The following is a 72,089-nucleotide window of genomic DNA, read 5'->3' as shown; positions in this document are numbered from 1 at the left end:
CCTTTACAACTTGGTGTAATTATTTTGGAAGAAAGAACACTTGTTTCTTCAAGTTGACAACTTGGTCAAGTGAAGAAGATTGTAGAAAAAGGTAAGAATTAATCCCTTTTTATTATGTTATGAAGGTTGGTTTATGTTGTAGTATGTAGAAATGAGTAGAATTTATGAAAATATGGAAGTTTACAAAGTGGGTGTGCATATATGTAAGTGGACATATATGTATATTGTTGTATAAATAATATGAGTTGAATTTTATGTTGTATTCTAGTTGTGGTTATGGTGAAATTTATATTGGAAATGGAAGAAAATGGTTCAAGTTGGCATGGAAAATTATTGGGAATAGTTATAGGAAATTATATGATTTTAATGAAGTTTTTATGTAATTATAGAAGTGGAGTTTTAAATGTGAATTATTATGTTAGTTGGTGAATTTGGAAGGATAATAGTCCATATTGGCATGAAAGATTGGTTGTTAAGTGGTTATGAGAAGTTTTGTGATTTTATGGTAGATTTATGTAATTATGAAAATGAAATTATTAAGGTGCAAATTATAATTATAGTTGATGAAATTGGAAGATGGAAATATGTTATGAATATGTAGATTGAAGATTTGAAGTTTTGGATGGATTATGGTTTTGGTGGAAAGTTTGTATATTTTGTATATCTTGTGAATATTTGGTAGAAATGATATGAAATGCTTCCGAATTAGATTGTAATGATCTTGATTAGTAATGAATGTAAAAACATTGAGATTGGTTTGGAAATGTGAAGTTGGAACGAAAGCTATTGCATTATGTTGGAAAGAAGACTAGTTGTGTTATATTGTGTTTTGTAGTCATGGTTGTTGTCATTGTGTTGATAGTTTGGCCGGGTTGAATTCCCGGAATGTTGTTGATTAAAAAATTGGCTAAGTTGAATTTTGGGGATGGTGTATTTATAGGGGAGATGCTGCCCAAATTTTTGTAGACAAGTATTGGTTAAGATTGAAATCTTAAAGCCTTACAATTAACATTTGGTAATTGTGACCAAATTGTAGATTTTGGCGAACTTGAAACTTGATTTTGGAGACGTGTATGAATCGGAAAAGGTAAGTAAGGATTCACCCTTCCTTCTATGGCATGTCTTAAACGTAATAAGTTGGATACGAGCCTCGGGGACAACTCTATTCTCCGAAATCCGCACCCAAAGTTTCCCCTTTTTCATTCAGTAGAATTGAATTAAATATTGTATGAAATGTTGAAAAATTGCCTAAACATCTAGAACTTGCACAAATAGGACCCGACTACCTTAAAACTCTCACAAGTGACGTCATGAAATGTAACGTATGTAAATCGTGTACGCCACCTCATTTGACCCGAGGTGGGCCCGTTATTCCCGGATTTTCTTAATTGTTTCGTTTATCGAACGATAAGTATTGTAACTATTCTAATGAGAATATTTTTGTGATGATTATGACGAACATGATTTCATAGTTGAAAATCTCGAATTATGGACTCGATATGAACATGAGAAAATAGAGTTAGTTCCTAATCCTCAATCTTATTTCTTTGAACATGATTCTACTTTCTAAAGACTTTAAGAATACAAGTTGACACCTTATGAGGTTTGTGATCTTATTATATGTCTTCTCTTAATACTACTCTTTATTTATAGTCTTGCCTTATATTACTAGTTCCTCCAAGGCGAGACAAAGTGACCATGGTTATTCCATAAGATAATCGGGGACTACCGACCTTATGTCACTCCGATACGGACATGATTTCCTTTGGGCTCTAATGCATGCTGCTTATATGTTATAAGTATATGTACATGTATATGGGGAAGATTGGGAAAGAGAAGGCGCTATAGACGCATAGCCACCTGATCAGTTGGAGTATGGTACATGATATCGTCCCGGACGCGGGATATATGGTTAAATGGATCGGAGCCGACGCCTCGGCAATATGATTTGTTCTATGTTATATATATATGAAAAGAAATGTTTTCCAAGAAAGCAAAGTATTATATGTATATGGATCGGGCTGCACGTGCCGCAGCAATACGTTATAGTATATGCACATATGGATCGGGCTGCACGTTCCGCAGCGCTAAGCATGCATGGTATCCGCCAACGTGCACTTATATGTACAGGTTATGTTTCTACTTCATGACATGCGCTATATCTCTTTTATGTTATTATTCATGCCTTACATTACTCGTACTGACGTCCCTTCTTGTGGACGCTGCGTTTCATGCCGCGCAGGTCAACAGGTAGACAGATTTGACTCTTAGAAGCTCCATCAGCAGTACTGTGGCAGCGCTCCAGTTGTTCCGGAGCCTCAGTTTCTTGGTACTACTTTTGTGTACATATTCGGGCACGGTAGAACCGGTCCTTCTTGTATATGTAGATGTACTTTGTTTAGAGGCTCGTAGACAGATATGTACAGTCAGATGTTTTGTACTTTTGTGGTCCTCGTCGTTGTATAATGTGCTAGCAAAGTTTATAAGTCCATGTCTACAATTATGCCATTAATGTTAGCGTTAAGCAACAGAAAAAAAAAAAAGATACGGTATAGTCTATACGGCCCACCTAGTAGTAAAAGTACGATACGAGATAAGGGGTGCTCGGTACAAGTATCGGGTACCTGTCGCGGCCCCTAGTTGGGTCGTGACACGGGTCAAGAGGGCGGTTCAGTAAAATGGGTATCTTTTTGTATTCTGAAAAATTTGGCTTTAAATAAAAATTTCACGTCAGCAAAATTTAATGAAAATTACTTAAATAGGTTGAATGACTTTCTAAGTGAAATACCAAAAGCCAAGTGACTTTTCACTTTCTAAGAGAACTACCCTTAGTTGAGTTATAGAGTTTTTCAAGAAAAAAAAATGAGAGAGAGAGAGAAAAATCGCAAGGAGAAAGAATGGCTTCTCAACTCCAATATCCGTAGTTATCTATCCTAAGGTACTTGTCTCTCAATGTTTAGACGTCTTACCACAATGAAGAAGAAAAACTCAATGATATGCATTGAAATTCTGTAATAGGAAAGAACACTGCAGTTAATGGATATTTAGCTACCTGCTGCCAGAGTCAGTCCGAACTTTCTTCTAGTCGTTTTTGCATCTGAAATAAACATTATGAAATATTATAGCTATGTGATATGAAAAGAAGAAAGGACCCTAAGAAATATGCACTAGACCTTGAGCATGTGGATTATTTTCTTGATGACCTTGAGCATGTGGACTATTTGGATGTGTACACCGAAATATGTTGGCTTCATCAGTTTTGCATTGACATCCGCTATAGTGACATTGGTAACATTCCTCAGACAGTTTCCATTCTACTAAAAGAAGGGCACTTAACGTTTTGAACACATCACCATCATCTGATATTGAGTCAATTGGCAATTTGATAAGTGAACAGCTGGCAGGAAGATTGCCTTTATCATCACTTCCGGCAGGCTTGTAGTTTATGCTAAAGCCTTTACAGCCATTGTACACTTTATAACCAGCAAAATGATAGTTCTTCTGGGTATTGTTTGGGGTGCTGCTACTAGTGCTGTTGCATTTGAAGAAGTCTCCAAACGGGGGCATGAGTTTGAAAGAAATAGAAGGAGAGTCTGGAAGGGAGATATTTTTGTTAAAAGCCTGGCAATTGTGTTGCCTCAACTCGGCATGAAGCTTAGGATCCCTGAGCTCAACTGTATAATTAAATGGATTGCCTAAAGCATAGTACAAATCTCCTCCAGGAAGCAGTTGGATTCTTGGATATGGTTTAGCATCACAACCAGAAATGGGCAGTATTCCACAGTCCGGTTGTGTTGAAAGAGAGAAAGGAAAGCTCAGATCAGTAAGATTTCCACATGAAAAGGACTTTGGACAAGTTGAATTACTACTGCCCTTTGCCTGAACTAAGTAAGAGATCAGAAGAAAGCATATAAAAGAAGTGAAAGCCATATTAAATCCTCCTATCTGAAGAAGAGGAAGACTAGATATGAACTCAGTTGTTCTGCACTTGTGTTTAAAAGTATAGTGGATGTGGAAAAGTTGTAGAAACGTATGTTAAGGGCTGTGAGGGAATCTTCTTGTCAACGGAAAGACTTGAAGTCTTGCATCAATAATTAAGGACATCATTGTCAAGCCTTGTGAAGACACTGACTTGATATAGCTGAGAATTGCTAAGGGCTTTTCTTCTCTGGGTATGCATCATTTTCTCTACTATTTTCTTTGATTTAAGCTGTCTTCAAGTTCCTCTCCTTTCTGCCCAAACTCCTCTATTATACCTTTTCACTAAAACTTCAATAGTAGATATGAATCAATAATAATAATAATATATAATAATAAAGGGGGAAGCCCAAAGTGAAAATTTAAAATACCAAATTGCCCTTGAAAAGTTGAATGCCTTTTTTACCCTTCAAATAAATACTACACCTATAACGTTTTTGTACAAAAAAATGTAGCCCACGCGTATATCTTTTCAATTGCTATCATTATTGTTACGGTCCACAAACAGAGTCGCCACTTGATTTATTGAATGAGAATTAGGAAACCAATTTAAAAGTTAATTTTTGAAAACCTTTAAAAAAATTCAGAGAACGGGTAAGGGTTCTGGTGACCCTCAAGAAAAGTGTTAAGCACCTCAGTATTAAGGATCCACCCAATGCGATTTACGTACAGATCTAACATTTTATGACAAAAAATTTGTATAACTTATTTGTAAAAAATGTGATTAAGATTCATATGTACAAGGTTTGAAAGAGGCATACTCATGACTAATTAATTAGAAAAAAGAAGTGTATTTTATTAGAAAAATGAGCTTTAGGGATGTTTTACTTTTGAAAATTATTTTTAGCATTTCAATTACATCTTCAAATCAATTAATTAATTAAGTCTATAATTTAGCTAATTATGAAGGAATAAATCTCTTCAAAGTGTATCCGGCTCATTAAGACTTTAAGTTATAAATATAATTCAACTTCTCATTCAGTTAATGGATTCACTTGTCCCAACCCGAAAGATACGACTGAACTTTTAAGTTATTTTGAACAAGTTATGGATTTCAAACTAAGCTTTATCATTAACCATTGAAATTCCATTTTTTCTACGTTTTTGAAGAAAAAGAAAACTGAACTGAAACCTTCGTTTAAATAGCTTAAGTTTAAAAGAAAGTAATATCCACTCATTGGCCTTTGAAAACACACCTAGAGTCTTAACCCCAACTTTGAAACTCTAACAAGACTTAAAAAAAAAAAAACAAAAAAAAAAAAAAAAAAAAAAAAACCACGCATCTGCTACCATGTGATACATTTGATGTCTAAAATCATTTTTTTAAAAAAATTATTTTCTTCTTTAAGAAGTTCCAAGAAAACTATTGTATTTTGGTCTTTGTACAATTGCAGGTGATAAAAATTCATCATGAGATGCATTCAATTTTTGGCAACTAAGATTCACATTCCGCTTAGGGGATTCTCTGGTTAGAAAATAAGAACAAAGTAAAATGTTAGTCATGTAATACAACCAAAATACACAAAGGAAATGAAGTAGAGTAGAGAAAAAGTAATTAGATGGGCCTGACCCATTTTGTGCTGCTCTTCATATTTGGAGCTGCGGGACTGTTGCTGCATATTGCTTGGGAAACTGCCCACTCTTGCCATTTTGTGATCATCTAGATAATAAGGATGGGGCTGACTCGAGGAGGTCGAATGTTATGTCGGGAAGGGAGTCCATTGGACTCGTTTCGGGCGAGTTTATGCATAAATAAAGAGAAGGAAAAGATTAGCGAACCTATATAAGTTAACTAATAGGAATTACTATGATTAATGGCAACTTAAATATAAGGGCTATTCATATCAGCAGAAGACATAACACGATATGGAGTAGCTATTTTAGTCGAAATGAAACCACAAGTTAGCCCATAATGCAACAAATAAAGTAATCAGCAAAACAGCAGCTTATGGGCCCAAATACACCAGCGAAATGGCCTAAAAATGCAGTAGCAGATGGCAAAGAAATGCAGTAGCAAAGAGCAAACGAAATGCAGTAGCAAATAGTTAAAAAAAAAAATGCAGCAACGAATAGCACAATGCAACCACGAATCAAGCAGTCAAGTTTAAATATAACACACAATGAGTTCGAAGATAAATTGAGTTAAAGTTAAAGATGATGAATAAACGATCTTATCAGTTCTTTGAATCCAAAACCACACAGTTCAAACTAGTTTAGGAATGCAGTAAAGAAGGTATCTTACATGTAGGCAAGCACATCTTCTTATACCATACTTAATACAGAGAAAAAAAAACTTCCGAAACTAAACAAACATGAGCTGTTTTTAATCTTAAGAGATAGGCAAACATGGTTTCGTATGGGGCATGATCATTTAAACTGAAGTTACATTGGAGCCTTTGAATTTAAGAACACAAGATTACAAATATATGTTTTTCTCAGAAAACACGCAAATGAAGGTCAAATGCACAGCCCAATAGCTTAAATCAGATACAGTAATGGTTTAAAAGGAAGTTCTTTCAGAGGACTCTAGCCAAACTAAAGTAGAACACCAACTGAGTTAGCAAATCAATTAGACACTCACTGATATGAAGTAAAGACTGACTTTTAAGTTAATTTGAGCATACTGAGATCTCAACATCTACATCAAAGTTCTATTCTTAAGAAAGAAGACCAGCAATCAGTGGCGGGCCCAGGATTTTCAATAAGCGGGTTCAATATATGAAAAAAATAGAGTGGACAAAAACATTCAAATGGGAGGTAGAGATATTATTTTGCCGTAGACCCTCGGCACAAGGACAAGCAATTCAAATCAATACAAAAAAAAAAAAAAAAAAAAAACAACGGAAGCGAATAAGTCATGATAGAGCAATCTAAAAAGATGTGTGCAGTTCACCAAGTTGTATTATATTTTCACATAAGTCATAACAAACTCCATCAAGGACTAAAAAAGTAAAAATGACATACCATTCTAGTAAAGCTTATGAGCAGCAGACTCTTCCTTCCTTGTTTGCCCATCAAATAGGATGCCTCCATTGTAGTTGAAGCAGCTGGCATTGGGGCGCGATCATTAGTTGGAGCCTTTTCCTGGTTGCGAGTAGTCTGAGAATTGTTAGCAGGCTCTCCACTTCCAAACAGACAGCTATAGAAAATTACAGAGAATCCCAAATTCTTGACCATAAGATTGATAGTAGCACCAAAATAAAGTTTGATTAATTAAAATATATTATTACAATTGTATTCTACGAGTTTTCATTTTTTGAAACCTATTCATAATACTCTCATCAGAAACGGTCTTAAATATATTTTTTTCTACATAAGGCACCATACAACCGCTCATGAATTCGTCATCCATTCGATTTCGCAATTCACTCTTTATCAACTTCATCGCCGAAAAAGCTCTTTCAACTTTAGCGGTGGCGACCGGTAGGAGCAATGCAAATTTTACAAGGCGAAACACAAGGGGATAATTTAAATGTTTCTTTGCCTTAACTAGCTCTTTAGAAAGATCACCAAGTCCTTTCAGGTTGGAGAACCTTTCATCAACATCACGGACATCAACAATATAAGTCTCAAGCTGAGTTTTAAGATTAACCATTATATCTTCACCAAAATCATCAGGATATAATTCAGCCATTCTCAATATTTTATTGATGTCAAAACTAGAAAATGAGTCAACTGGATTCAAGCAAGCAACTCCAATAAGCAAATCCGTTATCTCCTCATTAAAACGATCATTGAGCTCTTGAAGTTGCCAATCAATAATCTTAAAAAATATATCGACATGATAGTGATGTGAGAAAGTATGCTCCGCAACTTTACGTCGAGATCTTCCAAAATTAATATAGAACTCATCAAAATTAGGTATCAAGATATCATACTTGACACAAAATGCGGACACATTCTCGATAAGTGGATCCCATCCTTCCTCTCTCAGATCTTGCAATCGTTTCTTCGCCACTTTAACAAGTAACATGGCATTTGCAATATCTTGTTCTTTCTTTTGTAAGGATTCATTAAGCTCATTTGTAATCGCCAAAATATCTCTCATTAAGTGCAATATGAAAGCAATTTCAAATGTTTGACAAACTCTAAGATATCCTGTTGCCTTACAACTATCTTCAACACATTCAGAATCAACAACAATAGTATCAAGAACATCAGTAATAGAGCCAAACATACCGATGAAGTTCTTAAATGATTTGTAGTGTGAACCCCAACGAGTATCAGCAGCTCTAGCAAGACCAAGCTCTTGATTCAAGCTCTTACCAGTTTCAACCTCACCCATATTTAGTGCCTCTTGAACTTTTTCTGCTTGAGATTCTCGAAGTTCATCCATGCGTTTAAAAGAACCTCCCACTACATTTAAGACATTAGAAACCAACAATACAAGTTCTCCAACCGGAAGACATTTTTTAGATACCCCGACAAGATTCAATTGAAGTTGATGAGCAAAACAATGAATCGCATGAGCTGATCTACTTTCCTGTTGAATCAAAATTTTAAGGCCACTTAGACGCCCTTGCATATTGCTTGCTCCATCATAGCATTGTCCACGTATATTAGATAAACTCAAAGAATGTTGAGCAAGGTAGTTAACAATTGCTTCTTTTAAACATAGAGCACTAGTATTACGAACATGAACAATCCCAATAAAGCGTTCCACCACAGATCCCCATCTATCAACATATCGCAAAACAATTGCCATTTGCTCCTTACGTGACACATCACAAGATTCGTCAACTAGCAATGAGAAATAGTCACCATTTAGGTCCTCCATAATAGCTTTAATTGTTTCCAACTTACATGCGGTGATAATATCTTTTTGAATTTTATGAGAAGCCAATTGATTGTTTTTTGGAGCCTTCTTCAACAAAAGATCACTAATTTTATCACACCGCTTCGCATACCATGAAAGAATTTCAAGAAAGTTACCTTTGTTTAATGATGATTCATCTTCACGATGTCCACGAAATGCCAATCCTTGATTCAAGAGGAGTCTCACCACCTCAATTGAAGCCTTTAAACGAATTTTGTGCTCAAGCTTAGCTTTATTATCCGGCTTTACAAATACAACTTGAATTGACTGTTCTTGTCGCATTAGATCTTCACACTTCTTCTTTGCCTGGTTGTGATCACTGTTCAACTCACCAACGTGTGTATCTAATCTTTTCTTTTTGTGCCAACTCTTGAACCTTATACTTGAAAATGCTTCGCCTCCATCTTGATGAATGCTTTCATCTTTAAATAAATAACAACACAAACAATAAGCAGCATCTTCTACCACACTATACTCCAACCAATCATGGTATTTTTTATACCATTTACGATTAAAACGACGTTTATATCCGTAAAAATCTGTTTGAGGAAACCTAGGAAGTCGAGGTTGATGAGGACCCCTTTGGATATATGCTCGTCTAATCTCATCACGTTCATCTGGATGATAGTCCAGAATGGGTATTCTTTTATTTGGATCCGCTGGTAGAGAATCCAAATCTACTCCTTGCTTTTGTTTTTTAGCAGAATGATGATTTTCTTCTAACTGGTTCAAGTTTTCTTCCATCCGAGGAACATTTTGAGCCGATGAACTTGGTTGTGGAAACTTGGACGATACCGTAGAGAAATATCTCTTCATTGGACTTTGAAACTGGATTACAAAATTAAAATTCTAATTAGAAGTTAGAACAATAATATAACATCATAAAGAGGCAGCAACAAAAGCAAAGACATAGGTAAAAGGTTCATTATCATTAACTCTTCTATTCTATTATAGAGTTTTATTGTAACTGTAGAAAAAATGGCATCATGCTTGAGAAATATTTTATTATGAAAACTTTGTTTTCATTCTACCTATTCCTTCCATTACATGCTTATATTTAGCATCCAAAATCCCAAAATCAATTTTCTTCAATTTTAAGTGGTAGGGTTTTTCTCAAGTGAAGAAATCAAAAACAGCCACAATAATTTTATTTATATGGAAGTACAGAGTAAAGGACAAAGAGGTGAACTTGATCGATGCTTGGTGTTGGGTTGATGCAAGAACCGAACTTGATGATGAAATTTGCTTCAGCTGAGACTTGAGAGAGATGAGCGGGAGTTTGAGATGGGGGATTTCACTTTTCAGTACCCTTTTAGATTGGAATTTGGGTTCTTTTTGTATTTTAATTCTATTATATTAGAAATTGAAAAAAAAAAAAAGAGGGGGGGGGGGGGGGGTGGGGGAGGGAGTAAGGGACGAATATTACTTGTGTGGTTAAATTAGCAAGTAGGTTATGACTTATAATATTACTTGTGTGGTAAAATTTTAATTTTAAATGACTACAAGAAAAAAAGATCGCTGATATGTTGTAGATGGGTTTCGAACTCGCGACCATTCAGCAACTTTTGAACCCACTTGCCACTGCGCTGAGAATTGGATTTGGTTAAAGTGGTGTCAAATATTAAATATATCATTCTATTCTTTCACAAACTGAATAAATATACATATATATACACTGTAATTTTTTGACAAGTGGGTTCATATGAATCCACTTGAGACCATGTGGGTCCGCCCCTGCCAGCAATCTCGTTTAAACTCAAATTTGATTTCAAATACAAGTTTATGAGTGGTCTCTATAACAAAAGCAATACTAAATCTAAAGCTCAACTGACAGAATCCAACATGTGTTAAAAAGGAGGTTTAATAAGAACATTTAGACCTTAACTCAAGAGAGCATTATCAAGACCAATTATGTAATAGAGACACTCATCATAAATCATGGCATAACTTACTGTTTTTTTTTTTTTATCATTTTAAATGGGAAATAGGAGCTTAACCATAAACAAGAAACTTCACTGAATAAAACAAGGAAGAGGAAAAGCTACTAATTAATAACTTAATTATCTAATTTTGAAATAAACATAAATATTATTTGAAAAATGGAAAGAGATCGTTGCAAGTAAATAGCTACGCTTAGATATGAACATACAGGAAACTACTTAAAGAAGAAAATATAAACAACTCATGCTCATGGCTGGAAATTAAGACTTGACAGTGACACACATCCAAGATCAATTACTATAGGTCTGAAGTAGAATAAAGATGGCTTGAACTTGGGATATGATTAAATTGGAATTTAAAATATAACCTATGTTAAACTAATGACTAACTTGAAATGAGATTTAAGATGAACCTTTCAATTAATTGAGCTTCTTGATCTAGCAAAGTAAAATATTTACTTGTGAAAATAGATTAATTGAAGCAATTAAACCGTAAATGACTTTAAATTGACAATTTGAAGTAGATAACAAATTAACCACTTATTTGTAAAATATATATAATCTATATATATATATATATATATATATTAACTTTTAAGAAAATATTTTTTGACTTTTATAAATACGTATTTCACTCTGTTTGAAATTCAAGAAGCTTGACTAGTTAATTTAAATATGGAGGGCCAAAATTGGGTGTCAACAATTATTATACATTTATATTCTTTTAAGTAACATAAATTTGCAGAAAAATACATAAAAACCCCCCGAACGTGTACTCGGATTAATTATGACGCATCCAACCTTTGCGGACAACCTATTATCCCCCTGACCTTATTTTTTTCTGTACTTTTGTACTTTTTTCGGCTGACATGGCACAATCAAAATTTGATGCCCAGTTGCATAGTGGAAAGTGTTGCACACTCTCCGCCACATTGACACCACATCAGTGCCACATCATCATCATCATCTTCTTCTTCTTTATCATTTCAAGAAATCAATTAATCCATTTTCCTCCATTAACACACACCTATTCAATTTCATCATCAATGCATAAAAAGCTTATTTTCAAGAAATCAACCAACCCATATTCTTCCTCCATTAACACACACATTCAACCCATTTTCTTCCTCCATTAACACGCACACACACATTCAACCCATTTTCTTCCTCCATTAACATACACACATTCAACCCACTTTCTTTCTTTTCCAATTCATCAAAACCATTATTTGCAAGATTTAACTCATCCTCTTTCTTTTCTAACTCAACACAACCATTGTTTTCAAGATTTAACTCATCTTCTTTTTGCAAAATAGGGAACCCCATATGGGAATTTTGGTCAGAAACTAATGCCTGGATTTGGGTATTAGATTCACTGGAAATTTCAAGATTGGCAAAATCAGGCATTTTTGGCTTGATGGGTAACCCAACAAAAGAACCCTAAAGATTGACACAAAGAATTCTTTGCATCAATTGTGCTTCAGTTTTGTCATTTGTGTGTGTGTGTGTGTGTGAAAAAGCGAGCGAGAAGGGGGGAAATGGATTTGGGTGGAAAATGCAGTGTAGGGGGAAGCTAAAAAACTTTTATAAGATTTTTGTGGAATAAAAATGTTTAATTGGATCCCTATTACTGTTTCTTTAGCCATTAATACAATGGTTGTGTTGAGTTGGAAAAGAAAAAGGATGAGTTAGATCTTGCAAATAATGGTTTTGATGAATTGGAAAAGAAAAAAAAGGGGTTGAATGTGTGTGTATTAATAGAGGAAGAAAATGGGTTGAATGTGTGTGTATTAATAGAGGAAGAAAATGGGTTCAATGTGTATGTGTTAATTGAGGAAGAATATGGATTGGTTGATTTCTTAAAAATAAGCTTTTTATGATTGATGATGAAATTAAATATGTGTGTGTTGATGAAGGAAAATGTGTTAATTAATTTTTTGAAAAGAAGAAGAAGATGATGATGATAACGACGTGGCAGTGACGTGGTGCCAATATGCTCACTCTCCACTGTGAGCAGCAAATAACTTAATTTTATCACACAAAAAAAAAATAAAAAAAAAATTAATAATGTGTAGAAATTCACCAACAAATCATTTTCACTTCAACTCCATCCTTCATCTCGAATAGGATTCTATGTAGTTTTAATTGGATCCCTCTCTTCACACCAACTTACACGAACTTGTCTGATTTCTCCGCCTTGACTTTTGTGCAAGAAACTTCAGTCCAACAATTGAATTTATGTAATCATCAAAGCCTAATGTTGCATAATTTTATAAGAATAAATTTGGGCAAAAACTTATTTGTATTATCGGCCTTTCTCAACCAAGGTTGATGTCTGTTAGATTGTTGCATCACTTCATGCTTTCTAAATTATCAACGTGCTGCGAAAAACTTAATGAAAATCTTCCAACCAAGACTAATTCATAAACGCATACGACATACTACAAATTTTCATAAAATAAGAGAGGATACATTGTCAAATTTGATGTTAAAGGCCAAATAGGATAAATGGACAAATTATGCACGTTTATTTTCAGAGAACGATATGGGTGAGTGCACATACCTTCAGCGCCTTGTTTTCATTTCAGGTTGCAATTAGCTCGCTGACTTCTCGTATTAATATCACTATTCACTAAATATTATACGCGATGAGTAGATAATATAAAAGAAAATTAACTATCTATCATAAGTAAATTTTTCCATGGATGATAAATGTGTATACACCCTTTATACTGTTTAAGACTATTCCAAACCTGCATAAAGATTTATAAGGAAATCTTTATACTATAGTAGAAAGATGGCCGTAGAATTATTTTAACGACTAATTCACAAATCGTAGATATCTATTGTAACATGGAGCAACAATAATTATCAACACGACCAAGTAAACTCTTTACTTACTAAAGTGCAGGCTTCTACAAACTATTGAAGAAACCAATTTAAAAACTACGTAGAAACAATTACGGGACAAACTTCTTCCTTACAATTGTACTTGAGAATTGTCCTACACCTCATAAGACAATCCTTTCAGTGTCCATTTTGATATATGTTATATCTAATAAAATCTAATGAGACATGGTTCGATCATCGATGCTCCTTAAGAATGCTAGCATTTGCATCAACAATAAAATTCTTAATTTTTAACATGTATTTTTTCGAAGGGGAACTTCTAACAATATTACACACAAAATATAGGATAATCGATTTGCACAATATATTTTATTCCTCAGTGATCCGTATTTCTTCTATTCTTCGAAGCTATATTTTCTCTTTCACTTTTTCGTCTAATGACAATACTATGTCTCCATTTGAATCTGGTTTAGACAGCATACAGTTTGAGCCATTTTTTTTTTAATTTAGCTTCTTGATCTTTTGCTTATCATATAAATCATGTTGGTCACCTCATAATTAAGAGTTTGATCTCCCACATGAAAATAAACTGTTAAAAAAAAATTCAGCAACTTATAGATAATTTTTAAATTTCAGGGAAGCAAGACTTAATGCTTTTGCAGACAGTTAAATAAAATTTTAGTTGGAATTGAGCCAATACAAATGAGGTACGCAACATGTCTTTCTAACATGATTTTTTTTGCTTTGGCGCAATTTTGTGAAATTCTTTATCGAGTAATTTTTTATTAATTTGATCGTGTAATCGGTACCACCAGAAAGCTTCCTCAAGAATATTTGATTATCTTTTTGTTAATTAGATACCACATCGTTAGCAGGGCATGAATGATCTCTTTTAATTATATTTGTCTCATGTATGATCTCGTATTTGAATTAGAATAACATTAAATCTGTCTTTCGTAAAATGAAAGAGGAAAAAATATACTCCAATTGAAGTTGGATACAAATGACATACTCTCTAAAAGAGAGATCATTAGTTAGATGTCAGAAATTTCCACTTCACAAATAATCCTATTTTATAACTCAAGACGTTTAAATTATATTTAATTTTTTATAATTATAATAATAACAGGGGACAAGCGTACACACGTTTTCAGAATAAAAAATTAGGAAGACCTTAAGTGTAAAAGTTGAATTTCCAAAATGTCCATCAAAAGTTGAATGACATTTTTACTCCTCATCTAAAATACTACTATTATATTTTTGGACCGAATAGTAAAATTACTTTTCAACGACGTATGTGAATCAATTAAATGGTCTGCCAAGCATTTAGTGTAGTCTATTACGTAGGATTGTACAAAGAAAACCGACAAACCTTACCAAACTCATAACCAAAGTCAAAATCGAGTAAAAAACCCGACTAGTGGTTTGGTATTGAAAAAAAAAACTCCGACCATAATTGATTTGGTTTGGTTTTAACTGGAAAAAAAAAGTCAAATCAAACCAAACCAATCCAATACATATATACAATTTTTTAAAATATTTTAAACATAAAAATATTTATTTGTAATGTGATTTATAAATAATTCTTAATTCTTTTCATAGTTTTTGTCTTTTAACATATTATTCCAAGCTTGGACTTAGAATTTTGAACAATCCAATAAGTTTTATAGCCCAAATAATGTTAGCAATTCAAATAAAGTTCAAATCAAAACCAAATCAATACTAATGCTCACAAAAGAAATTTAATTCTATAACTGAGAATGACAATAATATTGGATTTATATTATTTACTTTTGCACTTGTTTAAACATCGAAATACATAACTTTATTTAATTTTATTTCTGTCATTTAATTAATGCTTATTAGTCGTACTTATTTTAGCATGACTTAGGATTTTTAGATTATGATCCTTTTTTTTTGTTTCCCACCCAATGTCCGGTACCCACATTAGAGCCCGACTATATTCGGATTCGCACCGCGTAGGGTCCCATTCCGGGAGAAGTGCTCCCTACCAAGGATTTTTCCATACCCAGAGCTCGTACTCAAGACATCTGATTGAGGGAGGAGCAGATCCATCTACTGCAACACATCTTTTGGTGGTGATTATGATCATTTTCATTATGACTTAAGTAAAATATCCATTTTATGCGATTTCAATATCTTTTTTGTTGAATATTTTATTACAATGTCATCATTCATCTCATATTTTGTGTTATTTTCTTAAGAAATACCTTAATTATATAGTTGCATCTTACTATGACTAAAGAAATATTTGAAGTAAAAGTTATATATTTTATATGAAGACTTTTCCCAAAAAAAAAAAAAAACCCGAAAAAATCGAAAAACCAGAGGTGAAAAACACGACTTATGTTGGTTTGGTCTTATAGATTTTAAAACTCAACACAATTGATTTGGTTTGGTATTTGAAAAACCCGAACCAACCCGATCCATGTACACAGTATTATGTAACGTTTTTTGACTTGGAATTACTTCCATCTTTCAATAATTATTGCAAAAAAACAATTAATGTCTATTCATTGTTTTGCAGATGCTTTTATCTTCCAACAGTATTTTCTGAAAATCAACCGAAGAGTTGTCATAGGTTCGGGTAACGAAGAGTTGTGATATAGGTGAAGGGTAATGAAGAGTCATAATATGTATAGGAGCCACTTCTATATATGTATCATTTTCTTTTACCCAAATTCTCCATCGTAATAAACTGGCAAGTACTACATGCTCACAGGATGGTCACGTCAATGCAATATATTCGAGCCCTTCAATTTATACTGATGCAAAATATGCTTTGGGTGAGTTATGGTCTCTCAAGACTGATGACTATTATTCGTGAGTGTTAGTTTATATAAGCATTTGATTGTCACTTTAATCTCTATTTAGGGCTTAGTGTATATTTTATATCAGGCATGCATACCGTATTAATGTTTACTAGTATACGTACCCGCGCGATGCGCGATAAGTGTTTGAGAAAAAAAAAAACACATTGTAAAATGTGTGAATTAAAGTAAAAAATCTAAAAGCACTTTTTATTAAACAATATTTTGTACAACATAATTAGTCACGATCTTTACGACTACAATATTTTGGTCCAATTAATATTTAGGACTCTAACATATATGTAATAGAAGGACAACCAGCAAATAACTTAATTTTATCACACACAAAAAAAAAAAAAAAAAAAAAATTAATAATGTGTAGAAATTCACCAACAAATCATTTTCACTTCAACTCCATCCTTCATCTCGAATAGGATTCTATGTAGTTTTAATTGGATCCCTCTCTTCACACCAACTTACACGAACTTGTCTGATTTCTCCGCCTTGACTTTTGTGCAAGAAACTTCAGTCCAACAATTGAATTTATGTAATCATCAAAGCCTAATGTTGCATAATTTTATAAGAATAAATTTGGGCAAAAACTTATTTGTATTATCGGCCTTTCTCAACCAAGGTTGATGTCTGTTAGATTGTTGCATCACTTCATGCTTTCTAAATTATCAACGTGCTGCGAAAAACTTAATGAAAATCTTCCAACCAAGACTAATTCATAAACGCATACGACATACTACAAATTTTCATAAAATAAGAGAGGATACATTGTCAAATTTGATGTTAAAGGCCAAATAGGATAAATGGACAAATTATGCACGTTTATTTTCAGAGAACGATATGGGTGAGTGCACATACCTTCAGCGCCTTGTTTTCATTTCAGGTTGCAATTAGCTCGCTGACTTCTCGTATTAATATCACTATTCACTAAATATTATACGCGATGAGTAGATAATATAAAAGAAAATTAACTATCTATCATAAGTAAATTTTTCCATGGATGATAAATGTGTATACACCCTTTATACTGTTTAAGACTATTCCAAACCTGCATAAAGATTTATAAGGAAATCTTTATACTATAGTAGAAAGATGGCCGTAGAATTATTTTAACGACTAATTCACAAATCGTAGATATCTATTGTAACATGGAGCAACAATAATTATCAACACGACCAAGTAAACTCTTTACTTACTAAAGTGCAGGCTTCTACAAACTATTGAAGAAACCAATTTAAAAACTACGTAGAAACAATTACGGGACAAACTTCTTCCTTACAATTGTACTTGAGAATTGTCCTACACCTCATAAGACAATCCTTTCAGTGTCCATTTTGATATATGTTATATCTAATAAAATCTAATGAGACATGGTTCGATCATCGATGCTCCTTAAGAATGCTAGCATTTGCATCAACAATAAAATTCTTAATTTTTAACATGTATTTTTTCGAAGGGGAACTTCTAACAATATTACACACAAAATATAGGATAATCGAAGAAGCCCTATCTCTATAAATTTAGAAATTAAGAAAAGTGCTACCGAAGCTCAGTCAATCAGTGTCTCTGAACTAAATTGAGCACCAATTTACCCAAAGTACCAAGTCCATAGTAAACCAAACACCAAAAGTATTTAAATACAACTATCTGAATTAAGAAAAAGATCATTGATAAGAAGATCAACTCATTTAAACCATCCTCTCCCCTCAATTGCCAATGTATTAACTCATGTGAACCATCCCCTCCCTTCAACTGGAAAAAATTAAACATAGATAATAGACTCTTGACATACCAAGCAGTTGTCTCCTCTAATGGCATATTTTTCAAGATATCGTTGTAGAACCTGCATGCACCATCACCAAGAGTTTATTTACAAACTTCCTTTCATGAACATTTTTTTTATTACACGAAATGAGCTGGTGAAATGATGCCCTTCTTATGATGTGCGTCACATCTGATCATTTACTTTTCTGTGAATTTCTTTTTTGCTTGTGTTTCGTGATCCTGAGAAGAACTCGAGTTTTCCTTTTTTCATTTGTTGTTGTGTATGATGAGTCTATTTCTTTCGAGCAACTGCAATAATCAGCTCTGTAGATTTGTCTAATTAGAGCTTGGAGTTTCTGCTCCTCCAATAGATAATGGACAAAAAAACATACAGTTACATGGAATATAGAAGCACTTTTCTGTACATCTGAGTATACGCAAAAACATCAAGTATATAGATCATGAAAAGTAATTGAGAAGCTTTTGTTATCGTTTTCAGTTGGAGAATGTCTAACTGGTTGCACCATCAGTGTGCCTAATCCAATACCAAACACGGTCACAGAAAAATAGAATGGTTAGTTGGTGTAAACTGTAAACTTTACACAGATGACACATAAATTATTTTTAATGTACTAGAATCCCTATAATATGAACATGATAAATTCAGCTGCCTCTTAAGTGGATCTACATTTGTAATTGAGGTACACCTCAAATTATTGTAATTATTGCCTGCACTATCTTTTGTGCTTTTAAACTCCCAAGCAAAACCCCTCAGCTATTCTACTGACAAAGACTGCATATTTGGAGGTTAGAAAAAATAAGTACAAAAAGAAAGGCAAAAGCAAACGTGAACGACACATATTTAAGTTTTAAACTTCAATATCCCTGGCGTGAGTTAACGCTCCATAAGCTTGCCAATAGATAAACAATGCTCAATTCACAAACTGAAAAAAGTATTTCACCCCACTGTGAGCAAAAAGTTGTCAGTAACTATAATTTTTTTTTTTTTTGAAACTGGTAACTAAGTTGTCAGTACCTATATTATTTCCAAAGAATGAAACTAAAATTTATTTTGGTTCAACAAACAAACTTTTTCAATGAAAAAATAAGTATTCAACGATCGAATGAGAAATTATTTTAGATGTTATACCAAACAGTTTGTACGCACTCCGCAGTGCTGATATTGAGGGCATAAACACAATAAAAATCAATTAATCTTCTATATAAAACTTTCAGATTTAAATTTCCCTTCAAGAGGAGATAATCTCTAACGCTAAGTGATAAAATAAATCATTTAGAAGACCCCTGAAGGAAGACTTTTCCATCACTATAATAAAACAACAACAACATGCCCAATATAATCCCACCAGGTGGGATAATTCGACTAAAACATGAAACAAAAAGATTAAAAACTGTTTGAAAGCAATCAAATAAGTATTAAGTAGACCAAACGATCTTAAATTTATTGCACAAACAAAAATAACACAATTACTTACTAAGGCTTGCCACCAGCCCATTAGGGGATGGAGTAGTCGATCTTTTCCCATTTCAAGGCTTCAGACTTGTAGGACTCATCAAAAAACCTATACATAGTTCAATGGGAAAATTTTGGCAGTAATTTTTTTTCTTTTGAAATCACGTAAATGACAATAAAAGAAACTAAACTAATGATTTGCATATTAAGTCATTCTATAGCAGCAACAAATCCGATGCTATTGGACATCTATTCACTTTCACGGTTTCGCCTAGCCACAGCATTAACTTTCATTTTCTGTCCTAGATGCATTGTTTTTAAAAGAAACCATTTTTTCTCCAACTAAGATGGGGAGCCCTCTGTTTCCCGTTTGGCATTAATCAAAACGAATAGTAGGAAACACAATTACTTACTGGGTTACTAAGGCTTGCCACCAGCCCATTAGGGGATGGAGTAGTCGATCTTTTCCCATTTCAAGGCTTCAGACTTGTAGGACTCATCAAAAAACCTATACATAGTTCAATGGGAAAATTTTGGCAGTAATTTCTTTTCTTTTGAAATCACGTAAATGACAATAAAAGAAACTAAACTAATGATTTGCATATTAAGTCATTCTATAGCAGCAACAAATCCGATGCTATTGGACATCTATTCACTTTCACGGTTTCGCCTAGCCACAACATTAACTTTCATTTTCTGTCCTAGATGCATTGTTTTTAAAAGAAACCATTTTTTCTCCAACTAAGATAGGGAGCCCTCTGTTTCCCGTTTGGCATTAATCAAAACGAATAGTGTAATGGAATTATTCATTCTCAAATCATGTTGTCAACTTCAGGTTTCACCATGCCGAACATTAGGTGTTTAAATTTCTGAATAGCCCAAATGCATTTATGACAAAGTCTCATTCTTGAGTTGGTATCAAAGGTTAACTATATCAAGAGATCCACATAAAACCAAAGAAACAATGAACTCACAATTTATCTTCGTTGGTACTTGGTGCTGCCATCCGTTTCCCTCATCATCAAAGAAAAGAAATCTCTGAATGCACAGAAACATCATCCAATATAAGTCTCTTTTCATTTCTCGATTCAAATTACATAAACATTTATGGATATTTTAAGATGTATTTACAATATACAATAATTTTGGATATAGTTTTCAGATATCTAAATTTGAGTTTTGGAAAATTAAATTAATCTAATCTAGTTTAGTAATAATGTCAAAGGAGAATAACTTTTCTCTGTTGCAGTCCAAGTAGTGGATCAAAACCTCCACATTATTTGATATGCATAACAGCCTGCTCGTACAATCTTATTAGAGCATATACCACAAAACAAAAACAACAACTAAACTTAGAATATAATATTTGTACTATATAAGAAAATTTGACAGAATATAATTACCTTTATAATTGAATGTTGCGTCCCAATATGACTAAGAAGACTGGAAATGAGTAAAGTAATTGAAGTCCAATAGGCTCCGAATTGACAGGAATAAACAATAATCACAAGTCACAACACAGAAGAAATATCATAACTTCAAGTGATTGAATTCAAACTTGAATAAAGAAAAACGGGAAGGAGGTACATAAAAAAATAGGGTTAACTCAAGCCCAGCAATTCAGATCAAATAAAAAAACTCTGATAAAAGCAAAAACATACAAATTAAGAAGAAAAGTAAGGGTAGAGTTGGCCGAACCTTGAAAGAGTAACCTTGATTTGCATATAGTTTCAGAAAATATATGAATATCAACAAATCAAAATTGCAGAAATACATGAATCTCGGCATAATTAGTAAAGATTTAGTTTCACAAAAAATCATCAAAAGTAGAGAACTTTCAACTGATTAGAGGGAAAGAAAACACTCTACAATAAATTGATTCAATTAATTAGCTTACTTCTCTCTGTCTTTTAACGTCTCTGATCTCCTCCGTTGGTATCCTTCTTTTCTAGATTTGAGAAAAAGTTGGAGAGTAGCAGTAACCTGAAATTGTAAAAGTATGTCTCTGTACAATTACTTATGTGTTGTCAGCATACATGTGTGCTTGATCGTGCAATAGGAAATGCGGGAATGGGAACGTGGTGCAGATGTGGGGTAGTTATTTCCTTTTTCTGATTTTGTCTTCAATAAGTGAGTTAGTGGGGCAAATGGGCTATGTGACGTGCACTTGGATTAGTTTTACTTCGTTTATTTTTTTTTTCTTTTTTCTTTTGTCTTCTTATTTTTGTGTTTTTCTTTTTCTTTTTAAATATAAAAAAATGTAAAGATAAAATTTGATTTCCTGGTTCTTGTTCATTAAAAAAAAATGTGTTTACTTTTCAAGTATTATTCAAATAATTTATGTTCTAATCTAAATTCTTTATTTGTTAATTTAAATTAAATCCAATATATAGATGTATATGTTTCCTAGAAAATATTGATATTTAATTATTTTTAAATTAAAAATAATAACTAAAAACTAATTATTAACTAATTAACTACTTTTGTCCTAAAACTATCATGTGGCATTATCCTACACTGACACTTGTCACAATCCTATATCAAACTATTCTTTTTTTAATAATATATAGATTGGACGAGTCATGGCCTCTCAACACGTTGCTGATGATTATGCAAACGATTGTTTATTACAAGTAGTGACTTTGATTCAAAATCCTATCGAAAGATGTTATAACTATAGATTCCTTCAACTTGTATTTCGAATGATTATAATTATCAAAAATTACTCGCAGGCTGCAGATTTAGTGTCTAATTCACTTATTTGTATGCAGGGGCGGAGTCAGAACATTTGATAAGGGGGTTCAAGAAAAAGAGACTGGATGAAAAGGGTTAAAAAGTGTTATTACAGAGAATCAAACCCGCAACCATGGGCTCAATAATAGACATTTCAGCCACTGAGCTGAGTTCTCCACTATGTGAAGGAGATGCAACATTAATATTTATACATAAATCAAAAAATTGACCCTATATATATGTTGCAATTTTCCGACGAAGGGGGTTGGATTGACACCCCTTACACCCCTGTAGTTCCGCCCCTATTTGTATAGTGGAATCAACTTCAGAATCCTCAGATAAATTTCAAACAGGCAAATATTTGGAGGCCTTTTCTTCAATATAGTCTTTCTTCCGATTGAGTTTGCAGTTGTCTTTATAAGATTTTCTGCAATATCCTCTGTCCCATTTTCATTACCCTTCATTTTAGTCCGTTCAAGAAGTTAACATAGTGGAGAATCTATGGATGTTGACTGTGAGCATACCATAATGCTTTCCAACATTAAATTCTTCTACATTTAAATGTTTGATTCATTATTACTTTTGAAGGAAGAATATGTGCTCTGCAGTATGTGCATATGCAGAAAAGAGAAGAGAGAAGAATGAAACAACTTTACTTGACATAATAATTAACCAACGAGCCAATAGGAAAGGTCGTGAGAAGTACAGGTCACTTCAATATATATTTCCAACCTTTATTTTAAGAATTGTACGTATAATTTTTTTAAAAAATCTATATAAATCTACAAAGCAGGGACATAGTCTCGCTTATGTGACAGCCTAAAAAACTGGCATTTACATTTATCTTTTTTCTTAGAATTTTAGACTTTTTATTTATTTAAGTGCCCTAAATAAATAAAATAAAAACTCCAAAAGTCACAACTATTAGATTCTCTTTAGGTTTGTACTTAAATCTTCAGTTACAACCACTTAAAGATCCCAACGATTCTTTTCCCCGACTCTTCATTCTTTCTCTCCATTCTCTCTTTATTGTTCTTCCTTTCCTATCTTTTTTTGTTCTATTATTCTCTTGCTTCTCTTTTCTTCAGTTTCTTGGACTCCTCTATATTCTTTCCCCATAACCAGTATTCAAGGAGTGTCAATCGTGCATAGTTAGGTAAAAAGTTTGTTTTTATGTATATATGCTATATATTGACTCCCCTTGGCTTATTTCGTGGATTTACTCCTTTATATTTTAACACTCCTTAGTGAAAATCGTGGCCATAACCTTCGGTTGAATTCTCAAAGGATTTCTGTCGTTCCATCCTCTTAGGGGCAGATAACCTGCTCATTGCGAAACTTCATATGAGTTGGTTGTATTTATATCTTCAAAAAGTGCCTTAGCATTCAACGCGGGAAGAAGCATCTGGTTGCCAGTATCACTTATCCTGCAGGGCAGCTCTAATTAAGCATTTAATATGAAATGAGTTTAAATTATATATACCGTTTTTGTAACAACTTCTTAAATTATCAGATCACCCAAATGATATTTACCGGTAAGCCTTCTTAAAAAATGGGATTTGCAATCTTTATAAAGGTGATCTGATGGTGTAAAACTTTGTTACACCATCGGGTGTGTATAGCATAATGTCAACTTAGGTATCCACCCAAAGGAATCAACTTCTCCGGTCATAGTTATGTTTTGGCAGATTTGTTTAATTATATGAATTTGTTGTTACAATAAAAAAAGTGGCTTTGCTTAGTAATTTCATTGACTGAGTGACCATTTGAGAAATTAACTCAGACAAACTCTTTCGTCAAGAGAATGTGTATACCAAGTGTAGCCATCTTGACATCAGACAACTACCTACTTCTTTTAGCCCTCTTCCGTTAGTGATATCTTCTTCATTGTCTACTTGTCTAGCTGTAGATATTTTGCTGCTAAAGATCACAGATGAAACAAGAAAACAGGTACATCTTGATAGCATCATTAAACCTTTGTATATTCTCCTTCATCCCACAACTAGATAAATGTTCTGCTTTAGTTGTTGATCCACAGTTTGTAGCATGTCAGCCTAGAAATTGCAGCCATGGTGCAAACATAAGCTTTCCATTTTATATTCAAGATGAGCAAGAAGCTTATTGTGGGTACCCTGGATTTGGGCTAAATTTGTAGTGAACAAGGGTTTCCTGTTGTACATATTGCTGAAAATGAGTATACAGTTGAAGATATTTCATACCAAGATCATACTTTTCAGCTGAAAAATTCAGTCTTTAATGGAACTACAAGCAATGGTTGTTTTTCTGAGATCAAGAATGTGTCACTCGATGATCACCCTTTTAAGTTTGTTAATGAATCGAGAATCTACTTGTCGAATTGTAATGCATCAATACCCGAGCCTCTTCTGAAGCACAAGATTGGTTTTGGTTGTGGTGAAGAAAATGGAAACAATTGGGGTGATCTTGCAATGTTTGCTGAGGATGAAAGCTTTGAGTGTGCATTACAAGTGTGCAAAAATCATGTAATGGCACCAGTAGAAATGCTCGGAAATGAGGGATATAATCTAGTTCTTGACTATCAATCGATAATGAGAAGGAGGTTTAGATTGATCTGGACCGCCAGTAACTGCACTGAGCGTGCAGAAAGCAGAGGACGTTGCGGATTTGATATACCAAATTATGAATTCTTTTGTTTCTGCACTGACAGGCCTCATATTGCAAGTTGCAAAAAACAAGAATAATACATTTTTTTAAAACTTTACAAAACTAGTATAAACGTATTTCCCAGTAACGTATTAGATATTATTTTATTCAAAAAATCCAACGGACAAAAACTAACGGCTGACGGAGCAAACAGATATATAAAACGTTACTGTCAGTAACGTTTTTATAATTCGTTACTGTGAGTTACATATTAAGGCTAATACGTTACTAACAGTAACGACTTATACGTGACTTTATTATGTCTTCACTTTTTGATATCACCCAATACTTTTAACTTGGAGTATAAATTTATATATAAAATTTTATTAAAATTGCATTAAATAAGTATTAACCAATTTTTAAAAGTACAATGGGTTTAATATATTAAGAGCTTTAACTATTAAACCAATAAAATTTATATCCTTAATCCAGCGGACCTTATAGCTTACCATATGATATTTGCTCTTATTCCCAGCTCTATCATATATGATCAGGTGATTCTACTAGAAAGTAGAATTTTGAGGGACTTTTAGTAAAAAAAATTATCAGAATCGTACTCATGGTAATTGTTTCCGATGGACTTTCAACGGAAACGTCGTCTGATATTCTGATAATTTTAGTCATATGAAGTATTTACATATCTGAGAAATCAAACTAATCGTCGTTATCGTACAAAAAACATAACTGAACACGGATCTTGAATTTTTTATGAAAAGGGTCCTTGTTTTAAAAGGAATAGGTGACTAGGTCATGTCCCAAAAGTTAGTTGGATGGATTTTTACTAGCTTATAAGGTAAATAAATGTAGAAGGAAGACCCACCTTATTTAATTACTCATTTTTCATATGTGGATAATTATATCAATTATCTAACGAAAATATACGAGATTAAAACTTAATGCTCTAGATATTTTTCATGTCATATATAAGAATCTAAGTTTAAATTAGGGAGATTATATTAATTGGTGCTGTTAAGTCTAAGTATGTTAGGCCGACCATAACATATGTATGAACTCAATAATATAATTCATACTTGATTATCGCAGATGTATTAGGAAACACGTATTAGTGATATCAATAAGTGAAGACATAATAAAGTCACGTATAAGTCGTTACTGTTAGTAACGTATTAGCCTTAATACGTAACTCACAGTAACGAATTATAAAAACGTTACTGACAATAACGTTTTATATATCCGTTTGCTCCGTCAGCCGTTAGTTTTTGTCTATTAAATTTTTTTAATAAAATAATGTCTAATACGTTACTGGGAAATACGTTTATACTAGTTCTATAAAGTTTCAAAAAAATATATTATTTTCGTTAATCGATTTAAATAATGGATTATTTTGGTAAAAAATTCTACTTATCGACAATGAAGTAAATGATAGTGGGTCTCCTAGTACAGTTGTGGGGTCGTGCTTTGTAACGTCTTGTATTAACTTCTTGTTGAAAAATTGTAAACGAACACTGGCGGATTTCAATTTTGTGGGTTCTGAATTTTCAGAGCGACAACGACTTCAAGTACTAATAATTGGGTTCTAAATTTGATCTATATATATATTTAATGAACTTCTTAACACAAATACAGTATTTGAGCAATATCTATTGGTTCAGTCGAACCCGTATTAGCTTCTACCTCCGCCCCTGTCTATGAGAAGGGAAAAGAACATGTCTTGTTATTGCGAAGAAAAAGAAACGAACAAAAAATTAGGTGAAACTTAAACACCTATGTTAATGATAAACGGCTCGTCTTGCCATAAACAAGGGCGCAGCCTCATGTCATCGGAAAATTACCCTGTATAGTTAAGTAAAAATGTATACTAAAAAAATTGATTCCCTTTTGCTTATTCGTGGATTTACTCCTTTTGTGAAAATCCTGGCCATAACATTTTGCTGAATTCTCAAAAGAACTTCTATTGCTCCATCCTCGTAGGGGCAGATAACCTGCCGCGATCTGATCCGACCCACTCATGGTAAAACTTCATACGAGTTTGTTCTATTTTTATCTTCAACAAGTGGCCTTAGCATCCAATACAGGTCGAAGTCTTTGGTTGCCGGTATCACTTATCCAGTTATTCTGCATGGCAACTCAAATTAATGTATTTAAATTATATGTACCGTATGTGTAACAATTTATTAAATTATCAGATCACCCCAATGATATCTATGGGTAAGTCTTCTTAAAATATGGGACAAGTAATGGCCAAAATTACACTTCATAGACAAAAAATCCAATCTTTCTTCTAGTGGGGTAGCTGCAAATTGCTGCAGACATATTAACAGCAAAAGTATTAATGCAGAAAAAGTGAGCAATTTAATTAGAGTTTAATAAATGTCTAAATCCAAATATCTCAGTTAGATTACAGTTCAAAAAAAATTGCTGGACATGCACTTGAACGTTTGGTTACTGTGGTATTCACAAGATAAATAGCACACCAACAACATCGCGATCTGGAACAACTTTGCAATTGGAACGGCTGCACAAGAAATACTGGGAATAACTAAGAAACATATCAATTTAACCTGAGTTTGTTAAATAAATTTAAATAAACTGACGCAAGGAACTCTGAGAATCGTTGCCAGCCTTCCCTAAAAACTCCAATGGCGTCATTCCCCCTATCAACTCATACTAAATGAATGGAGTCATAAAAAAAGCAATAGCTAGTCAAGCATATGAGTTCTTTGCCAGAATTATATTTCAACTGGTGCAAAATTAGTACATATTAATAGTTGTTAATTATAGGGATGGGGAAGATAATACACTATTAGTTAATACATATCAATAAATGTTAATTATAGCAGAGGGAAGGGGAAGAGATAGTCTTTTAGTGCTTCCCCATTCTCAAGGAAATTAAAAGTGATTAGTTGTAACTTCTCGGTAAACACCTGCAGTAAAAAATTATTCAAACTCTTCAGAATTGCTTCTAATTCAAAGAATCAACATAAATGATGCATAGTGATTATTCATTCAATGTACCAACATAACTGACAGGATTATAATTGAACCATATACTCTTGATTTATCCAGACTTCATGTTACATTTATATAAATAAAATATGATTATCTAATTAGCTATACTATTCAATTAGATTTTGATTTAGTGTAGGGGCAAAATGGTAATTCAACTTTAAAGGTAAGTACTTCCTACTTTTAGTATAATATGATTCAATCCTAAAGTGGACATCCACCTTACCTTCTGCTTTATGTACAAAATGTGTTATTTTTTAGAATTACTGTTAAAGTGTGTGATTATCTCATCTAAAAGCTTAAGCTGTTAGAGAGAAGAAAACTTTATTTATTTAATTATATTTTCAACACGCCCCTCATGTGGTGGCTTGATTCTTTTTTCATGGGCCAAGCACGGAAATTATTTTTGATAATGGGTGGCAGTGAGATTCGATCACAGGATCTCTGCCTGCTCTGATATTATGTTAAAGTGTGTAACCATCTCATGTAAAAGCTCAAGCTGTTAGAGAGAAGCACACTCTATTTACTTAATTATATTTTCAAGAAGTTCCCTATGTATTTATAACCAAAAAATAGACTCCCTTTCAATGACTTAGTCGAACTTAGTTGCATCATCATCTTCAGCTTCTGGTTGTTGACAGAGATATATTTAGATCCATTATCCTTCATGTCTTTGCTACTGCAGTAAAAATTGAATGCAGAAACAATCTTTTGACTGAAGGCTATCAGGTGCTATATATACATTATGCCAATGTGTGAATAATAAAATTGTTACAATTATGGTAACTCTTATTAGTATTTCCTGTGACAACTACAAAAGCCACTTTCTGTGGAGAGAGAGAGAGTTGCAAACAAAAGAGAGAAAAATACCAAAAGATGATTTTAAGAGACATTAGTACTGCATTTGAATAAATTATGAATAAGGAAGCAAACAAAAGAAGACGACTGATAATTGAGGAAGCAAACAAAAGAAGAAGACTAATAATTGAGGAAGCAAACAAAAGAAGAAGACTAATAATTGAGGAAGCAAACAAAAAAGAAGACTAAGCCATATGGAATCATCCCATGCTCACACAAAAAAAATTCTACCTCAAGAAAAGGAATGCTATATGTTGAATTAATCGTTCAGTGGAATTGTTTTATGTGATTATTATTTCCAATCAACCTTACGACGTCAAGGCTGTTAATGGATTTGGAAATTTCTCAGAAGATGGTATAAAGGGAATAATAAATTCAGTAGTTCAAGAAAAATAGAGCAACAATACCAGATTTTGCTAAAAGTTTACAACAAAATAAAACTACACAAATAACAGCTAACAGATGAACAAATAAAGACTAGGCCAGTTTGATCTGAACCACTTTCGACGGGGAGTATAATTTGTGTAAAACTTCACTAGAATTGCAATAAATAGTAGATATAAACCCATAACTTTAAAAATATGATGGATTCAAAACTAGAAACCTTAAAAGTTGAACCCATAGAGCTAACATCTTGGATCCGTCTCTGGCCATTGGCAGTTGAATCATTGAACTAGTAGAAAGAGTAAATCTTGGTAAATAAATGGATGACTAAAGAATTGTACTGCAATACTTGGGATTGGAAAAGTCTCCATGTCAAATATTAGATACATCCAAAGATTTCGGAGTTTACTCGTCAATTTTGCAGTGATCGGCAACCTTTGTTTTTTCCATTTGTATTTCCTTTTTTTTTTTTTTTTAATTCTTACTTTTATACCCTGTCAGACACATCAAAAATTATGTATTAATTTATAATAGTTTTGTCACAAATATAAAAGAAAGATTAATCAAATAAATCATTCATCATACATAGAAGAATAAGCACCTCAAAATTACATAATAAATGTACTAAAATTTTAACGAGTAATTATTTGGCATCCACTCAATGTAAGAAATAATAATGATAAATCCTAGGAATAATATTCAATAAGCATTCCATGATCTGCTCTGTTATTTCCATCTCCTGACCTTCTTGGGTTGTTAGGTCATGGGATGCTACTTCCTATACCTAATGCCTACAAATGAATTGAAAAAACAAGCAATAAGTAACTCAAAGTATCAAGGTGGAACCCAATATTAACATATACGGATTTTTTATATAATATATCAGCATTTTTACAATATCTGAAACATATTAGACAAATATTTGCTCACATAACTCACTTACTCATCGCAAAAGGAGAGATTATGTTCAATTTGCTGCTCTGTTAGACAAGCACTCCCATGATCTGCTCTGTTATACACAATGCATTTATTTGATGGAAAAAGAAAAATCACTCAAGATCTAAAAATCAACACCATAACTTATAACTATGGAAATATCTCAGAGACACTACTTTAAGTTAAGAAGAGTAAGCAGGACACAGATAACAATTTATATATAAAGCAAGGCTTTTGAATCTTGTGGTCTGATGTGCCGCGAAATTACGGGATATTCGATGCTAATTCCTTAAGATTCTGTGACTCTTCAAGCACTTTTGTTGTTAATTTTTGTGTATTTATGTTGTTTTGTAAGATAAGATGCCCGGAGAGCATAACGGAGCAAAACGGAACAAAATAGAGCAAAAATAGAACAAGAAGCACTTTCTGGCAGCACATGCTAGTAGCACTTGCTGCAACATGTTGTGCATGCGAGCAGCATGTTGTGCATGCGAGCAGCACTTGCTACAGTATGTGCTGACAGAGATATTTGCACAACATGCTACGGTTTGGCACAACATGCGACACGAGATGCGAGTAGCATGTTGTGCACGCAGGGTATTTTTGTCCACATTTTGTTTCCGTTTTGGCACTTCTATAAATAGAATGCTAGGGTTTGTAAAACTCATCTTTGGCCATTTCAAACAAGTTTTGGAGAGTAGGTTCCTACACCACACTTTGAGGTTGAAGATTTGGTTGAGCATTTCTTAAACCTTTAATTCATTTCTTCAATTCCTTGTTTTGTATTGTATATCTAAGTGTGTAGTATTTATTTTCTTCACTTGAATCTTGTTTATGGAAATATTCTATGATTAAAGTGTTGGATGAAACTCTTGTTTTGCTTATGTATTGAATGATTTTTATTGTTATTGAAAGGGGTCTTTGTTGATTTAATTAATCTTGTTCTTTAATGTTTCTTAAGGGATTAGCTAACCCTAAGACTCGCCCATTTACTTTGATTGAGCTCGGAAGAGGAAATCTAGGTTGGGAAAGATTAATTAATAAGAATTTGGGTCATTAAACCCATCTAATAACTTGAGCTAGGAATAGGAAAGTTACTTGAGATTCAATTGGTTGTGCTTGATATCACACTCTAAGGCTTGGAAAAGCTTAGAGTGAAATTCATTGATTTGGTTGGAAGACTTTCAATGAGATTGCAGAAACCATTATCTATTAACATAAACCTGCTCTTAGTTGTAAAATCATGAAATACATTGGATCGTTACTTGAGTGTAATTTCCTTTGTATCCAAACTTGTGGCCATTGATCATTTTACCCGCTTTCTAGTTAGTTTAATCATTGTTAGTTCTTAAATCAAAAACCAAAATATTATCTATCGTTTGGCTTAGCTTGGTAAGTGAAAGTTCCTTACTTTCTTAATCGCCTAGTATATTGTTCCTTGTGGGATCGACCCCGACTCATAGTTGGGTAAATTATATTGCATACGACCGTGTACACTTTTTCTTTGAGGAGTGGATTTGGACGTTATCAATTTTGGCGCCGTTGCCGGGGAACAATTTGGCGTATTTGGGTTTGTTTGGGATTTAAGCTTGCTTGCTTTGGTCCAAACTTGTGAATATGTGTTTTTGATTTTTTGTGTTTCTTTGTGTTAGTTTTTTTTTTTGTTGTTGTTATTTATTTTTGTTACTTGTGTCTTTATGGCATCTTGGAATGAAAATGGGTTTGATGGTTGCAACCTATATCTTGATGACCCATGTCCATATTGTGGAGAACCCCACTTTTGGCAAGATTGTGAAAATGCTCCCGGGAGAGAGATGTGTGCACCGTCTCAACCCTATGATGAGAGTTTTTGTAATATATGTGGTGGTCAAGGTGGACATTGGGGTGATTGTCCTAATTATTTTGCTCCCCCTCCCCCAAGTTGTTCTGAAAATGCTAGTTGTGCTTTTGAGTTTGATAGGGACAATGACATGATAAGTGAAGGACAAAGTGTCGGATATGAAGGCATCATGGAAATGCTCCAAACATACTTAGATCAGGAAGCTAAAATGGAGGAAGAGCGAAAGCTTGTCCAACAATCCATTTTAGAAAATGGAGAAGCTATGAAAAGAATGAATGATTCATTTGAGGATGCCAATTCCTCAATTGTCATGGAAGTGTCTACTCCTCAAAATGAATTGGTTGAAGAAAAGATTTCATATTTGAAAGATGAGCCCGACAATTCTTGTGACCACAATGAAAGTTGTGAAAGTGAGGAAGTGGTTCAACTTGAAAAAGAGCAAAATATTGATGAAGAAATCTCCAATTCTAAAAAAAAAAAAATTGAGGAAATTTTGAAAAGCATAATGGGGAGGAATAAAAACTATGGGCAAGTCTTGACCAAATTGTGGGAAGAAGTTCAACATGGAGATGATGAAACTATTCAAAAGGTATATCTCACCATGGATGAATTTTTACAAGAGTTGGACGACTCTCACAATGAAGAAAAACTTGACAAGATGGAAATTTTGAGCCAAGATTGGCTAATGAATCAAGCTCAACAACTTGAAGCCTATGGGGATCACCGTGAAGGCATTTCACGGATGATGGAAGAATTTCTAAAAATGCATTTTGAGCAAAGTCAAGGAGTGGAGCTATTTGAAATTGTTATCCAAAAATTGGAGGCCGAATTGAATGCAAAGATTGAGGCATGTGATGCTCAATATCAAAAGGCCATGGATTGTAGTTTTGAGTTGGTTTCCAATGAAGAAGAAGTCAAGATTGATTTTCATGAGCTAATGGTAAATTGCCAGCCTACCAACCCAAAAATAGTGAATGATGCCGAAGTTGAAGAAATGATACTAGAGTTGCATAAAAAAGTTCATACAATAATTTTTGAAGACTCTAGTTCATTTTTGGGTAAGGATGTCAAAATTCATGCAAATTTGGAATTTGAGCGCGTTGGACCTCATTCTAGCCATTTTTCAACGTTGTGCTTGGTGAATGATATGGAAGTTGAACCAACCAAGCCTATGGAGAATTTTGGAGATGAAGATCAAAGCGTTTTCATTTTGAAGTTTGTTATGCCAAGAAGACAAAATGGCATGCCTCACTTACGGGCCAAGAAGTGCAAAATGCGATACCCAAAAGTTGGCCTCCTTGTTTTTCTACCACCGCCCCATGAGCGTCATCATGATCTTGATTCAAAGTTGGGGCGCAAATTCATATCTTTTAAATGGAAGAAAAAGTGGTAAAGGTAACCGTCGTGCCGCGATGTTAACTTAAGCGCTTGGTTGCCTACGTTAACTTAAGCGCTTGGTGGGCGGCAACCCATCGTTTTCAAAAATTTTAAGTCATTTTTGAAATTTTATTTTTTTTAGAATAGTTTATTTTATTACTTTTGACTAATCTGCAATGTTTCATAATTTTTGGAATTGTTTTGAGCAGGTCGGGGTTTCAAAGCAGCCACAAACCAGTAGCTGCTGTTGAAATAGATCCCAACAGCCACACCAAGTTTTCAGGTGACATCACCTGCGATTCGCAGGTCATGCTTGCGTTTCGCAGGTGCTGACTCAGTGACATCACCTGCGAGTCGCAGGTGCTGACAAAAAAAAAATTATTTGCCCTCAAACTATTTTATGTTTTGTTTTGATTATGTGCAGTGAGGACACTGCAATGTTTGTAGGTGGGGTAGCATGTGGTAGCATATTATATTTTGGTTATGCTTGATTTGTGTCCTTGACGGGCTTTTGTCTTATGTATGGATATTGTGTGCCCTTGTCGGGCTTGTTTTGTGACTGTTGGTATGGTTGTGAATAGACGTTGTTGCAAATGGAACTTGCTCAAATTTTTGAAGATTTTGTTTTGTTGGCATGTTATGGATTAGTCACTTTTATTTTTTTATTTTTTTTCTTAGCTTCTTTCATTAGTCTTGTAGTTTAGGTGTAGGTGCTCCTTTGAGGAAAAATGTGGAAACTCTTGGCTTGTTTGGTACTAATAGAGTTAGTCTCTTGCATGTAAAATTGAAATGCGAATATCCCTCCAAATTATTTTGTGAAAGTTAAAAAGCAAGGTGCATAAGAAAGAATGATTTTTATGAGAACTTTCTGGCTCATTTGGTGACTCTTTACCTACTAGTTGTGTTTACTTTAGATTATGAGATATTGCACTAGTTGTTCTTGCTTAGGAAGTGAAATTGATCCATCTTAACTAGTTCATATGCCATGTGTGGTGAGTGTTTGTTTGAATAATTCTTGTGTTTACTTTTATCATCTAGAACTTGCCCGGCTAGTCTTTCAATGCTAATTTTGATTATGTTGGTTAGAGAGATGACCTTGGGCTATCTTTGTGATTTTTGAAAAAGCCTCTTTAGCCTTTCTAGCCTACCATTGCATAAATAATATCACTAGTAACCCCATTTGAACCTATGACCTTTTCTTTGATTGCCACATTACAAGCCTTTACCCTTTTTGATGAAAAGTCTCTCTTTTGAACCTTTCCCTCCTTGAACATGAAATTGTGAATTTGAGGCCAAAATCCTAAGTTGGGGATGTTAGTGTTGCTTGAGAGTGGTGAAGGTTGGTGTTGTGGAAAAGTCAAAAGAAAGGAATAAAATTTAAAAAATACAGAAAGGTTGCAAATGTGCAAAAAAATGTATCTTTGTGAAAAAAAAAATTAGAAATCAAGAAAATGGTTGCACAAAAAGAAGTTGGAATATTTGGGGAAACTAGTATGCAATGGAAGGAGTGATGTTTTGAAATGAAGAGGAAAGTGGACGAAAGGTTTTGTGTAGTGTTCCAGGAGGGCGTAGTCACTTGTATCCCAAATACTTATCCTACCCTTCCCTAAGCCTACATTACAAGCTTAAAAAGTTCATGTGTGATCTCTAACCGAATGTTCTTGATTTAGTGATGATTGAAAATAAGAGCAAGCTTATGGTGTGATATTTGTTAGCACTAGAATTTCTTTGTTGAGTGTGAGTGACTTTGTGTATTTGTCCCTTGCGTTGTTGTTGTTGTGAATATAGTGAATATAGTGATTTTGGGATTTTCTTTCTTGTGAGGGCATATGGATTACGATAGATTGGTGATGTTCAAAAATTCCAAGTTGAGTCAAATGAGCATATCTAGTAAGCTAGTGGTTTTGAGTCACTTATTGAGGCTTGAGTGTTGTCGCTTGATTGTTTTGAAACTTTATTGCATTCTTAAAATTGTATTTTGAAATGAGGGAGTTATGTGGTTGAAGTTTCACATGCTTGTAGCCTAATTATTTGTACCAATCAAAGTCATGTTTTTGTGCTTAAAGTGGATCCTCATTGAGATTTTGGTTTTGACTTGCTTGAGGACAAGCAAAGACTTTAAGTTGGGGGTGTTGATGTGCCGCGAAATTACGGGATATTCGATGCTAATTCCTTAAGCTTTTGTGACTCTTCAAGCACTTTTGTTGTTACTTTTTGTGTATTTATGTTGTTTTGTAGGATAAGATGTCCGGAGAGCATAACGGAGCAAAACGGAGCAAAATAGAGCAAAAATAGAACAAGAAGCACTTGCTGCAGCATGTTGTGCATGCGAGCAGCACTTGCTGCAGCATGTGCTGACAGAGATATTTGCACAACATGCTACGGTTTGGCACAACATGCGACACAAGATGCGAGTAGCATGTTGTGCACGCAGGGTATTTTTGTCCACATTTTGTTTCCGTTTTGGCACTTCTATAAATAGAATGCTAGGGTTTGTAAAACTCATCTTTGGCCATTTCATACAAGTTTTGGAGAGTAGGTTCCTACACCACACTTTGGGGTTGAAGATTTGGTTGAGCATTTCTTAAACATTTAATTCATTTCTTCAATTCCTTGCTTTGTATTGTATATCTAAGTGTGTAATATTTATTTTCTTCACTTGAATCTTGTTTATGGAAATATTCTATGATTAAAGTGTTGGATGAAACTCTTGTTTTGTTTATGTATTGAATGATTTTTATTGCTATTGAAAGGGGTCTTTGTTGATTTAATTAATCTTGTTCTTTAATGTTTCTTAAGGGATTAGCTAACCCTAAGACTCGCCCATTTACTTTGATTGAGCTCGGAAGAGGAAATATAGGTTGAGAAAGATTAATTAATAAGAATTTGGGTCATTAAACCCATCTAATAACTTGAGCTAGGAATAGGAAAATTACTTGAGATTCAATTGGTTGTGCTTGATATCACACTCTAAGGCTTGAAAAAGCTTAGAGTGAAATTCATTGATTTGGTTGGAAGACTTTCAATGAGATTGTAGGAACCATTATCTATTAACATAAACCTGCTCTTAGTTGTAAAATCATGAAATACATTGGATCGTTACTTGAGTGTAATTTCCTTTGTATCCAAACTTGTGGCCATTGATCATTTTACCCGCTTTCTAGTTAGTTTAATCATTGTTAGTTCTTAAATCAAAAACCAAAATATTATCTATCGTTTGGCTTAGCTTGGTAAGTGAAAGTTCCTTACTTTCTTAATCGCCTAGTATATTGTTCCTTGTGGGATCGACCCCGACTCATAGTTGGGTAAAATATATTGCATACGACCGTGTACACTTTTTCTTTGAGGAGTGGATTTGAACGTTATCATGGTCCTCATTTAAAAATGTGTGTAATATACTAAAATATCCTTTGAATCTGGTGGTTATAAACTTGTCATGTAGGATATTTGAATTGTCAATTTACTAAATAATTATGTGCTTGTATCTAATTTTATTGATCAATTTAAATAAGCAAAACAAGTTATTGATGTTATCGTATATTATAATTTCAATAAATTGATACAACAACATACCAAGTGTAGTTCTACAGGTAGGGTTTGAAGAGGGTAGAGTGTACGAACACCCTACCCCTATATTGGTAGGTAGAGAGGCTGTTTCCGAAACAAAATGGGCTCAAAAAAAGCATATCAATTTCAATAACTTGATAATCATGATGAATCTAATTAAGTTTTAAAATCAATAATGTAATATAATTAATATTGGAGCATATGACCCTAAAACAATATCATAATTCAATATAAAAAATATTACATTTCAGTTTTAATAATAATTCATTAAATAATAATCATCACTGAATTAGCGAATTTAATATTTATTGATATTTGCTCACCCCTATCTTGGTAGGTAGAGAGATTATTTCTAATAGGCATTCGGCTCAAAGAAAGCATATCAATTTCAATAACTTGATAATTATGATAAATGTAATCAAATTTTAAAATTAATAATTTAATATAATTAATATAGGAGCACATGACCAGACAAACAATATCATAAATTCAGTATAAAAAATATTACATGTCAGTTTTAATATTAATTCATTTAAATAATTTTGTAATTATAATCATCACTAAATTAGAAAATTTAATATTTGTTGATATTTTACTTATTTTTTTTATTTTACTTTTATATATTGGATTATGAGATACTTCAGATATATTTTAGAATGTCTTTTTTTTTTTTTCATGAAAAGAGTTAATTTGTTCTACTCTATTTATTGTAACTTATATCTTTCCAATTCCTTTTTGGGTTAATTAGATTAAACTCCCCTATAATATGATTTGGTTTCGGATACATTCTTTCTATATTAAATCAAACACTTATATTCCTTATATTATATAAATCCTACACTTGCACTCCCTCTGAGGTATATCCGAAATTAAATTTTTGAATATACTTATTTAAAATTAAATTAAATTTTAAAATTAGAAGTATTTTTGTATTTGTTTTTAAGAAATTTAATAGAGAAGATAAGCCTTTTTAAAATCTCTTTTTTCAAGCATTTGATTAAAATAGAGAATACACATATTCTGAAACATGTATCTTTCGAAACTTATAATAAGAAATGAACATTGATTACTTAATAAGATATCCAACAAATAGTAATAACTTTCCTACACTTTAAACATGTAACTTACTTTCATTTATTTTAATTATAGTATTTTATTATATGATAATTTTTTATTTATTTATTTATTTATTTATTCGTCTAGTTATTGACAACAAGTCTAGTTATTGCTGCAAGACTTCAAGTCTTTACACCAACGACTACGAGTAAGTACTTCGAGTCTTCCCTCACAGCACCTAATATACGTTTCTCAATAACTTTTCCAAATCCCCTGTGCTTTTAAACACAAGTGCTGTGAACAACTGAGTTCATAATCTAATCTTCCTCTTCTTCAGATAGGATATTGATTTTTTAATCAGTAGGTTCGATATGGCTATCACTTCATTTGTAAGCTTCCTTCTATCTCTTCTTCTAATCTTAGTTCAGGCAAAGGGAAACAATGATTCAACTTGTCCAAAGTCCTTTGCATGTGGAAATTTTACTGACTTGAGCTTTCCTTTCTATCTTTCTACACAACCTGACTGTGGAATTATTTCTATGTCTAGTTGTGATGCTAAACCATTTCCGAAAATCCGACTGCTTCCTGAAGAAGATTGGTACTATGTTACAGGCAGGCTGTTTGATTATACAGTTTTTCTTGTAGATCCGAAGCTTCAAACTGTATTGAGGAAAAACAAGTGCCAAGCTTTTAAAAAAAATATCTCCCTTCTAGATTCTCCTTCTGTTTCTTTCAAAATTCTCCCTCTGAGTATGCGCGACTTCTACAGATGCAATAGCACTGGTAGTACCCCGAAGTACGACCAATTTTCTGGTTATAAAAGGTACAATAATTGTAAAGGCTTTAGCATATACTACAATCTTCCGGGAGATGATGAAAAAGTCATTCCAGCAGTCAATCTTACTGCCAATTGTTCACTTCTCCAGCTGCCAATTCGTCCAACATTAGATGGCAACTTTTTTAGTCCTGGATTTCTAGTAGAATGGAAACTCTCTGATGACTGTAACAAATGTCACTATAGTGGAGGTCAATGCCAGACTGATAAAACCAACAAATTTTATTGTCACAAAGGTAAACATTCCCAAATAATCAATATGTTTGAAGTCTAGTGTATATTTCTTAGGGTCCTTTCTTGTTTTCACATCACATATCAATAATATTTCATTACATTATCCCTTTTGTAGATGCAGCAACGACTAGAAGAAGTATGGTGGGGCTGATTCTAGGTTCAGGTAGTTTAATATATATATTAAGCTGCAATGCAATTTCCTATTACAGTGTTTCCATGCATATCATTTAAGTTTACATCTTTATAGTGGTATAAGGCAACACTTCTCTAGAGATAAAGAAACATAAAGAGACTTAAATTCTTCCAGTTCAAAAGAACAAGAAACTTAAATTCTTTAGGTTACACAAAACGTATGGATAGTGGAGTTAAGGGAAATTCCTTCTCGAATGTCTGGCAGTAGAGGAATAACAGATGTTTTAATGATAGGTGGGAAAACATAATTCATGTTAGATCTAGATGTTTGAAAAATCTATTCTTTTGGGGTAGGAAGAACATTGTATCGGATATAAACTCTATGTTAGATCTTTAGATTCTTTCAATATATAGAAGGAAACTTTCTAGTCTGTACTCTTTCTTGTACCTTCTTGGTAATCATTAATGAAGTCTGTTACCTTTTCTCATAAAAAAAGAGTACCAATTTCTCTTCCAGGTTTTGGTGGAGGCGGGTTGGCGATGATAACTTGTTTAATTGTCTACTTTATTTGGTGTTACAAGAAGAGGAAATTTAGTCCGTCCCATTTCCTCTCAACAAAGAAATTCTCCGATATATTTAAACATGATGCCGAGGGATGCAATGTATATTTTGGTGTCTCAGTCTTCTCGTATTCAGAACTTGCAGAAGCCACAAATGATTTCAATTCCTCTAGAATTCTTGGAGATGGAGGTTTCGGAACTGTTTACTATGGTGAGAGATTTCCTAATCCAATTGAACTATGCTTCAACTATTCTTCATGTGCCTAATTCTTGTTCATGAATGACTAGGAAAACTTAAGGATGGAAGAGAGGTTGCTGTGAAGCGCCTTTACGAGCACAACTGCAAACGAATACAGCAGTTTGTAAATGAAATTGAGATCCTTAGTAGACTAAGGCACAACAATCTTGTCACACTTTACGGCTGCACTTCAAGGCGAAGCCGTGAGCTACTCCTTGTCTATGAATACATTCCTAATGGAACTCTTGCTGACCACCTCCATGGTGACGGCATGAAGGACAGATCACTCGCATGGCCAATCCGCATGAACATTGCCATAGAAACTGCTGGTGCATTGGCTTACCTACACGCTTCTGACATAATACATTGCGATGTGAAGACTAATAACATACTCCTTGATCACAACTTTGGTGTTAAAGTTGCAGATTTTGGGATTTCAAGGCTCTTCCCAAATGATGTCTCTCATATTTCAACTGCACCCCGGGGGACCCCTGGCTATATCGATCCAAAGTATCACGAATGTTACCAGCTGACTAGTAAAAGCGACGTCTATAGCTTCGGGGTTGTCCTTGTTGAACTCATTTCATCAATGCCAGCTGTGGATATGAATAGGAAAAGTCAAGAGATTAATTTGGCTAACTTTGCAATAAACAATATCATAAAATCTGCATTTAACGAGTTCATCGATCCATCCCTGGGGTTCAATTCAGATACCAAAATTTGGGAAATGACTACTTCAGTGGCAGAGCTGGCTTTTCTGTGCTTGCAGACAGATAGGGACATGAGGCCTACTATGGTTGAAGTTTTGGATACTCTAAAAGAGATTCAAACTAGTAACTTTGATAATGAGAAGAGATCCAAGTCTAATCTCCATGGCTGTGAAACTATAATAGTAGCAGCTCCTTCACCAAATTCTGTGACTGATAAATGGATAACTTGCTCTAGTATACCTAATTCAAAGTAGTTATATAACCCCTTTGTTTGTTATTGATTTAAACATTGAGAGATTACAAATGTGTACTGCTGTGATAAGTTTCTTGAGCTATGTATCTATGAGTGAAAGTCGTTCAATTTTTAGTTTCAATATATAAGAGCTTAAGTTATATACACTGGCAATGTAAAGAATTTTATTTTATTTATGCAATGCTGCAGTACCAACTGTCAACGTGGTACTGCCAGCAGTCTCTTGTATTATAAAATTGACTTTTACTAATCAAAGAAAGATTTTTACTCTATTTGTCAGAGCAGGTTTTCTACTTCATTTTCAAGCTTATCGTACATATTTGTTACAAACAATTACTTGTTATTGCAGGTAACTTAACCCAATGGTATTAGAATATTATACACTATCAGTACACAGAAGAGGTCGTTGAACCCTCGCAAGTCGGAATGTAAAAGGGATCACAATAGTGACAGTGGCTCCTCCGTCGAAAGGCCTCCTCTTTGTTTTGGGGTCAAAAACTGGTGAAACAGAAAATAAGCGGGAGAAGTTGAAAAAGGAAAAGGGAAGAGAAGGAATGGAGAAGGTTAGAGTTATGCTTATCTGCCAATTGAAGAACATGCGGGTTTAGAAGCGTTTAAAACAGTTATTTTTCACAAGGTGAGGTACTTATATCACTATGCACTCTTGTTTCAATCTTAGTCATAGATTCATAGTGTCTTGGATTCTCGGGTGAGTGTTTCATAAGCTAAACAACAACAACAAACCCAGTGTGATCCCACAAGTACGGTCTGGGGGGGTAGGAGGCAGACCTTACCCCTACCTTTGTAAGGTAGAAAGGTTGTTTCTGGTAGTCCCTTGGCTCAGAAGGTTTCATAAGCTAGGGATGAAAATTAATGATGAGTTCTTTTTCAAATTCTTGAAGAAGATGGCTTGGGACCTTGCAAATTTTCTAGCTTACACTGTATATACTCTGCCAAACTTGAAAAACTTTCTTGGTAGTTTCTAGTGAGAAAATGAGCAAATGGAAGGTTGAATATTTTAACCATAAGAAGGAGGAGATATGAGGCTGACTGCTAAGTATGCACTGTTCTTTTTACATTTTCAGACTATCTTTTGCTGTGTTTTGGGATGTGATTAGAACCTTTTTCTTTTCCTTTTTTCCGTTTGTCACCTTTGGATGTATAGCTTCTATTTTCTACAGTTGAAGTCATCCGTTTTTGGAGACTTTGGTCCTGAAAATGATGAGAAATGGTTGTTATAGTGCAGAGTCAAGAATTCAAGTCTTTCTACTGGTATCAATTGCTACAAAAGCTAATGTGAACATTTCCTTTTTTCTTCACCTTTCTTTTCCCTAATAAGTACAACCCTTCTTATACGTTTGGTTCCACGTGTTTCTTTTTGACATGTAATGAAGAAAGTGTTTAGAAGTTATTTCACTTGGTCTTATAAGATATAGACCGGTGAGCTTTCCTCTTATTGCAGTAGGATCAATATGGCTTTGGCTTCTTCTTTTATTTGTTTCCTTCTATCTCTGCTTCTGATTTTAGTTCAGGCAAATAGCAGCAATGATTCTATTTGTCCAAAGCCCTTCTTATGTGGAAATCTTACTGACCTGAGATTTCCTCTCTTTCCCCACAATCTGACTGCGGAATTGTCTCTATGTCTGCTTGTGCTGCTAAACCATTTCCGAAAATCCAACTGCTTCCTGAAAGAGATTGGTACTATGCTTTACAGAAGCGTAATTCATCAGTTTTGCTTGGGGAAGCTTGAAACCATGTTGAGGCAACACTAGTGCCAGGCTATTAACAAAAATTTCTCCCTTCCAAACTCTCCTTCTATTGCTTTCAATATGCTTAATCTTAACAAACTTCTTCAAATGCAACACTACCAGTAATTATTCCCTAAACGTTACCCTCCTTTTGTTGGTTATAATATGTACAATGGCTGTGAAGGCTTTAGCATATACTACAAGCTTTCCCGAGATGGTGATGAATACATAGGAGTAGACAATATTCCTACCAACTGTACACTTATCAGATTGCCAATTCAGTCAATTCATGGTGATCTGTTCAACTGTTTCGGTCCCGAAATTCTAGTAGAATGGAAACTGTCTGATGACTGTTACCAATGTCACCATGGTGGAGGTCAATGTCATACTGACAAAACCAACAAATTTCGTTGTCAGAAAGGTAGACATCTCCATATAATGTGCTTCATTTTCAAGGTCAAGTTAACATTTGTTAAGGCCCTTCCTTATTCCATATCACTAAATGATATGATGCCATAACATCATCCCGTGTTTTAGATAGTAGAGAGTAATAAGAGCGAAAATATTCTTGGTTATGTGATCGTGTAAGATAGACCACCGTAAGCTAGAGTATATTCACAACCCATGCTGGTTTTTGTTTTGTTGGCTTCTTTTTGTGTCGTTATCTTCTCATCGTAGTTCAGGCCACACAATCTGATCGTGCTCTGGTGTCCATGCTTGATTACACCTGGATGGGGACCCTAAGCTTGGACCACTTTGTGACATCAAATATACATCCAGGCTTCAAACTGTCTCCATTGCCAATTAAACTATTATTCTCCTTTTTCCTTAATAAACATTTTCGCTTAACCAGAGAGAAGTTTTTATAATCTGAAACTCACAAGCGTTAGTGTTGCAGATATTAGCAACCTAATAGCAGGGACACCAAAAAGGGGTCACCTATGGACAACCTGGCTCTTGGTGGCCACAGGTTGTTAGGTTGTTGCACCCCATTTTTACCAAAGGCTAAACAAAACACAACTTATGGAGATCTGAAATAATTAATTATGTACAGAGTCGCCACCTAGCATTTAAGGTATACTAGGGTACCTATAAATTATTAATATATGCAGCTTAACATGGTCTACGAAAATAAGTGAGATTCTAGGTAAGAGTTCAAATTATTCCAAAGGGAAGGTGTTAGGCATCCTTCAGAATCCACAAATGTGGTTCCCGGCTGGACCAATTTAACTATTCGAGGGATGTGTAAAAAGACTTGATTATTACTTACAAAAATTAGTAGAATTTAGACTAAAGAATAACTAATATGACTATTCACATAAATAATCGTGCAATATGTATTTTTTACATATGTGATATAATAATTACTTTTTTAAAAAAAGGTTATGTGCAACTTAGAAACTTGGGTATGTGACAAAGGTATAAAAAGAAAATGGACATGAAATTATTTTGCACTAGAAGTGAGTTAACTAATTTAACTAGTTAAGTATGTACGCCTAATCAATTAATTATGAGAGTACATTCTAAAGCCTAAATATTGAGGCAAATCACCTTATTTATTCACTTGAGTGTGCTAAGCTATTGAATTAAAACTCTAGCGAAACATGATAACTATAAGAATATTAGCTACAAAAATAATAACTGCCTAAAATTAATTTGTCTAAAACACATAAAATTTAAATCACCTAAGCAGATCATAAATAAATACAACCAACCTACACCCTAAAAAGTAAAGTTTCACTATATTTTATGCTTGCATAATTTAAGAATGTCAAAGAAAATATAAACAAAGAATTTAAGAAGCTATTTGAACTTCTTTTGAGTGTCATCTTCAAAAAGTAACTCCGGATACCTGCGTGAGACTTAATAAAAATGTTAGTAAGAAAATAAATAACTATCGGATGAATTAAAGAAATAATGAATAAACTTAAAAAAAAACCCGTCTTTGTACATGGAAGGCCTTGGAAATCGACGGAAATTTCTTCATCGGCCAAATACTTTCATATGTTTGTCCAGTACAAAGGGTAACTGGATCTTGCATGGGTTCCAAAGAAATTGGACAAATGAAAACTGAAGGAATTTCAATTGAATCAAGTTCCTCCATCATTTTTTCAAACTCAACGTTTTTTATGTAATACCACCATGAACAACCACCCCAAACATCAAAAGATGGCAAATACATAGGCATTTTTGCTGACCCTTTTAGTCAGAGAACAAAAAAAAAAAAAAACTAGTAAAGAATATGTTAAATATAGAAGTGGAGCATCACATTTAGAGAGGAAAAATGAAGCGTGTGGATGAAAAAAAAAAAAAAAAAGAGTCTTTGCACTCTTTTGTCTTCTTTCTTTTGCTCAGTGACAAATACAACAAAGATTTGACAGTAGGGGGGACATAGACATATTTTCTTTTATCTGAAACTCTTTTTTTTCCTCTGGTCAAAAGAACCGTATAGTGCTAATTTTCACCATCATTATCATCATAATCAAAACACTATACTTACAGGATCTTTTTTTCTTTTTCTTTTTTCAATACACCAAAGCTATAATACACTTTCCTCACTTCCCCTTCAAACTCCAAAAGATTGAAATCATTCCAAATCCACAAATAAAGAACCAATCAAATCCAAGAAAGACAAAACCCCACAAAATAAAGAAACAAATTCTCTCAAAATTAGCATAAAAAATTCTTAAGGATTTGAACTTTGAAAAACCCCAAGATTCGGATCAGGGAACTAAAGAGAGAAATGAAAGGAAGTTAAAGAGAGAGAGGGAGACGAAGAAGGAGGTGCGGGGGCTGTTTGGGGTGCATCGCCGGAGCTTCGAGCTCCGGCGGGGGAAGCGGCGGCGGCTGTGGGAAAAAAAATGAGAGGGAAAGTGTTTAGGGTTTGGTTTTGTTGGAAGAGAGAGGAGAGAAAAATCTGAAAATTAAAGTGTGTGTGTGTATAGAAGATGTGTTAAAGATGAGTTTATAAAAAAAATAACCCCTTCCATTCTTTATGTAACACCCCGCATTTTGGGACTGAGTTTAAGCTCATATCATTAGAGTTCTAGTGGAAACATGGAAGGTTTGAACGTTTTGCGAAAATGGTTGATAGGCCTATTTCGGGCAGCGATAACTCCTTGATCGGTTTGGAATTTTGGAAGGTACTATCAATGAAGTTGTAGTATGTAGAAATACCTTTCTAACGATATAAGGATCAAGCCAATCAGAGATTGGAGCAAGGAGATATGATCGTCTCAATATGGCTAATAGTAAGACACTTGAAATCCTATAGAATCGGCTAAGTTTTTGATACGTCTGCCTTCCAGTCAAATTTCATGAAAATCCGTTGGGAATTTGAGAAAACTTCCTTGATGAAAGTTGTATCCCTTTGAAATAGATTTCCAACGGTATCTTACGGGGGTCAAACGGACATCTGTGCAAAGAGTTATGCCCATTTTACTGAAGCCTATTCGCTGGAAGTTCTGCCAGCGTAACGGTGACGTTACGGGCCGTATTTCGTGTTACGGCCCGTAACAGTGGACCGTAACGTCCCGAAAATTTCCAGAACCTCACTGGAAATTTTCACCAAGGTACGGTACCAAGTTACGGTCCGTACCTCGTGTTACGGGACCGTAACAGTGACCGTATCTTGGTCCGTATATACGTTTCGGGTCACCTGACTTCGGGAGGCCATAACCCTATCATAACTTGGGAATTTGGGAAAACTCAAAGAACGAAAGTTGTAGATAATTGAAAAACCTATCCAACCATTGGTTGTGGGTTCACAGGAGACGTCGGGATAAGGAGATATGGACGTTTTAAGACAGCAAGGTCTCAACCCGTTTTCAAGTTGGGTCAAACCCATTTTCCCTTAGTATAAAAGGGAAATATAACCCTAGCAGCCCATTTCTTTCTCCAAATTCAGATTTTAGAGAGAGGAAGTGAGAGAGAAGGGAAATTAGAGAGAGAAAGTAGAAAATCAACCAAGTTTAAGGCACCGAATCCCAAAGCTCGTGAAGGAAAAAGTGTAGTACAAGTCATTGTCGTCATTTTAAGCCCAAGATCGGACTTGGGGGTGTTGATTTCGTGATTATGTAACACCTCGTAGCTTCGGGCTAAGATTTGTATCATAAGATGGGGTATAATAAACCCAATTTGAGTAGTGTATAAATGATGTTTGAAACCCAATCAATACATGAGAAGAGTCTTTGGGCAAAGCAAAGTTGAAAACCACTCTACGGGGCATGTTTGCAAGTGAGTTTATAGAAGGTCTTACTTCCAACGACCATATCCCCATTATTAATTTGGAATTTGGGAAAACTTCCTTGATGAAAGTTGTAGCCCTTTGAAATAGCTTTCCAACGGTATATTATGGGGGTCAAACGGACATCCGTGCAAAGAGTTATGCCCATTTTACTGAAGACTGTTCGCTGGAAATTCTGTCAGCGTAACGTGACGTTACGGACCGTAACACGTGTTACGGGCCGTAACAGTGGACCGTAACGCATCGAAAATTTCCAGAACCTCACTGGAAATTTTCACCAAGTTACGGTACCAAGTTACGGTCCGTCCCTTGTGTTACGGGACCGTAACAGTGACCGTATCTTGGTCCGTATGTACGTTTCGGGTCACCTGACTTCGGGAGGCCATAACCCTATCGTAAGTTGAGAATGTGGGAAAACTCAAAGAATGAAAGTTGTAGATAATTGAAATACCTTTCCAACCATAGGTTGTGGGTTCACAGGTGACGTCGGGATAGGGAGATATGGACGTTTTAAGACAGATAGGTCCCAACCCGTTTTCAAGTTTGGTCAACCCATTTCCCACTTAGTATTTAAGGGAAATGAAAACCCTAGCAGCCTCCATTTCCCTCAAATTTCAGATTTTTAGAGAGAGGAAGTGAGAGAGAGGAGATATAGAGAGAGAAAGTAGAAAATCAACCAAGTTTAAGGCCCCAAATCCCGAAGCTCGTGAAGGATAAAGTGTAGTACAAGTTGTTGCCGTCATTTTAAGCTAAAAATCGGACTTGGGGGTGTTGATTTCGTGGTGACTACCCAAAAAGGTAATGTTTCTACTCCCTAATCATTTATAGTTGTGAATTGATGAATTCTTGGGAGAATAATAATTGGGTTTGTGGAAGAGAATTATATGAACTATGCTAGAATTGTTGGATTGTTGAAATGAGATTGTTGTATTCATATGGATGATGAAGAATGATGTTAATTACATCTAATTGAGATTGTAGTATTAGCTAGAAGTAAAATAATGGGGATTTGGTGAAGAAAACACCATTTATGAGGGTTATAGAGCTTCATGCCCACTAAGTGTTTGATAAAATGCTTAGATGAACAAAACATGGATATTGTTGCTAATATAGAATCCCTATGACTTGTATTACTATAGATTGAAGTTGAAGGGATTGAAGGACATTGTGATACGCCCAAAAGCGGGAAGTTAAGGTATGTAGAACTTCCATCCATATGTGGGAACCTCTACGTTCTTCCCCATGATCCGTTTCGTAAAAACTATGAAGTTCAAATCCTAGGGCATTAAACCCAATGTATTGGTAGCCTGTAATTATGTATGTATGTACATGAATTCCGTATATATGTTCGTCATTGTGTTCCTAACTTTCCATTACGGACATTAGGAATCCTAGCTTAATCCATGAATTATGAATTCTTCCTCATGTGTTCTCATTATGTTCATATGAAACTGCATGAGTTATTTTACAAGTTATAAACATGTTTTCAAGTCAACTACAAATATATGATTATGAACTATTATATTACTCCTAAATCAAGAACATGTTTACAAGATATTTCATGAAACCATGTTTACAAGTTATTTCGTGAAATCATGATTCCAAGACAAGTACAAGTAAATTCACGAAAGTCAGGGGCTTCTTAGCCAACTATATTATGTTCATGTTTTTGGGAGTTGCACGAATTACCGAGAAGGCTCAGATAGCCTGAAACTATGTAGCCACCATAGGACAAGGATTGCTCCGCCCAGTTAGGACGATACCTTAATTTCACACTGAATGGTTCCATCAGGTACGTTATTACCTTATACCCTGGCAAGGTATAGGGGCTCTGCTGGTCCGGCGAGGTACCAGACTCCACGTATCCACGTGGTGATATCATGTTGTCGGTTTATGAAATGCTCTCCCTACTTATCATGTTTTACTCATGTTATGTATACGTATATGTACTCATGCTCATGCTCATGTTCATGTCCAAGTTTTCAGTTTCAGTCCTTATCATGTTATTCCATGTCTCATGTTGTTTCTTCCGGTTGCTTTACATACCAGTACATTCAATGTGCTGACGTCCCCTTTTATTTCCCGGGGGCCTGTATTTCACGATGCAGGTATGGAGTTACAGGACGACGCTTCTGATCATTAGGATTTACTCGTACCAGCTTATCGGTGAGCCCCATCTCATTCGGGGTTTAAACATTGTATTTCTCTGTTTAGTTTTGCATGTAAAGGTATGCTGGGGGCCTTGTCCCAGTAATTATGTTTTCCAGTCAGACTCATGATAGAGGTTTCATAGACTAGACCAGTCAGTTATGTTATGGCAGACATTTGGAGTCGTATAGCCATTTTGGTTCACTCATGTTTTAAACAAGTACTTTATTAAGTATTATGAATTATTACGTTTTACAAAGGCTCATCATGCATTCACGTTATATTCCGCTTATGTTATGCATCATGATGATTCAGCAAGTCATGTGGTTCGCTCGGTCACATGTAGTCAGGCACCGAGTGCCGTGTTACGTCCAGGCCATGGTTCGGGGCGTGACAGATTACTACTCTTGAAAGGTAATATTTCTACTCCCTAATCCTTTATGGTTTTGAATTGATGAATTCTTGGGAGAATAATAATTGGGTTGTTGAAGAGAATTATATGAACTATGCTAGGATTGTTGGATTGTTGATGTGGGATTGTTGGATTCATATGTGTGATGAAGAATGATGTTAATTACACCTAATTGAGATTGTAGATTTGGCTAGAAGTAAAAGAATGGGGATTTGGTGAAGAAAACACCATTAATGAGGGTCATAGAGCTTCATGCCCACTAAGTGTTTGATAAAATGCTTAGATGAACAAAACATGGATATTGTTGCTAATATAGAATCCCTATGACTTGTATTGCTATAGATTGAAGTTGAAGGGATTGAAGAACATTGTGATACGCTCAAAAGCGGGAAGTTAAGGTATGTAGAACTTCCATCCACATGTGGGAATCTCTACGTTCTTCCCCATGATCTGTTTCGTAAAAATCTATGAAGTTCAAATCCTAGGGCATTAAATCCAACATATTGGTAGCCCGTAATTATATATGTATGTACACGAATTTCGTATCTATGTTCGTTATTGTATTCCTAATCTTCCATTATTGATATTAGGAATCCCAGCTTAATCCATGAATCATGAATTCCTCCTCATGTGTTCTCATTATGTTCATATGAAACTTTATGATTTTATCTAGCAAGTTACAAGCATGTTTTCAAGTCAATTATATATATGATTTCGAAATATTCTTATTACTCATGAATCAAGAACATGTTTGCAAGATTATGACAAGTTATCTTATGAAACTATTTTACAAGATTATTTCATGAAACCATGTTTACAAAATTATTGCATGAAACCATGTTTACAAGTTATTTCGTGAAATCAAGATTACAAGACAAGTACAAATTAATTCACGAAACCATGTTACAAGTTATTTCGTGGAATCATGATTACAAGTTAATTCACGAAAATCATGGGCTTTTTAGCCAATTATATTATGTTCATGTTTTTGGGAGTTGCACGAATTACCGAGAAGGCTCAGATAGCCTGAAACTATGTAGCCACCATAGGACAAGGATCGCTCCGCCCAGTTAGGACGATACCTTAATTTCACACTGAATGGTTCCATCAGGTACGTTATTACCTTATACCCTGGCAAGGTATAGGGGCTCTGCTGGTCCGGCGAGGTACCAGACTCCACGTATCCACGTGGTGATATCATGTTGTCGGTTTATGAAATGCTCTCCCCACTTATCATGTTTTACTCATGTTATATATATATATATATATACTCATGCTCATGCTCATGCTCATGTTCATGTCCAAGTTTTCAGTTTCAGTTCTTATCATGTTATTCCATGTCCCATGTTGTTTCTTCCGGTGGCTTTACATACCAGTACATTCAATGTGCTGACGTCCCCTTTTTATTGCCCGGGGGCCTGTATTTCACGATGCAGGTACGGATTTACAGGACGACGCTTATGATCATTAGGATTTGCTCGTATCAGCTTACTGGTGAGCCCCATCTCATTCGGGGTTTAGTCAACTTTTACTTTATGATTAATTATGCATCTAAAGGTATGCTGGGGGCCTTGTCCCAGTAAGTATGTTTTCCAGTTAGACTCATGATACAGGTTTCATAGACTAGACAAGTCAGTTATGCTATGTCAGACATTCGGAGTCGTATAGCCATTTTTGGCTCATTCATGTTATTTCCGCACTCATGTTTAAACAAGTGTTTTTATTAAGTATTATGACTTACTACATTTTATAAAGGCTCATCATGCATTCACGTTATATTTCCGCTCATGTATGCCTCATGATAGTTCAGCAGGCCATGTGGTTCGCTCGGTCACATGCAGTCAGGCACCGAGTGCCGTGTTACGTCCAGGCCATGGTTCGGGGCGTGACAAAGCTTGCAGCTCAATTGGTAAGAGGCGCTACCGTAAGGGGTAGACAAAAGTGACTGCAAGGTCGCGGGTTCGAAACTTTGCAGAGTGTGCGAACTGGCTAAGCACCCTTTCACATACAATGACTGAGTGTTACATGTCATGTACGCATGTTCATGGAGGGCAACCCGCAGCATGCATGGGTAACACCTGCGGATCCTCAAACATAAGTCGCCTTTTTTGTGAGGACCCACAGCTGGGCGCTAACCATACTGTGAACCCCTGGGTACAGCTGGGCGCTAACCATACTGACCCCATGAACATGCGTACATACATACATACATGACATGCATACTCAGGTATTGTATGGGCAGGTGCCAACAGACAATTCGATATACGCTGCAGCGGCTGGTATCGAAACTGGTGAGAGTCGTCTCCTTTGGGAGAACAAAAGGGGGGAGGTCACGGGTTCGATACCAGCCGCTGCAGCGTATATCGAATTGTCTGTTGGCACCTGCCCATACAATACCTGAGTATGCATGTCATGTATGTATGTATGTACGCATGTTCATGGGGTCAGTATGGTTAGCGCCCAGCTGTACCCAGGGGTTCACAGTATGGTTAGCGCCCAGCTGTGGGTCCTCACACTTTATAATACAAACTAACACCTCTTTTTTGTCCAAAATTAATGAAGTCATACCCCTTTGTCCCCTTATTTATTTTAATTAATCAAAACCTAACCTATCACCTCAAATGTCAACTTTTAAAAAGGTGACGAGACCTTGACTTGATTGAATTTTTGCTCTGCATTTAAAAACTAATTGCTCTAATTTTCTCTGCACTGTCGGACTGCACTAAAATATAATTAATTAATACATGTATAAATATTAATGTGCAAGATATGAAAATGTATTGCTATAAAATTAAAAAAACAATTATTAAGTGCACGAAAATGGTAGTATTACGCTATACATGTGCAAAATAATGATTCTTGAAAAAAATGACAATAAATTGATAAAATTTTCAAAATAATGATAATCATCAATAAATTGTTGAAAATGTGTAAAAAATGTATTTCGTGCTCTTTAACGAATCAGGGCCCCCCAAAACGTTAATTTTAAGCACGTCGAGCCAAAATTAGGTGTCAACAACTTGTCCCTCTTCGACTGGAGACGATGAAAGAGTTTTCGGACGAAGACGTTGACATGTAACCTATTTTGGCTCGACAAAGAATTACTAAATGGATATGTACGGAGAATGAGGTCAGACGTTAGTAGAGCTTTGACAATACCCTCAGTTCGTCAGCGGGGTTGCAATAAAAAGAAAAATGATAAACGGGATGGATTGTTCAGGGCCGAAAAAAATGTTCGCATACCCACGTTGTCGCTTCCAAAATTGCCCCAGTATCGAGCTACGAGATACTGGAAGGGTGCAAGATTGCATACTTGCTGGGGAAAGAATGATTCTCGTCCCGATGTGACCGAACTCTGCATAGAGCTTCCTACATATCTCGTCAATCACGAGAATCAGATCAATGTAGTTCGAAAGGTGATAACTAATGGATGTTGTGACAAATTTTGATCGTCCGATCAAAATTTTGCCCCAGTGTTGTTAGAATGGTCCTAGCAAGTGTAGGATGAAGAACGATCGTGCTCAAATTTGAGTTACTTACATATCCCTGAGATGGGAGTCAGACCGACTATAATTCGGGATGTCATGCTATGTAACGTCTTTGCTTCGGCGAAGAATGAAGGTGCAGAAGATGATGCCTTTGCTTTGGCGGGAATGCAGGTGCAAAAGATAACGCCTCTTTTTTTATTTATTTTTTTATTTTTTTTAAGCTGGCACGATGCAATGCGTTTGAAGGGTATCTGAAAGTGATAATGCAATGCATGTGCAGTGTGTTTGCGAGCATTCGCAAAGTAATGGTGCAATGTATGTGCAGTGCATTTGCGAGCATTCGCAAAGTAATGATGGAATGTATGTGCAGTGCATCTGCGAGCATACGCAGGGCATTTAAAACAAACAAATGCAGGTACGGTGCAATGCGTCTGCGAGCATACGCAGGGGCATTTGAAAACAATAAAACAATGCAGGTGCAGTGCAATGCGGCTGCGAGCATATGCAGGGGCATTTGAAAAACAATAAAGCAATGCAGGTGCGGTGCAATGCGGCTGCGAGCATACGCAGGGGCATTAAGAAAATAATAATAAAACAAGGCAGATGCGTTGCGATGTCTTATGCAGAAATTTTCAAAGGGCGGTGCGCGGCCCGTGCAACATATGAAAGGTGGTGCTCAGCCTTATGCAGAAATTTAAATGGGCGGTGCGCAGCCCATACAACATGAAAGGCGGTGCTCAGCCTTATGCAGAAATTACAAAGGGCGGTGCATGGCCCATGTAACATATGAAAGTGATGCAAAGGGCGGAGCGCAACCCATGCATCATATGAAAGGCGGTGCTCAGCCTTATGCAGAAATTACAAAGGGCGGTGCATGGCCCATGTAACATATGAAAGGCGGTGAGCAACCTTATGCAGAAATTTAAATGGGCGGTGCGCAGCCCATGCAACATGAAAGGCGGTGCTCAGCCTTATGCAGAAATTACAAAGGGCGGTGCATGGCCCATGTAACATATGAAAGCGATGCAAAGGGCGGTGCGCAGCCCATGCATCATATGAAAGGCGGTGCTCAGCCTTATGCAGAAATTACAAAGGGCGGTGCATGGCCCATGTAACATATGAAAGGCGGTGAGCAACCTTATGCAGAAATTTAAATGGGCGGTGCGCAGCCCATGCAACATGAAAGGCGGTGCTCAGCCTTATGCAGAAATTACAAAGGGCGGTGCATGGCCCATGTAACATATGAAAGCGATGCAAAGGGCGGTGCGCAGCCCATGCATCATATGAAAGGCGATGCTCAGCCTTATGCAGAAATTACAAAGGGCGGTGCATGGCCCATGTAATATATGAAAGCGATGCGAAGGGCGGTGCGTAGCCCGTGCATCATATGAAAGGCGGTGCTCAGCCTTATGCAGAAATTACAAAGGGTGGTGCATGGCCGATGTAACATATGAAAGGCGGTGAGCAACCTTATGCAGAAATTTAAATGGGCGGTGCGCAGCCCATGCAACATGAAAGGCGATGCTCAGCCTTATGCAGAAATTACAAAGGGCGGTGCATGGCCCGTGTAATATATGAAAGGCGGTGCTCAGCCTTATGCAGAAATTACAAAGGGCGGTGCATGGCCCATGTAATATATGAAAGCGATGCAAAGGGCGGTGCGCAGCCCATGCATCATATGAAAGGCGGTGCACAGCCTTATGCAGAAATTTAAAAGGGCGGTGCATGGCCCAGGCAGTAATAAAAGACGGTGAGCAATGCAGGTGCAATGCAATGCGGCTGCGAGCATACGCAGAGGCATTTGAAAATAATAAAGCAATGCTGGTGTGGAGGGTAACGCCTTTGCTTCGGCGCAAATGAAGTGCAGAAGGTAAGGTCCTTGGGCCATGAAATGGTGCCTTTAGGCGATGAGAATGATGCATTTAGACTATGACGCCCTCGATGTCCTGTTGTGGGGCTGGACGAGCCAATGCAGTGTCCTACGGTGGGGCCGGATGAGCCCGTGCCTTTTCTCTCAAAATGTGCCATTGGTGGAATTTTTGAGGGCCCCCTCAAAAATTCTGTCCCAGTTTAAACAAACAAAAATTCGCATACTTCCAGCGGAAAGTGATGTGCACTTGCTTTTTTTTTTTTTTAAGCTACTCAAAAATGTTCTCCCAATTTCATGCTTCAGCGGAGAAATACGAGGATCTTTCATGGTAAGACCAGATGTCGATACCTCGTAGAGTTAGTAACAACACAACAACATTGAACTATATTTACTGTGCAACGATAAAAAAAAAATAAGAAAAAAAAAATCACAAAAGCAAAATCTAGCAAAATTGTTTTTTTTTTAATAATAACAATGATTGATATAACATGCCCCGACTTCAGTTGGTACCAACAATTAGTATTGTGCATAAGAATTCACCATTATTTATCGTCCAACAAACCAAGATCGACTTATTGGTAATTCCTATAGCTTCAAGTGGTACGTCAGACATACCTAAAGATCGACAAGATTGGTTCATTTTGCTTCAAACAAGGATTATGAACTATACCTATCCTCATGTTTCAAGTGCCCTCGCCAGAAAGAAAGTCCCTTTTCACACATATTCAGTATTTTTGAACTTTGAGACATCTAGAGAAGTACATTCAAACTCAGAAAGATGTTCAATGCTTGCAATTGTAATACCATAAGCTTGGCCGTCATGTAAGTATCCACTAATGAGAGAAACCTTAGCATAGAATCACGTAGGGCTTGTTATGGTGTTGTAATGTAGGCTTGGGAAAAGGGTAGGATATTATTTGGGTAAGGAGTGACTAATCCTTCCCTAAGCGTTGCACTATGTCTGTGCTCAGTATTTGTGTGCTCTGACACTTTGTTTTATTGTCCCTTTCTTTTGTACTTGTGCGACCTCTTTTGCAAGTTAAAGCCCTTTTTTCGTTTTTTTTTTTTTTTTTTTTTAGTTTAGGGTTGCATGCTCGAAACTCTGTGGGGATTAAGGGAATTGACCTGGGTTGCATGCCCGAGGTCTTGATAGTAATTCCAGGTTGTATGCCTGAGTGTGAAAAAAAAAAAAAAATGGGTTGTATGTCCGAGATTCTGAATGACTAAGTTTTTTTTTTTTTTTTTTGTGGGCTCTTTCTTGCTTTGGAGGTCGTTCTTAGCCTTTGTTTTTCTGGGACGGTCGAATCCCTTTTTTTTTTTTTTTTTTTTTTAAGCTTCAGCTCTGATCTCTATCCGCGGTTGCACGTTTTTAGTGCGCTCAGGGAGGTTGGGCCAAGAGAGAGATAGTGCATGTAAGCACTCAGAAACGGTATAGGCTTATGATGTGGTTGTCAAAGAAAAGGCTTTAGGCTCAAAGGGGGAATGCTAGGGATAACGTCATTTGGTAGGCTAGAAAGGCTCAAACGGGTCAAAGAAGGCCTACGATCCTTTTCTATGCTGAGTGTTACTCATAATTTCGCCTCAACAGACATTCAGGCCAAGTTCTAGATCACAATGCAATGCAATTGAACGTTATATAAAGCTCACCACACAATGCACATGAAACAATGAGGTTGGTTTTGTTCTTGTCTTACAAGCATGCAAGAGAATTTTTCAAGTGTCCCTTAAAGTGTGAATGAGAGGTACCAAAAGAATCTATAGTTTTACCACGAAATCAGTCCTCTCCATTATATTGATTATCACTTGTTTCTTTCATATGCACAACCCTAACTATGTTGGTACCAACCAAGTCAAAGATATGAATCTAAAAAAATATTTTTGTATTTTTGTATTTTTTTAATAGGGGTACCGAACCCAAAAAGGGTTGCCTACGTATCTCATCTTTGATGAGAATCAGGTGCGCGTAGTTCGTTGCAAATAGGATAGAAAGAAATAAAATATTTTTGTGATTTTTTTTTTTCAAAATAAAGGATTTTTTTTTTAATAATGAATACCGAACGTAGTTCTTGCAAATAGGGTAGAAAGAAATAAAATATTTTTGTGATTTTTTTTTTTTTCAAAATAAAGGTTTTTTTTTTATGAATAATGAATAATGAATAATGAATACCGAACCCAAAAGGGTTGCCTACGTATCTCATCAAAGAAGAGAATCAGGTGTGCGTAGTTCTTGCAGATAGGGTATAAAATGCATGATTGAAGAAAAAACATTTCACAAAATGCAGGGTTCAACGCAAGTCAACTAAAAAATAGTTAGATAAAGTGCTAAGGTAGTGCAAAGCAAATAACAACAATATTTATTTAAAAACAAAACATGTAACAAATAAAGAGTATGTGAAAAATGAAAAGAATGTTCGAAATAAAGGATAAAATTCAACCTAGCTAAAAACAACTGCAAAATGCAATGTACAGTAACCTAGGAATTCTAAGAGTTGGTTTTCCTATGACACAAGGCTCCCGAGCGGACTACTCGAGTGAGAAGGCTATGCGGTCCCCGTTACTCGGGCACCCCGCGCATACGCCAACTCTCCTAAAATTTGGATTCTACGAAAAAAATTCGCGGGTGCGCAAAACACACCTCGCGTGTACGTGTGATAGTGTGAGTTTTCCAGAAGTGGAGGAAATATGAACGGCATGCCATTTTATATAAACCGATAACACATATGAATATTAATATAAAACCACCAAAAGATAGCAATCAAAGAGAAACAGTAAAAGCAAGATGCATAATTTACAATAAAGTAAAAAATGAGTATGGTAAATAAAACTTGCTAGTAAAAAAGGCAATAATACAGTGTATGAAATTAAAAGCAGATATGTACGTAAACAAATAAGGGAACAAAGGGAAAGGATATACATGACGAATAAATACAGGCAAGTAAAATAAAGAAAAATTCAAATAAAGACAACATACCTCGAATAACAAATTGAGTCCATATGGTTAGAACCTAAGAATCCCCAGCAGAGTCGCCATGTTGTTGCACCCCATTTTTACCAAAGGCTAAACAAAGCACAACTTATGGAGATCTGAAATAATTAATTATGTACAGAGTCGCCACCTAGCATTTAAGGTATACTAGGGTACCTATAAATTATTAATATATGCAGCTTAACATGGTCTACGAAAATAAGTGAGATTCTAGGTAAGAGTTCAAATTATTCCAAAGGGAAGGTGTTAGGCATCCTTCAGAATCCACAAATGTGGTTCCCGGCTGGACCAATTTAACTATTCGAGGGATGTGTAAAAAGACTTGATTATTACTTACAAAAATTAGTAGAATTTAGACTAAAGAATAACTAATATGACTATTCACATAAATAATCGTGCAATATGTATTTTTTACATATGTGATATAATAATTACTTTTTTTAAAAAAGGTTATGTGCAACTTAGAAACTTGGGTATGTGACAAAGGTATAAAAAGAAAATGGACATGAAATTATTTTGCACTAGAAGTGAGTTAACTAATTTAACTAGTTAAGTATGTACGCCTAATCAATTAATTATGAGAGTACATTCTAAAGCCTAAATATTGAGGCAAATCACCTTATTTATTCACTTGAGTGTGCTAAGCTATTGAATTAAAACTCTAGCGAAACATGATAACTATAAGAATATTAGCTACAAAAATAATAACTGCCTAAAATTAATTTGTCTAAAACACATAAAATTTAAATCACCTAAGCAGATCATAAATAAATACAACCAACCTACACCCTAAAAAGTAAAGTTTCACTATATTTTATGCTTGCATAATTTAAGAATGTAAAAGAAAATATAAACAAAGAATTTAAGAAGCTATTTGAACTTCTTTTGAGTGTCATCTTCAAAAAGTAACTCCGGATACCTGCGTGAGACTTAATAAAAATGTTAGTAAGAAAATAAATAACTATCGGATGAATTAAAGAAATAATGAATAAACTTAAAATAAAAACCCGTCTTTGTACATGGAAGGCCTTGGAAATCGACGGAAATTTCTTCATCGGCCAAATACTTTCATATGTTTGTCCAGTACAAAGGGTAACTGGATCTTGCATGGGTTCCAAAGAAATTGGACAAATGAAAACTGAAGGAATTTCAATTGAATCAAGTTCCTCCATCATTTTTTCAAACTCAACGTTTTTTATGTAATACCACCATGAACAACCACCCCAAACATCAAAAGATGGCAAATACATAGGCATTTTTGCTGACCCTTTTAGTCAGAGAACAAAAAAAAAAAAACTAGTAAAGAATATGTTAAATATAGAAGTGGAGCATCACATTTAGAGAGGAAAAATGAAGCGTGTGGATGAAAAAAAAAAAAAAAAAGAGTCTTTGCACTCTTTTGTCTTCTTTCTTTTGCTCAGTGACAAATACAACAAAGATTTGACAGTAGGGGGGACATAGACATATTTTCTTTTATCTGAAACTCTTTTTTTTCCTCTGGTCAAAAGAACCGTATAGTGCTAATTTTCACCATCATTATCATCATAATCAAAACACTATACTTACAGGATCTTTTTTTCTTTTTCTTTTTTCAATACACCAAAGCTATAATACACTTTCTCACTTCCCCTTCAAACTCCAAAAGATTGAAATCATTCCAAATCCACAAATAAAGAACCAATCAAATCCAAGAAACACAAAACCCCACAAAATAAAGAAACAAATTCTCTCAAAATTAGCATAAAAAATTCTTAAGGATTTGAACTTTGAAAAACCCCAAGATTCGGATCAGGGAACTAAAGAGAGAAATGAAAGAAAGTTAAAGAGAGAGAGGGAGACGAAGAAGGAGGTGCGGGGGCTGTTTGGGGTGCATCGCCGGAGCTTCGAGCTCCGGCGGGGGAAGCGGCGGCGGCTGTGGGAAAAAAAAAATGAGAGGGAAAGTGTTTAGGGTTTGGTTTTGTTGGAAGAGAGAGGAGAGAAAAATCTGAAAATTAAAGTGTGTGTGTTTATAGAAGATGAGTTTATAAAAAAAATAACCCCTTCCATTCTTTATAATACAAACTAACACCTCTTTTTTGTCCAAAAATAATGAAGTCATACCCCTTTGTCCCCTTATTTATTTTAATTAATCAAAACCTAACCTATCACCTCAAATGTCAACTTTTAAAAAGGTGACGAGACCTTGACTTGATTGAATTTTTGCTCTGCATTTAAAAACTAATTGCTCTAATTTTCTCTGCACTGTCGGACTGCACTAAAATATAATTAATTAATACATGTATAAATATTAATGTGCAAGATATGAAAATGTATTGCTATAAAATTAAGAAAACAATTATTAAGTGCACGAAAATGGTAGTATTACGCTATACATGTGCAAAATAATGATTCTTGAAAAAAATGACAATAAATTGATAAAATTTTCAAAATAATGATAATCATCAATAAATTGTTGAAAAAGTGTAAAAAATGTATTTCGTGCTCTTTAACGAATCAGGGCCCCCCAAAACGTTAATTTTAAGCACGTCGAGCCAAAATTAGGTGTCAACACAGGTAATTCATCATCTACATTCTTTTCTGAAACTGCCATTGCCCAGCAGAGGCAGATCCAGGATATAAGCCCTATGGGTCCAACCTTTTTAAGGTTCTTAGTGGACTTCAACAGAAATTTATGTTAGGAGTCAAAAGTACTGGTTCAGATGAACCCGGTGTCACAACGCTGTATCTCCCTCTGCTGCCCAAAAACTTCCACAGATACCGTTATTTTCCTTTTGCTCTTTCGACTTGTATTTATTTTTTGTGCATATATACTATTTGAATGGTCCCAAAAGCAGATTATTTCCCAGATAGTGTATGTACTTTCAAAATAAATTTATTTCATTTTCTCTGATGGTGCATGACTTCATTTTTTTCCCATAGGTGAACATTTGTTTACTGTTGGACTGTTGGTTTTGCTCTACTTCAGAGAAAAAAAATTGTGGTACAAATACCTCAGGTTTTGGGAGTCTAATGCTGAGGATCACCAGAAAGTTGAAGCATTCTTAGAGAACTATGGGTCATACTTTCCAAAGAGATACAATTATTCAGATATCAAAAGAATCGCTGGTCGCTTCAGAAGCAAACTAGGCCTAGGAGGATTTGGTAATGTATACAGTGGAAGCTTGCGTAACGGGAGTCAAGTAGCAGTGAAGGTCCTGAATGAACTAAAAGGCAGTGGTGAAGACTTCATTAACGAGGCGACAAGTATTAGTAGGACATCGCATGTTAACATAGTAAGCCTTGTGGGATTTTGTTTTGAGGGTCACAAAAGAGCTCTCGTATATGAATTCATGCCAAATGGATCACTTGAAAAGTTTATCTATGAGGAAAGATGCGATAGAGTTCGCCAATTGGGCTGGCCAATATTGTTCAAAATTGCACTAGGCATTGCTCAGGGATTGGAGTACTTGCATCGTGGTTGTACCACTCGGATTTTGCATTTTGATATTAAGCCTTATAATATCCTTCTTGATGACAATTTCTGTCCCAAGATCTCTAATTTTGGTGTTGCCAAACTGTGCATGGAACAGGAGAGTACAGTGTCAATTTTAGGCCCACGAGGGACTATCGGTTACATCGCTCCTGAAATTGTTTGCAGAAACCTGGGAGGTCTTCTGTCACGACCCGACTAGGGGCCGTGACGAGTACCCGATACTTGTACCGAGCACCCCTTATCTCGTGTCATATTCTTATTACTAGGTGGCCATATGAACTATACCATATATTTTTTTTTGTTACTTAACATTAGCATTAGCAGCATAATTATAAATACAGGCCATTAAACTTTACTAGCACCTTCTACAGTGATGAGAACCACAAAAGCACAAAACACCTGACTGTACATATCTGTCTACGAGCCTCTAAGTATAATACATAGCATCTCGAAAAGGACCGGATACTGCCGAGTCCGGACATGTACACAAAAGTAGTACTGTCACACCCCTTTTTAACCCGGAGATTAAATTAGAAGTACGACATATTGGAGATTCCTGTTTTTTTTTTGTTTGTTTTAAGGAGTCGCCACCTAATTATTTATGGTGAATTAGGACACCTAAAGTTTATTATAGTTATGTTTAAAGTTAACTCTGTTTAAGGTCTGCGAAACTTAAGATTCTAGGTAAGGGTTCAATTAGTCTAAAGGGAAGGTATGAGGCACCCTTTAAGACCCATTAACAATGGTTAACCGACCGGACTTACAATTAATTAGGCTAAGTGTAAATATAGTATTTATGGAAAAAAGAAAGTAGCTTTGAAATATGGCTAAAGTTATAGATAGACATGTAAGAATGCCGTTTAAAATAGAACTTGTAGAAAAATAATAATTTGTATAAAAAGAGTATCTTTAATGCTATTTCGTAATACGACTTATAAATGTTGTTCAGATTCCAACTAATGATGTTATTTAAAAAAAAAAGCTCGCCAAAGATACATATGAGTAAAAAAAAAATATGAATTAATGCAGCATTTTGATAAATATTTGAAAAAAAAATCAAATGGTGAGATATTAATGATTTTGTATTTTAAGAGTATGAATAAGGTACGAAAATAGTTAATGTGAGTTTTCTTTTATCTCTTTTATCATTTCTTAGAAACTATACTCGATCAAAGTATGTGCAATTTGGATAAATCTAAAAGGGCATTTTTTACAAACGTATGCTATAATTCATATTGGTCTATTCATTACGTTTGAATTCTTTAAGATAATGAAAATAAATTATGACTCCCTCAGCTAGAAAATGTAGTCATATTATTTTTTAAGAATCAATTATAATATGTAAAAATATTATAGATGTCATAAATAACTATAATATAGAAGGAGAATGAAATCTATGGGCTAATCGTGAGTCTCTCCTTTAAATTAAACTATCCCTTATGTTAAAATTAAACCCACTAATTTATTAGAATTCATCTAAGTTAATAAGAATAGGACAAAGTGTTAGTCATACAAAAAACAAGAAAGAACACACAATAATAAAATAAGGAAGAGAGGAAAAAAGTAAATGGGTACGGCCCATTTATGAAGGCCCAATTGCTGCGAACTGTTTATGCTATTGGGCTTAGGCCCAGTAAATTGCTTTATTTTTGCTGCTGTGGGCTGATCATTTGAGTAGGGGAATTAACATTGTATTCGTATTTTGGGCCATTAATTTGGCTAACAAATATTGGTCTTTCCTCCGCTATTTTAATTATTTCTGGGCTTTTAATTTAGTAAATAGTACAATGTTTTATTATGTGAAGATAAATAGTAATTAGTATATAGAAAGTAAGGATTTTACAAGGTGTTGTCTTGTAATTGATTTAACGAATCTGAACCCGAAACGAAAACGATGACTAGCTGTTCAAGATTTATGATAAAGTAATGCTCGTAATGTCAAAAATATAAGTATATTAATAGTAGTAGCAATAAAAATATTGTGAAAATAGAATATTTAGCTCGTCAATACATTTAGAAACCCGAGTAAATTAAATAAAGGAGGGACAAAATTGGGTGTCAACAGATGCCCCTCTTCGACCGGAGACGATGTAAGAATCTTCGGGCGAAGAAGTTGACGTGGTAGCCAATTTTGTTTGGACCGACGAATATGAGTTTGTAAGAAAGTACGGTGTAGGAAAATTGATGGAAAATATTATGAGGACCGAAGGAATTATGGAAAATTATGGCCGAATCTCAGTTTCGAGTTGCCTACATATCTCGGGCTGCACGAGAATCAGGCCATGTGTAGTTCGAAAGTTTTTGAGGATTCGTAATCTTGTGGGGATTGTAGACAGGCGACGCGAACGTTCAAGAATGTAACATATGCTTATAGCCTCCTAATTATAAATGTGGTGCGCGACACACCCTTAAGTAGGACTCTACTAGGCACGACGTAAATTCTTCAAAGATGCCCCAGTGTTGAGTTATGAAGACACTGGGGGTGTAGAAAGGAATACGAGATTGTGAAAAGAGCAGATTTAGTAAAGTTTTAACGATGAATATGAAAGAAATTTTTGGATAACCTACGTAGCACAGGTTTGTGGATGTAGGCGGAATTGAGTTCGAGAGTAGATTCGTGACCCTTGCTTATGAGTTTGATATTGCTCTTCAGCAAATTTGCCCCAGTTCACTGCGTAAGATAAAGTTCCACGTTGTGTTGCGTCCCTGCAGGCTGTGTTTTCTGCCAAAACTGAAATTCATGTCAAAATTAGTAATAGAGTTGAAAGTGTAAAACTGTAAAGAGTGTAAAATGATAGTAAATATGAGTGTGGGGAATGAAAGTGAAGCCGGGTGGCCAATGTTGTCTCTGGTTGTCTTCAGGGACTTGAATGAATGTGTGAGGCGTATGCCGAGGATGTGATAAATTCTCTAGTTGCAGTTGAAGATGATAGTGATAAGGTCTCCGGCTGTCTTCCGGGACTCGATGATAAATGATATCTGTGAATTTTAAGGTAAATTCATTAAAGCGGTAAGGTAGATGATGAAATAAAGGAATGAAGTAAGGAGAAAAATAAGTGTGTAGCCGTTTGGCTTATGCAAGTGAGGCCGTGTAGCCGGGTGATGTCTCCGATGGTTGTCGGGACTCAATGATATGCTGATGAGGCTGTATAGCCAAACGATGTCTCCGGTTGTCTTCGGAGGCTCAATGATAATTCCTGTAAAGTTCAGGGTAAAATTGTTAAAGTTGGTAAAGTAAATGATAAAGTAGAGAGTAAAGTCAAAGTGTAGCCGTCTGGCTTATGCGTATGAGGCCGTGTGGCCATGCGATGTCTCTGGTTGTCTTCAGAGATTTGATGATGATTCCCGTAAAGTCCAGGATAAAGTTGTAAAGTGGATGATGTCTCCGGTTGTCTTCGGAGGCTCCAATGATAATTCCTGTAAAGTTCAGGATAAAATCGTTAAAGTTGGTAAAGTGAATGATAAAGTAGAGAGTAAAGTCATAGTGTAGCCGTCTGGCTTATGCATGTGAGGCTGTATAGCCGAATGATGCCCCCGGTTGTCTTCGGGGACTTGATGCTATGTCTCCGGTTGTCTTCGGGGACTTGATGTTGTGTCTCCGGTTGTCTTCGGGGACTTGATGTTGTGTCTCCGGTTGTCTTCGGGGACCCAATGATAATTCCTGTAAAGTTCAGGGTAAAGTTGTTAAAGTTGGTAGAGTAAATGATAAAATAGAGGGTAAAGTCATAGTGTAGCCGTCCGGCTTGTGCGTATGAGGCCGTATAGCCATGTGATGTCTCCGGTTGTCTTCGGAGATTTGATGGTAAATCCCTCCGGTTGTCTTCGGAGACTCAATGTTGATTCCTGTAAAGTTCAGGCAAAATGGTTAAAGCAGATAAAGAAGGTAATAGAGTATGTAGTAAAGTGATAGCATAGCCGTTTGGCTGATGAAGTCGACGCTATCGCAACAGGCTGAATTAATGACGCGTAATCCTGATTTGATTCGTCTTTAACCTACAAAACAGGTATATTCGTTAATGAAGTCATAAAGTTGTTCTGATAAAATAAAATTAAAAATAGAGTTTAGAAATAAAGCCGTTTGGCTTTTGAGGCGAGGCCATATTGAGCCAGATGATGCTTTTCGGTCGTGATAGACTTGACTGTTGATCTCGCGGTCTTTTAATTCCTGCACTCAAAGAAAAATTCTTAGTTCGGGAGGGGGAAGTTGATTCGTGTTGACTCCAAGCTTGGCTTTGTTGGCGCTCCATTCATCCTGTTTGTGTGGATCTTGTGGCCTCTGTTTAAGCCTCGGTAGGTGAACAGTAGTGAATCAATTGCAAGAAAGTATTTGATTTGAAAGGTAGATATGTAGGTATATGTATAAGGAAATGTGACTATATGTATATAGGTTGTGAAATATGTATATGTAAATGTATGTATGTAAGGAAAGATATATATGTAAACGTATACATATGTAAGTTGTAAAATATTCTGCCAACTTTAGATTGTGACGCTTCTAAAGTAATTGGTCTATAATACTTCCTGTCTGATAGCCTTAATCTTGTCGATGTCCAACCGTTCTTTTGTCTATATCTTTTCCAAAACATGCCCCAGTTTTGGGTTCAGAAGGGTGTGCAAATTTTATGTTGTGGTGTGACCGAACCTTATATAGGTTGCCTACGTATCCGCCAAGGAATCAGGTCAGAACGTAGTTCGTAAAATACATAAAGTGGTCTGAGTTTTCTAATAAAGGGACCGAACCCGATGTGGATTGCCTACGTATCCCACCAAGGGAATTAGGTCAGCGTAGTTCTGTTATATAAATGGTAAAAGATTTGTTGGATTTTATCTAGGTGTGACGGATCTATATGTTGATAGTGTACGAATCCCGCCGAGGGAATCAGGCCCTGTGTAGTTTTCTTCGTGTAAGGATTTTTTATTTTTCCGTTATAGCGCAACCGAACCTTATGTGGGCTGCCTACGTATCCCCCATAGGAATCAGGTCAGCGTAGTTTGTACGGATAAGATATTTTTTGGTTTTTTGGTTTTTTTTTTTTTTTTTTTTTTTGTTGTAAAGCAACCGAACCCTTTGTGGGCTGCCTACGTATCCCACCAAAGGAATCAGGTCAGCGTAGTTCGTATGCATGCCAATGGGAAAAATTCTAACCTAGTATGACCGAGTCCCTATGTGGGCTGCCTACGTATCCACCGAGGAATCAGGTCAAGCGTAGTTCGCAACATGGTTGTTAAAGGAAAGGTTGCAAACTAGGTTGTCTTACCTAATGTCGTCCTTTGAGCTAGCTTTCAGGCTTCATTTCTTTTGATTGGAATCTCGTCTTGTCCTCGAGTTTCTCTGTTACTCTCTCGGGATGTATGTTGTCTTATTCGCACATTTCATGTCATAATCGTAGAGTTGGCAGATTTGATAATTATAGTAGAAAATAACAATAATAGATGATTAAGGAAAATTAGAAATGCATTCATAGTTTTCACGATTAAGCCTCCAAAAGATGAAGCAAAGCAAACAAAATTTTGAGTACGGTTCAAGCATCAATAAAAGAAAACAAGTTCACTACATGTTCATGCTACCAAGGCTCCTGACGGATCGAGGACGGAGTACAAGTCCAATTCTTCGGAGTCTTTCCTGGTTAGGCGCCCCATATTGTCAATGCCTTGGTGTTGCGAGTAGTTGTATTGGATTGTTCCCACGAGAGCGAAAAAGTTGTTGACCTGAATCTTTCCGCACTGGACTCCTCTAAATCTTGGCATTTCCGTGAGCAGGCAAAGGATTGTTGACCACATTGGGCTTAGCTTCAGCGAGCTGAATTACTCCTTCCTTAATCAGGGCTTCGATTTTGTTTTTAAGCCCATAGCAATCTTCAGTGGCGTGCCCAACAACTCCAGAGTGGTATGCGCAGCTTTTGGAACCATCAAACCATTTTGGGATAGGCTCGGGAATTTTTCCTTCAATCGGTTGTATTATGCCTGCTGCTTTCATTCTTTCGAACAATTGAGCCAAGGGTTCAGCGATCTGAGTGTAATTACGGGTGTTTTTGGTGTCAGGGTTTGGACGGGCTCTAGGCATAGTATGTGGTCGATTTTGGTAAGTTGGAGCTTGGTTGGGTTGATACGGACGTGGGTTTTGATGTGGAGGTGCTCGGGGTTGGTAGTAGTTAGCTTGGGTGTTGTAGACAGGGTAAGGAGATCGTGGAGCCTGGTAGGGTTCAGGGTAGTGGTAAGGGTAGAAAGGTTGTTGTGGGTGGCTAAAGTATGGAATGGCTTGGCTCGGCTCATGCCTTTGGATGTTCATGACTGCAGTGACATCTTCTTTCTTCCTTTTAACCCCGTTAATAGAACCAGATTGAATAGCTTTGTTTATTGCTTGTAAAGCAATAAGATCCTGAATTTTCCCCGATTTGATTCCTTCTTCTAAGGCTTCTCCCATTCGGACAACTTCCGTGAACTTTTGTCCCATCATACCTATCATTTTCTCGTAAAATATGCTAGCCTGGCATTCAATGAAGGTAGCAGTCATTTCCCTATCATTCATCGGAGGTTGAACTCTGGCCGCTTCTGACCTCCAGCGTAATGCATACTCGCGGAATGTCTCAGCTGATTTCTTGGTTAACTTAGTCATGTAGACTCTATCTGGCGTGATATCGGTGTTAAAACTGAATCTGTCCATAAAGTCTTGCGCCATGTCACTCCAACCACGCCATTTACGGACGTCTTGTTGTGTATACCAAGTAAGTGCTTCGCCAGATAAGCTTCTTATGAAGAGCTTCATCCTTATGTTCTGGTCTCTGCCCACTCCAACCAGTTTGTCACAATAAGCCCTTAAGTGTGTATGAGGGTCGCCTGTTCCATTGAATGTATCAAATTTTGGCGGTTTGTAGCCTACGGGTAAATCGACGTCAGGTTGAACACAGAGATCTTCGTATTCTACACTCTTGGTTCCTCTAGCAACTTGAAGGTTTCTCATTGCTTCTTTGAGACTGTGGATCTCTTTTAGCAATATGTTATCTGCCCCTGCCTTTGCATCCTTTTCCATTTCCTCGTATTGATCTACCTCGGGTTGGAACCTGACCGTTATTGGATTGGTAAAGGCTTGTGTTTCTGTGGCATATACCGGAGGAACGCACTGTGCATTAGGGGTGACAAAGTGTGCCCCGTGTATATGCTGGGTTGGATAAGTTTGGGCGATGGGAGTGTTTTGGACTGGAGGGGTTGTGTTATAAGTGGTGTTCGCAGGTGGTTGGTTTGGTGGGTTTAGAGGAATAGTTGTAGGAATATAGGGAGTGTGAACTAGCGATTGGCTTGGTGGGTTGATGGGTGGTGGATTATGAGTAGCATAGGTAGTGTAAATGGGTGGTTGATTTTGTGGAGGAGCATAGCTAGTGTAAGTGGGAGGTTGACTTTGTGGAGGAGTATAGTTAATGTAAGTGGGTGGTTGACTTTGTGGGGGAGTACAGGTGGATGATGGGTTTGGTGGATTTGCGGGGGTGACCGGAGGTACGTTGTGGTTGGTAGGTGCATTGTTTTGGGGAGGAAAATGCTCAGGAACTGGGGATTCGAGTGATGGGAAACGAGGTGGTTCTGGTGCAGTATTGCTAGGTTCAGAAGGTGAATTTTGGAGGGTGATGGATAAATTGGTCAAATCCCTAACCCGATTTAGTTCTCCACGTATATTCTCAATTTCTTGAGTCAGGCGGGCGATATGTTCATCCCGTTGAATAGCAGTTCCGTGTTCGGAAATCTCGGGCGGATCGCTTGAGATCACGATGTTTTCTACACCAGTTGGAATAGATGCGGCCGGATCGGGCATAGTAATTTCATTTCCTTGAACAACCCAACTACGTTCAGGTAACGATGATGTCTTTGATCTCGTGACGTAAGGATGATCGGCCATCGAGTGTCAACACGAATCAACTCTCTTTTTGGGGATAAGATAAAAGAAACACAAAGTATAAATGATGTTAGTCTCATGAACACATCTAGGTAAAGTCGAGATCACGTAAAGTCAAGTAAGACCTGTAGCAAATAATTCATCGAATAAAGTCAAACAAGTTGTCAAATAAATGTAAACAATTATATTAAACAATAATAACGCGTCCTAATATGCATGTGACCTCTTTGTGCCAGAGGTAGGCCTAACGTTTGTTTGAAGGATAAAGTGTGCCATAATACGTCATCCCGTTGCTTTGATTAATTAAACAGATTCTATTTCTCAAAATAAAGTACAAGATAATGTAATATTTATTACATGTCAAATGAATACAACATAAAGTGTTTCCTAATCTAAATAAAGTAAATACAATTTTGCTATATCTAAATTTCAGCTCCGTTTTGTGATGTCATTGATCTTTGTCATTTGTTGTACTCCAATGCAAATGCATACCTGTCATAGAAATGTTAGTCATTCCCTCCTTTCCTAAAGTTTAATTAATTAGAGCGAATAGTCAATATTTAGGCACAGTCATCCTTCAAACATGCATATAAAGTATGATTGGTATCACTCGGGGTCGTGAACCCGCTTGGACGTTTGGGTAAAGTCATCTAATGGATTTAATACACCAAGGGTATTAAACCTCCTAGGTCATGAAATGTATGCTCTTAATAAAGGGTGTTGGTTTAGCTCTATCTTAGGCTGACTAAGAGTTGGCTTCCTATGACACAAGGTTCTCCCAAGCGGACAACTTGGGAGTGGAAAGTCTGTGGCCGTCGACTGCACCGCCGATCGACTAAATCCACAAGATCAATCCAACTAAAGGGGTAATTTAGTAGTGCACGGGCGCGAACCGCGAAGCCGTTTTAAGTGTGTGAATATGTGTGAGTTTTCCAGAAGTGGAGGAAACATGAACGGAATGACAGTTTATCAAAGCAGTAACACATAAACAGTTTATATCAGACAAACAGTTTATATCAAACAAACAATTAATAGCATGTAAAAACAGTTAACAAGTAATAAAAATAAACACACAACCTATTTAAACTAAGTCCGTTATGGTTAGAACCTAGGTATGATTCCCCAGCGGAGTCGCCAAGCTGTCACACCCCTTTTTAACCCGGAGATTAAATTAGAAGTACGACATATTGGAGATTCCTGTTTTTTTTTTTTTTTGTTTGTTTTAAGGAGTCGCCACCTAATTATTTATGGTGAATTAGGACACCTAAAGTTTATTATAGTTATGTTTAAAGTTAACTTTGTTTAAGGTCTGCGAAACTTAAGATTCTAGGTAAGGGTTCAATTAGTCTAAAGGGAAGGTATGAGGCACCCTTTAAGACCCATTAACAATGGTTAACCGACCGGACTTACAATTAATTAGGCTAAGTGTAAATATAGTATTTATGGAAAAAAGAAAGTAGCTTTGAAATATGGCTAAAGTTATAGATAGACATGTAAGAATGCCGTTTAAAATAGAACTTGTAGAAAAATAATAATTTGTATAAAAAGAGTATCTTTAATGCTATTTCGTAATACGACTTATAAATGTTGTTCAGATTCCAACTAATGATGTTATTTAAAAAAAAAAAGCTCGCCAAAGATACATATGAGTAAAAAAAAAATATGAATTAATGCAGCATTTTGATAAATATTTGAAAAAAAAATCAAATGGTGAGATATTAATGATTTTGTATTTTAAGAGTATGAATAAGGTACGAAAATAGTTAATGTGAGTTTTCTTTTATCTCTTTTATCATTTCTTAGAAACTATACTCGATCAAAGTATGTGCAATTTGGATAAATCTAAAAGGGCATTTTTTACAAACGTATGCTATAATTCATATTGGTCTATTCATTACGTTTGAATTCTTTCAGATAATGAAAATAAATTATGACTCCCTCAGCTAGAAAATGTAGTCATATTATTTTTTAAGAATCAATTATAATATGTAAAAATATTATAGATGTCATAAATAACTATAATATAGAAGGAGAATGAAATCTATGGGCTAATCGTGAGTCTCTCCTTTAAATTAAACTATCCCTTATGTTAAAATTAAACCCACTAATTTATTAGAATTCATCTAAGTTAATTAGAATAGGACAAAGTGTTAGTCATACAAAAAACAAGAAAGAACACACAATAATAAAATAAGGAAGAGAGGAAAAGAGTAAATGGGTACGGCCCATTTATGAAGGCCCAATTGCTGCGAACTGTTTATGCTATTGGGCTTAGGCCCAGTAAATTGCTTTATTTTTGCTGCTGTGGGCTGATCATTTGAGTAGGGGAATTAACATTGTATTCGTATTTTGGGCCATTAATTTGGCTAACAAATATTGGTCTTTCCTCCGCTATTTTAATTATTTCTGGGCTTTTAATTTAGTAAATAGTACAATGTTTTATTATGTGAAGATAAATAGTAATTAGTATATAGAAAGTAAGGATTTTACAAGGTGTTGTCTTGTAATTGATTTAACGAATCCGAACCCGAAACGAAAACGATGACTAGCTGTTCAAGATTTATGATAAAGTAATGCTCGTAATGTCAAAAATATAAGTATATTAATAGTAGTAGCAATAAAAATATTGTGAAAATAGAATATTTAGCTCGTCAATACATTTAGAAACCCGAGTAAATTAAATAAAGGAGGGACAAAATTGGGTGTCAACAAGTACCGAATAGCTGAAGCCCCGAAAGAACTGGAGCACTCTCAATATACCGCTGGTGGAGCTCCTAAGGATCAAGTCCGCCAACCTGCTTACCTG

At 35.5% G+C, this 72,089-nt stretch overlaps 5 protein-coding genes and 2 long non-coding RNA genes across 18 annotated transcripts in view; 4 read left to right on the top strand and 3 right to left on the bottom strand.

Moving 5' to 3' along the window:
* The window catches only part of LOC132641734 (uncharacterized), a 2,683-nt gene extending 89 nt beyond the window's left edge, over positions 1-2,594 (top strand). Inside the window, exons 1-3 of the long non-coding RNA XR_009582957.1 lie at positions 1-91; positions 1,037-1,087; positions 2,243-2,594. The exon at positions 1-91 is cut by the window's left edge and continues 89 nt beyond it. This is a non-coding gene — a long non-coding RNA (uncharacterized LOC132641734). The remainder of the gene's footprint in view (positions 92-1,036; positions 1,088-2,242) is intronic.
* The window catches only part of LOC132641731 (rust resistance kinase Lr10-like), a 9,181-nt gene extending 2,131 nt beyond the window's left edge, over positions 1-7,050 (bottom strand). The window contains exons 1-2 of the mRNA XM_060358811.1: positions 3,174-7,050; positions 3,053-3,097 (exon numbers count right to left, since the gene is read on the bottom strand). Of these exons, the coding sequence (XP_060214794.1) occupies positions 3,053-3,097; positions 3,174-3,930 (802 nt within the window). The 5' untranslated portion in view covers positions 3,931-7,050. The remainder of the gene's footprint in view (positions 1-3,052; positions 3,098-3,173) is intronic.
* A 127-nt stretch (positions 7,051-7,177) lies between these two features.
* LOC132641730 (uncharacterized) lies at positions 7,178-10,107 on the bottom strand. Its single transcript, XM_060358810.1, has 2 exons — positions 9,984-10,107; positions 7,178-9,622 (listed from the first exon to the last, which is right to left on the bottom strand). The coding sequence occupies exon 2, from the start codon at positions 9,608-9,610 to the stop codon at positions 7,205-7,207; it is 2,406 nt and encodes an 801-aa protein (XP_060214793.1). The 5' UTR covers positions 9,611-9,622; positions 9,984-10,107; the 3' UTR covers positions 7,178-7,204.
* A 7,709-nt stretch (positions 10,108-17,816) lies between these two features.
* On the bottom strand, positions 17,817-22,215 carry LOC132641728 (uncharacterized). Of its 11 annotated transcripts, none has more exons than XR_009582948.1 (3): positions 21,563-22,215; positions 21,069-21,142; positions 17,817-20,975 (listed from the first exon to the last, which is right to left on the bottom strand). It is a non-coding gene; the product is annotated as an uncharacterized LOC132641728 (long non-coding RNA). The 11 variants fall into 11 exon arrangements; XR_009582952.1 differs by having other exon boundaries at positions 17,817-20,962; XR_009582953.1 differs by having other exon boundaries at positions 17,817-20,703; positions 21,563-22,209.
* A 2,116-nt stretch (positions 22,216-24,331) lies between these two features.
* Positions 24,332-25,118, top strand: LOC132639869 (LEAF RUST 10 DISEASE-RESISTANCE LOCUS RECEPTOR-LIKE PROTEIN KINASE-like 1.2). Its single transcript, XM_060356256.1, has 2 exons — positions 24,332-24,435; positions 24,554-25,118. The coding sequence occupies exons 1-2, from the start codon at positions 24,332-24,334 to the stop codon at positions 25,116-25,118; spliced, it is 669 nt and encodes a 222-aa protein (XP_060212239.1).
* Positions 25,119-38,276: 13,158 nt separating this feature from the next.
* LOC132641727 (LEAF RUST 10 DISEASE-RESISTANCE LOCUS RECEPTOR-LIKE PROTEIN KINASE-like 1.1) lies at positions 38,277-41,310 on the top strand. Of its 2 annotated transcripts, none has more exons than XM_060358808.1 (4): positions 38,277-39,136; positions 39,250-39,297; positions 39,964-40,038; positions 40,116-41,310. In XM_060358808.1, the coding sequence occupies exons 1-4, from the start codon at positions 38,437-38,439 to the stop codon at positions 41,027-41,029; spliced, it is 1,737 nt and encodes a 578-aa protein (XP_060214791.1). In that variant the 5' UTR covers positions 38,277-38,436; the 3' UTR covers positions 41,030-41,310. The 2 variants fall into 2 exon arrangements, with proteins under 2 accessions (XP_060214791.1, XP_060214790.1); XM_060358807.1 differs by having other exon boundaries at positions 39,784-40,038; positions 40,116-41,309.
* A 19,516-nt stretch (positions 41,311-60,826) lies between these two features.
* LOC132639868 (rust resistance kinase Lr10-like) lies at positions 60,827-61,597 on the top strand (the record flags this gene model as incomplete). Its single annotated transcript, XM_060356255.1, has 1 exon — positions 60,827-61,597. A coding segment is annotated over one exon (771 nt), but the record flags the coding sequence as incomplete, so codon positions are not given.
* Between the last annotated feature and the right edge of the window lie 10,492 nt (positions 61,598-72,089).

The sequence above is a fragment of the Lycium barbarum genome, chromosome 5, assembly GCF_019175385.1.
Source record: "Lycium barbarum isolate Lr01 chromosome 5, ASM1917538v2, whole genome shotgun sequence".
NCBI lineage: Eukaryota > Viridiplantae > Streptophyta > Magnoliopsida > Solanales > Solanaceae > Lycium > Lycium barbarum.
The sequence above is the reverse complement of the archived record's forward strand: the minus strand, read 5'-3'. Positions and strand labels throughout refer to the sequence as shown.

Bases quoted from the DNA above. Each gene is read 5' to 3' on its own strand.
- LOC132641730 (XM_060358810.1), bottom strand. From the start codon at position 9,610: ATGAAGAGATATTTCTCTACGGTATCGTCCAAGTTTCCACAACCAAGT.
- LOC132639869 (XM_060356256.1), top strand. From the start codon at position 24,332: ATGAAACAAGAAAACAGGTACATCTTGATAGCATCATTAAACCTTTGT. The intron at 24,436-24,553 runs GTTTGTAGCATG...CTAAATTTGTAG, and splicing joins GCTTTAGTTGTTGATCCACA to TGAACAAGGGTTTCCTGTTG.
- LOC132641727 (XM_060358807.1), top strand. From the start codon at position 38,437: ATGGCTATCACTTCATTTGTAAGCTTCCTTCTATCTCTTCTTCTAATC. The intron at 39,137-39,249 runs GTAAACATTCCC...TCCCTTTTGTAG, and splicing joins CAAATTTTATTGTCACAAAG to ATGCAGCAACGACTAGAAGA. The intron at 40,039-40,115 runs GTGAGAGATTTC...ATGAATGACTAG, and splicing joins TTTCGGAACTGTTTACTATG to GAAAACTTAAGGATGGAAGA.